This window comes from Photinus pyralis, unplaced genomic scaffold, assembly GCF_008802855.1.
Source record: "Photinus pyralis isolate 1611_PpyrPB1 unplaced genomic scaffold, Ppyr1.3 Ppyr1.4_LG2, whole genome shotgun sequence".
Classification (NCBI taxonomy): Eukaryota; Metazoa; Arthropoda; class Insecta; order Coleoptera; family Lampyridae; genus Photinus; species Photinus pyralis.
In genome coordinates this window covers 28,767,379-28,834,048 of record NW_022170403.1, presented here as the reverse complement: position 1 = coordinate 28,834,048, position 66,670 = coordinate 28,767,379, and the positions used below count along the sequence as shown (strand labels likewise).

Genomic DNA, 66,670 nt, shown 5'->3' with positions numbered 1-66,670 from the left:
AGAGACGCTATTGAAGACTAGTCGTTACAAACCATTTAAAGCAAACCTTTAATATCTAAGGAAACCGATTTCTTTGCCTGATGCAATTTCCTATAGGTACCAATCGGAATCAAATCGTTGATATAATACGGCGTCATTAATAAATCATATTCATTAAACGTGGAATTATGAAAATTTTAAACTGCGTATACCTCCATTTTTGAAATGGAACTCAGGGTAACCGGAAGTCATATTGCTTTTATACCAAAAAAGATTTTCGTTCTTGGTTGCGATAAATCAAAACGTTACAAAAAATTACCACGCGAATTATTTATTTATTTCATGCTTCCAGCTATAAATAAGAGACAGAATCAGGTTCATTTTTATGCATATTCTTTTGCTGGTCTACTACGTAGTTTTTGAGAATATAGTTTGTATTAGGTGATTGACCGTAACGTAACGTTTCATGCCAGTTGGTTTTAAATTAATTATTAGGATGTATAGGTACTATCGGGTCACAGTTTTGTCATGTTTTGATAATGTGGAATTTTTTTTAATTAAAGCCAGCTTTCAGCTTGAAAATCATAGCAATACCTATGACGTTTTTAAAACCCGGCAGAATTTGCATTTCTGCTCTTTGTTAGCTTTTCTTATGCCTTAACTTCAGGAGAAAACCAACAATGTCACACATTAATAAACATTATTAGGAAATAATAATAGATACTTATTGCATTTTTTTTATGTGAGGTATACCCACGATAATTCTAATTGTCACATCTTGTACGGTGAACGAAATTGACCTTACTTTTACACAACATCAAAAAAGCTCAAAGTTCTTACTGACGTTGCAGGAGCAACCAACGTCCAAAAGGTGAAAAGGTGAAGCAGGATGAAGGGACGTAGAGGACACGTTAACCGGATAAACAGCTGGATGATCAATAGCAGGCTGGTGCCGGAAAAGACAAGTGTAGCAATCTTGACGGGCAGAAGAAGATGACCAGAGGTAAATATCCAAATATTGGGCGTAGCAATTACGGCATAGAAGACTATAAATGTACTGGAAACATTACCTTTGAACGGGTCCGGAAAGGTAGCAATGAGTGTTAACTAGACTACAGGATTTTGGAATTCCGCCCCAGTCAATTAAGTAAGCACTTTGTGGTTCAATGGTAGAGCGTTGGGCTATAAAGTCGGAGGTCGGGTGTTCGAACCTGAACTGAGGTAAGTATTTAGATGGGAATTTCCTTAGACCAGTTTCGAGCATTCGCCGGCTACTCCGAATTAGATTTTCCTGCAGTTTTCATAATTCATAAGGTAAATACCGCAGTAGTGTAGAACTTAAGACCTTCTGCAGATGCATCTCTTAAAAGCATTAAGCGGGTCACTCTGTAATTGGGCGCAAGCCTGTTGAGGGCTCAGAACAAGAGAGAATAAATAAATAAATAGCAGTAGCTAATTAGATGTGTTGCAGTAAACCGCATCTGATTAGGTCGTGTATCTTTCGAATTTTATAAAAGGTACGATCTAGGCGATCATTGTTGTATTTTTAACATGGACGGTGAAACTTATGGTTTTTGTTTAGCGTACATTTCATTTAACCGTTCCGTTTAATTTCCGGGTAAGGGATTGATATTTTCCGTTTCGTGAAAATCATCAAGGGGGTTTTGTTCTGCTTCGCTGCATCGTGATTTACCCATAGACACCCATAGTTAATTTTTTTGCCGTTCTCATTAGAGAATTGGATACAGTTTTGTGTGCTATAACTCTGTCTTTTTTAGATTGGTCGCCAGTGAACGCCCGTCATTTTCCGACAGGATCCCTGGAGGTTTTCGTTTTCTCCATGACTACCTTGACTTGCGAACCTCCGCAACCGCAACCGACCGTACTTAACCAGAAGCAAGCTTTGAGGATCTCCTGGTGGCGCTCGAGAATACCGTACCGCTCCGCCGGCTTTCACCGTCTAAGCTTAGAATTAATTTTATTTATATTTTAATTAAACGATAACTTTGTTCCAAATAATTCTCCTGTTTAATTTTCAAGGCACTGTTTTGCGCGGACCAGTGTTCTTCGCAATTCATATTAAATTGGCCCAGTGCAGTGTCAGTACTCCGCAGAAAAGAAATCCTTTTACTAAGAGAATAAGAGAATTCTTAACCCCTGTAGAGATGCGCTAACTAAATGAAGATAGAGGAATGCTCTAAAACTCACATAAAAGCGTAGCGCCTTTAATGTGTTACGGTTAAATTCGCATAGGCAGCTATCCATCCACTGACCGATTTCACGAATTGCTCCAATTAGCTTTTCTGTAACTAGGTATTGTTTTTTAAGTCGTTTTATAAATCATCAACTACCATAAGCCAAGAAAAAGGTTTAATCGAAATGAATTTAATTCACAAAATTGACGTAAATTATGAATTAAAAAACTAATTTTTGTGGTTTGAATGAGTAGGCTCTCCAACAGTAAGAGTAGATAAAGATGATCACTTGAACGGCAAGGATACATAAAGTATATCTAATGAGTGTGCATTCTAGTGCCATCTGTCAATCTTATTAAAGGACGCGAAGCACGAAATGAAATGAAGATCAGAACAGAAAACAGTATTGTTCCCAAGGAAACGACAGCAGAACTTAAACTGGTTATTTTTGAGATTACGTTAAATCGAAAATTTTCCAAAGTTTTATAATTATTGATATGGGTTCTGCTTGCGGTTTGTATTATACACGACAATAATCGTAAAAGTTATTTCCCTCGGTGGCTAAAACATCCCTTGTCTTGTATAAGTAAGTAATAAATAACTATATAACGGGTGGTGCACGGTAAGTAGGAACATAGGGATTTAACATGGGAAATTAGTTTTATGAAATATACTGTTCTCCTGTACATTTTACACAAAAAACTGTAGAGTTTAAATTTGTTCAGAATTAAAAGGTGCATACAAAATGTTTTTACATGTTTTATTAAGCTTTTGGTATATACGCAAATAAATTTCAACATTTCTGTTATTAGTAACTAGCCATTCAAAAAACAACAAAACTCATGGCTATTGCTACTAATAACATAAATATTGAAATTTATTTTTAAATTTGCGTATATACCAAAAGCTTAATAAAACATGTAAAAACATTTTGTATGCATCTTTTAATTCTGAACAAATTTAAACTCTACAGTTTTTTCTGGAAAATATACAGGAGAGCAGGATATTGCATAAAACTAATTTCCCATGTTAAATCCTTATGTTCCTACTTACCGTGCACCATCCGGTATAATTTCCTCATCGTAACAATTTGACTTGTTTATTTATGTTATAATCGGTTTGATCTTACCGATCGCATGACTTTTATATCACTAAAAAGATTGGAGATACTCCGACCTGGTAATAAAAAAAATCAGTAGCGTGCGAAAGGCCCCCAAAATTAGATTCGTATAGTCCCTCTTGAACGATTGTACTTTTCAGGACAAACATACAAGTAGCGTTTTACATAAGTCGTTTATGGGATTCAGCTACTAAAATTTGCCAAAACTTATTTAAATCGGTATTAAATTAAACATTTTACGACATTAATAACTGATATTAGTATGCATAATGTATTCAAACAAAGTATAAAATTAAAATAAAACCTTCCGGTACGTTTACGTTCTAGTGCTGCGGCAGTATAATGATAATTAACTAAATCACTATAAAGATTTTTTATAGATCCTACATTTTTTTCTTTTTTCTTTCATTCATGACTATATGAAATTTATGAACTTCGCATTAGCATAAACCTACATAACGAAATTGATTCTGGTGTTAATAGTTTTTAATTTACATATAGCAAAGGAATGAATGGAGTAATTAGCTATACATATGCCGATATGGATAAACATAGCTTTATGGCCGTTACACAAATGTAACTTTAACCATTAAAAATCTCGAGGTAGGTTTTATTACCAAATGCCTCCTTGTCACAGGTAAGACCAGGAAATTAGATTTAGGTTCCTATAATGGAATTCTCGATAAATGCCCGCTACAATATTGCACAATTGCCTGATTTATAATTTGAGCTATTGTAAATAATGCGAAACGTTTCGGAACGTTTATTATGCGGCGGCCATGTTTAAATTAAGCATTAATCTACACCATTAATCGGGTGAAATGTATATTTGCGTTATGTGTAAAATCGATTTTCAAAGAACATGCGTTAAATTTAGATACCGGCAGCTGGTTTTGATCTTCCGATTTAATGATCTTATCCGATAGCGAAATTAATTTGGAACTTCGATTCTCAAAACCTATCGTCTATACCAAAATCATATACCTGGGTATTTAAAGAAGTTAATTCACATACAATACAAACTCGTATTGCGTGCAAAAGGGAATTGGCTGTAATGTAAGTATCAAGAAATTTATTTACAATGAAAAGATATGCTAAAAAGACTATATGGTCTATTTTCCAACAACCTCAATCAAGGTGGCTACACTAAAACTTGAAAAACAAAAAAAATAAAGAATGACATGTTTAAGCATAAATGCTCTAGCAATTGTTTAAAGTGCCCAATTAACGTTCTTCGCTTCGTCAAAATATAGGTAATCTACAATACACTAGTATTTCTTTCACCTTCGTCCATAACTAAAACATAGGTATATTTATTATACCTAGTCGTAGTCTGAGCGAAATATTGCTGCGCAAGAACAAAATGTGTTGAGAGACAGGAAACCAAAATCGTCTTTGCTTTAAGATTAGTTTTCTTTTGTAAACTGCACCCCAATTGATCTTTTCGTACATTTGGTAACCCCCAATCAAAAAATTTCATTGACTGAGTGCGTTACAGAACCAAAAAGACAAGATTTTTTAAAATAAATCAATACCACCAGCACATAATATTGAAGAATGATTTAATTTGAATTTTAAAGAACGCTAGGAAAAGATGGGTTACAAACATAGCATCAGTATCAGAATTAAGCAATAACGCAGAATCTCTTGGAAGCCAGCGGTTATTTAATTTTAGGTCATATTATACATTTAAGAAACGCGACATCTCTTGCTCCCAGTCGATCCTTATTTTTTCCAAAAAGAAAAGTTTCTTATGTCACCTCAACAATATAGGGCGTTTCAAAAAGAATCATCCGATTTTAAAAATTGATTGCTATTCATCTATAAGTCCGATTTGATAGAACAATGTACTGTTAGTAAGAGGAAGCTCTCGAGTTTCGCGTGGTTTCCGCTAGGTAGCAGTAGCGCGCTTCTGTCAACGCCCAGCTCAGTTATTGTCAAAATGGCGTATAACAACAGAAAGCGTTTTGTGTTATACGGTTTGCTAAATGTGAGTCTGTGATTTCCGTGCAACGTGAATTTCGTACCACATATGGTGCTGATCCTCCTACAGCCCAGAGCATCTATCACTCAAGAAATGTTAGCTAAGGTGTGGGACGAATTTGAGTATCGCATAGACATATGCCGTGCATCTCAAGGGGGCCATATTGAGCACCTGTAAATGGTGTATAAAAAAACTTTATTAGTTACCCTTTAATATAAAATTAACCTCATGTCCATATTATTATTAGTATTGAAATTATAAACCTACAAAATCGGATGATTCTTTTTGAAACGCCCTGTATATTGGTATTCGCTGGTGGGCGGCTGCAAAAATGAGTACGTGCACTTTCCATTTACTACTCTGGAATCGAAAATGGTGTCAGAAACACAGGAAATCATTGCGAACTATAAATCCTTAACAAAGGGAGTGAAATGTACCAAAAATGAAAACACACTACAAGTAGGTACGTTGAAAAAACGAGGAAGAACATTTAGCGAATTTTAATACAAAACTGGAACGGAAGATACAAATGGAAGAGAGGAAAGAAAATACTTATAATCCAATCGAAATAAACAAGGAGGGGTAAGTAGACGATTTCAGTGTAGTAATTTACGTGTCAACAGTCCGTATTATTTTATCTTCATTTTGACCACAACTTACAGCTTAGCATCTAACTTTTTTGAGGGAATACACCAAGAACTAAGAGTCATTCTTCGGATTAATCCGATTCTTTTGTGTCTTCAAGTTCAACTTCCAGTTTTACAAATGCTTTCATTTCTTCGGATTTTCCCCCATTGGTTGAATCTGATTCCTCTATTTCTGCGATGCTTCACATTCCACCGATTCTTCCAAAGCGTCGTTTACAGAATTTTAGAGTTTCTCCCAAGCGTACAGATTATTCACATTCCTCAGATTATTCCGTTTCTTTGATTTTTCGAACAACTCGACCAGAGTCAAACGGTGATTTTGATCTTCGGCGGGATAGAATATTTTTGGCGACCCTGACAGAACTTCGTATGTAAATACGGTCGCATAAGCGTAAGTGTTTGTACGAAAAGTAAACAAAGGGAAAATGGATGACAACAAATGAGTTCCACCATTGAATAAAACACTTTATTCAATGGTTAGACGGACATTTAAAACAAATTCCTTTATCGAGTAGCAATGTTGAACTTCTATGCGAGTGTTTACAACCCAAGTGAGACAGTTTGAATGCCTGTGATAATGGGAGCAATAACAAGATGCGTGAATAGGACGCCTTGTTGACAGAAATTGATGAAGAACAGGTCTATTTTGAAACGGTTTACAGAACTGAAGTTACGAATTGAGAGGTGGCTGGTTGAAGCCTGCTGTAGGTGCGGCAATTGGATGCTCGCTAGGGTACTGTAAACAGTAATCTTACGCCAGGTAAGCGCAAATTTAAACTATAATAATAATAATAGTAATCTTTATTTTGCTATATCTCATAATAAATACAAACTTAAAACATTGTTTGGCAAAAGACATATTCTCATGGTTCGTAGACCGTCTGAGGAGTTGCTTCTTAAATAAAAATATAAAGATAAAAATAGATAAATACAATAAAATAAAAATAATAACTAACCTAAGCAAACAATTTAAGTATTTAATATAATGAAACTAACTGAAATCTATACTTCCATGCTGCTCTGCAATACAGCATGAGATTAACTGGATCTTTACCATTCGGGTAATGTTTAAATTCATAATAACTTAGCAAAGTTTTATTGAAAAATGAAGATCTAAATTCTGCTTAAACTACCTCGAATCCAATTTAATCAATATGAGGGAAAGATAAGAGAGCGGTTGTGTTTTAGGTGTTGAAACTATAGACATCAATCGCACCAGTGCTGAACGCGTTCGATGTGCGTAGTGTGTGGTAAGTCACATGTTCCCTTGATGTGCGAAAGTTTAACAAATAAGAAACAGCAAGAAAACCCAACAGAAAAGTGTACAGAGCCCACGATGACAAATCAGGCGCGGATTAAAGGGGGGCGCGCGCGCCCCCTCCTACAGACTCCTAGATAGTGGTAGTTAGGCAGGCGGTCACCTAGTGACTATTTGAAGACAGTTATATAACTTCCAATTCTTGATCATTTAATAACTGACCTAAAAAATCGTTTTAGTGAAAAAAATATCAAATTTAAATTGAAAATTAGAGACAAGAAATTTGCCGATTATGTTTTTATTTTTTTCTGATGTTATTTGAATAGATACAAAAAAAAACATTTTCTCATTGCCACTTATTGAGTTTTACAAGATACCATCGAGACGTTTATTTCGGAAAAATCATTATCAACTTTATTTTTTTATATTGTCCGTAAAAAAAGTAGATACTATATTGAGTAGCATTTTTTATTACGAATAAAACAATGTACGGTACACAAAACAAAAGAAAGTTTGAAACTGTTGGTTTCCCGCGCGTGTACCCGCGCACAATCCCTAATCGTGTAAGAATGCTTATTGGGCAATTTTCGTGGAAAGTGGAAAACATCGATTTGCACATACCTACAAAAAGAAAGCTCGACTTTGTCATTTAGACATTTTATCGTTTGCTCCTTTCTTAGTTTATTAAAAATTAGTTATTTGTTCAATATATTATGTATTATGCCAAAAATGCTCTATTTTTATACGTATAATAAATGTTTTTTTTTAATATATTCACTTTAAAAACTGTATGCGCCCCTCCCTAGACCAAATCCTAAATCCGCCACTGGACAAATCAGAGTAACACCCATATTTTTATACAAACCTTGAGGTTAAATGTCAATGATATCGATTGTACAAAGAATATCAGGGCAGTGATTAATACAGGGAGATGCGCCAGAGAAGCCGTATGTGGCATTGGTTTTTTTCGTCGTAGAGGGGATAGACTGTTATTTATAGTAGCAGCTTAAAGTAGAGTTGCACCTTTGGAGAATAAAAATAATAGAAAGCTTATTTCTGTAGTGCTTCGTCCAAAGTCATCTCACGGATTCAAAGGAATGAAGAATTGGAAACATTCGTGCATAATAGAGTATCAGAAATAAGAAAGTTAACTCTTCAGTGGTTATATGAATGTGAAGAAAAATGACTCTACACTATTAATGTTCAGGTATGTAAATGTGGAAGAACTTAAACACTCAGAAAAGCTTATTATGAAAAAGGTGCAAAAAGAGTGTTTTTCTGGCATTGATGATAGTCAGTTAAAAGTAACACTTTTGATTACAATTTTAATATTAGAGTTGCTCGACGTGACATACGTAGCGCTTTTTTCTCGCACTACGCTATCACTCCCTCTCTTTTATTTTGTGTTTTGCCGATTATTGGCAGACCGCGCCCTTCTGAATTCAGACGGCCGTGGTCAGGATTCAAAAGTCCGATTCTTAAGACTTTGAATTCTTTACATTCTTAAATTTTTGGACTTATTCCGATTCCTAAAATTGTTCAAATTATTTTTCACACTGCTAGCTTTCTAATTCTTCTGATAATTGGGATACTTTAGCATAATATATTGATAGTTAAGTGGAAGAGCAGGGCTAATGGATTTCCCGTTAGCATCTGAACTTCGCCCTTTTAAATTGCGCACTTGTACATATTATTATTAAATTAAGATATTCTTGTTACCTTATATGATTAGCGTATTTTAATAAACGACATGATTATTATTATTATTTATTATTATTATAATAGGGTTAAACTTCCACCCTATTTACATATGTCCTGGCGCCTATGATTTTGATGTGCTTTACTGAAGTTATTGGGAACGAGATTCCTCGTAGTGGAAGATGATATTCTTCGAGTTGATGTGGGTGGTTCAAATCCAGGTTGAACTATGAAATCTTGTATAGTGGGTCGTGTAAATTGTGTAGCTGAAATTTCGGTCATTCAAAAAGAATAAAGTTAATTCGAATTAAGTTGAATTAGAATTATTGCATAATACATGTCCATGCATGCTGAAAGTATAGGGTAATTCCGGGATAGATGCCACTGCGGTAGAGATGCCGAACTCGTTTTTCTGCAAATATTAACGGTCAGGTGACTTCACTGTGCAATTAAGTTGTAGCGCTATTTACGGTGATCAAACGTATGTCATAACCGCTGAAAAATTCAACTGTAGAGGTAAGTTATGAACTATTATACGTTTTTAGCATGTCGAAAATTTCCAAGTGCATGAGTTCAACTTGTTTATTGACTACATAAACATACGTTGTATATTATTTGCATATAACAAGGTGATAGAGTAATAAGTAGGGTTATGTTTCGTTGCGCTAGCCATGCATTTGGAAGCATTCAGTTCTTCTTACATCGTTAGGCATCTCTCCCTGACAAACGGGAGAGATGCCAATTTCATTCAGGGTGTGATGCCGTTAACCTACTGTTGTATATTTTTTAGAAATGCCTACTGTGTATACAAAAAAATGCCCTTCGCGAGGTAAATGGACCGAGGAAATGCTGCGTACTGCTGTACAAAGTGTTTCTGATGGAACAGATATTAATGAAGCCGCGAGAATATATAATATTCCACTTCGAACCTTAAAACGACGCATTGAAAAGAAAAATTTTACCAAAGGAAGAATGGGACCAGCTAGTTTGTTGGGCGAGGAGGGAGAAAAGAAAATGGTTCAGCATATAAAACGGTTACAAGAACGAGGATTTACTCCTACAAGGCTAGATGTTAGAGAGATGGCATTTAGATTAGCGGAAAAATTGAAAATACCTCATAAATTCGATTCTGAAAAACAGCTTGCAGGTTACGATTGGCTAGCATCTTTCTTACGGAGGAATCCTGAATTGTCGGTAAGGAAAGCAGAAGGATTGTCTAGACAGCGAAGTCTTGGTATGAACAAAAATATTGTACAAAATTATTTCCAATTGCTTAAGAACATTTTGGAGGAACATAATTTGTTTAATAAGCCATCCAATATATACAATATGGACGAGAGCGGTCTTCAGCTAAACAACAGACCTGGTGAGGTAATTGCTGGAAAAGGATCAAAAGTGGTGACTGCTTTAACTGCTGCAGAAAAGGGCGAGACCATTACTGTGGTAGCTTGCTGCAATGGAGAGGGCACTTTCCTACCACCAGCGTGTATTTTCAAAGGAAAGAACAAGAAAGCGGAATTTGAAGATGGAATGCCTGCCGGATCTGTTGTTTATATGTGCCAAAAGTCTGCTTATATTAATTCAGACATATTCTTAGAATGGCTCAAAACTCACTTCCTACCGCGGAAACCTGCAGGGAAGGTACTTTTACTATTGGATGGCCACGCTTCCCATTGCAATTCCATAGAAACTCTATCATTTGCAGAAGAACATGATATAATTCTGCTATGCTTACCGCCGCACACCACTCACTACCTTCAGCCACTTGACCGAGCATTCTTCAAGTCATTAAAATCTGCTTTCTACCAAGCGTGCAATGTTTGGGTGAAAACGAATGCTGACAGGAGAATAACTCGACTGGTGTTTGGAAAGCTGTTAAATATCGCCTGGGGGAAGGCAGCGTCTGTTCAGAACGGAACTTCTGGTTTTAAGGCGACAGGTAAGAAAAAAGTAGACCTAATATCCACATTGGTACCACTAAAAATGTAATGGCATTTTAGGTATCTCTCCGTATAATCCGGACAGTATTCCTGACTACGCTTACACAACTGGCCCTGAAGATGCAGAAGGTGATAAATTAGATTTAGAACAACCTCAAAGGTCCAGTCCACAACCATCTACATCTCAAGAAATTCCGCAAAACGAAGAACCTCGTTCAGCACCCCAAATTCACCCAGATCCTATTGATGAAGCTGAAAAGCTGACGCCTGGGAAAGCGTTAACTATTGTTGCACCCGTTCCAAGTGTGGCAGTTCTAAATGTAACAAAAAGAGCACGAAAGGTAGCTGAGGAACTCACCAGCCCAGAAAATATAGAAAAACGCCGTAAGATACAACAGGCAAAAAACGACGCCCTTTTAAAAAAGAAAAGTTCAACAAAAGGCAAGAGGAAACCGTTATCAGTTTCTGTAAAAGGCAAAATGAGTGCATCTACAGTTCCAAAGGGGAGGAAGGCACTCTCTGACTCAAGCGATGGTGAATCCGATATATCATTGCATGACAGCAGTACAAACGAAGAAAACGATGATGACACAGCATGCACAGGATGTGGCGAACAGTATCACACAACTAAAAAAAAAGAAGATTGGATCAAGTGCCTTCACTGCGAGAATTGGCTGCACGAAGGTTGTTCCAAATTTGAAAATTTGTGCGAATACTGCGCAAAACTCCTCTTAAAAAAGAAAAACTAATGATGGCATCTCACCCAAATGGTAATGGCATCTCTCCCACAGTGCGTGGGTGAGATGCCCCAAATGATACCAGCACAAAAAAATTATTATAAATTTTATAGCGTGTCCTAATGCGCAAGTGATTAGTAATTACTAAAGATGATTATATGCCGAATCATTGTCCTAACTTACATGTAAAAAATAAGAAAACCTTTAAAATAATAAATGATATTAGAAAATTTGAGCATCTCTCCCGGAATTACCCTATGAAATAAAATGTTTTACATTATTTGTATGTCAAATCAGTTTACGTTACTCGTTTCGAAATTCCTGCCTCAGCTACGCTTCGGCAGTAAACATCTCACTCGTTAACGTAAACCTTGATTTACCATACTTATATGTAAATAACTATTACATAATAGTCAGGAAAATGGCACATTACTGGCGAGGAAATATTGAAGTGCGAGGCCCCTTGGGGCCGTGTACTTTAATTTCCGAGTCAACTAATGTCATTTTACTGACGAGTTTTGTATTAAATTTTACCCGAAATCGTATTTTAGTATAATATCGTATAACATTTCAATTTGTATATAAAACTGTTGTCAATCTGTCAGTGATGACAGGAGTCATTATAGACATTTAGCAATGTCAAAAATGCGCCGGTAAAGAGACGGTGCGGCCGGAATGTGATAGCTGCCGCCAGTAAAGTGACAAGCGGCAGGAAACGTAGTTTGCTCTGCCTGTGTCATGGAAACTAAAATTTCCTGACAGAAAGTAGGCATGAAAATGAAGGTTTGAGGACGATTTTGGGTAAACATAAATATTTGGTGTACTGCGCAAAATCGACACCCTTCTCAATGCGAATAAAATAATCAGTAGGTAAAACTGAATTTCTAAGAATAATACTTCATTTCATTTGTATGTGTGTCCAAAGCAAGGTCTAAAGGTTTGTTATAGACTATTTAAAGAAAATCTGAATCAAAGAAGCAAAATATTTGATTTACTGGCAAAGTTGAAAGTTAAAAATTCATACAAAAAAGTGAAACCTGACGCGTACTCCTAAACAGAAACAAGGGTGCGATTCTAATTTGAACAAAACTTGGATACCTTTCAACATGAACATAAATAACTAAATTGCTAGTTCTTGAAAATTAAAAAAAAATGTTATTTGCAATTCTTGACCATATTCCTACGCGTAAAACAAATATTATACAAAAATTACTTTCTTCTATAATATGAAATGTATCTCTGCGTAAGACTTTCAAGGGAAGATGTGGTTTTTTTTCATTCGTATGTAGAACATATCCCCCAGTTTTAGATTATATCCAGCCACTTTGATAAAATTCAGACTATGAAATACCTACTTTTATACAAATTCCGAAAGCCCAAAGAAGAAAATTAAAGAAGAAATTCAAATGTTGTGTAAGGTGTGCGATTACCGTAAATAATCTTCTTGATACGCCCTTTTTCGAAAATGATGAATTATGTATTTTAAAAAAAGTTATTAAAACTGTGAAGCTCTAAATTTAAGAAATCTTTATGTCAATCGAGTTTTGATAAGTACACACAGGAAAATGGGACTTTCTTCCGGTGTTACATAAGACTTTTATACAGATGACGTGTTAAAAATTCATTCCGGAAGTGGTTGTAGTTAGAAACTCCGGGTTTTCACCCGTACGCACAGGGAGGAACTGAGTGTACTAAAAATTTCCGGTGTAGGAAAATGTGGAACTCCAAATTTTAGAAAATCATTTTTTTACATTACAAGCTATGGTAAAATTATTGGTTCGTGGTCCAGTTTATATTAAAGAATTAAACAATACCTATGAAAGGTCGTTGTGACACTAAGACCTACGGAGTTGTGTACGATTGACTGATTGGTATTGATTTATGGGAACTTACGCCAATGACCTAATTATCTGCTATGAAGAAAAACTGATCAAGTATGACGAAATGATCAATTCCGTTTGTCAATGGCGCAAATTATGCTTGTATCTACTAATAGACGGCCATGATTGCTTTCAACTTCAAACAAGAAGAAACAAATGAGTAAAAGCACTAACATATTTTTGACATTTGTGACCTTTACAACAAATACCTGCTGCATTAAATATGAAAAAGGTAAGCACTTTGTATCTATTATTATCAAACAAGCGTTTAGGTACCTACTTAAATTTCAGAGCAGACCTTAGACCATATAGTACATGGACTGCTAATTGTAATAAAATATGGTCAAGGACATCGCCTGGGTATGTGAGTTTCAGGGTAAACGAGTCTGCCCGAAATTGTCCGATACCCACGACTACAGTGCCCTCTATCCGTGACCACCCATTTTGTATTGAAAGCATAGTCCATGTACCTACTATATGGTCTAAGGAGCAGACTCTATCATATTTTGTTTTTAGAAATATCACTGCTGTATTCCCGGGTGTCTGACGTATGACACTTTGGACAACTTTGTACAATTGCCATCCGAAACGGAATGGCGTAACAAATGGTTATCGGTAATACCGAGAAAAGACTGGATAGTGACAAACTCAACTGTCGCATGTTTCAAACACTTTCAAAGTGGAGATTTTCTTGTCAGAATCTCAACGGCGGGGGATAAAGGCAAAGATCAAGTCACCTCCTCAACTCTTTGCATTAAATGGGGCACCGTTCCTAAGATCTTCCCAAAGAAACCTCAGAATCCACCCGTCGGCGAGAAATTATGCCCTTGTCCAGAGGTGTTCGAAGATTTGGAGAAAGAAGAGTTCATCGATTGTGTGGTGGAATTGTGGTATATCAAACTAATGTATCGAAATAGGTTGGGAGACTTGTTATCTGCTTGGAACGCAATTGAAGAAACGGATAGCATCGTGTTTTACTCGTTAGATCTGTCCGAAATTCCACGTATTAAAGCTTCCGTAAAAATAGATAATTTTCTGTGTGTGACCGTGACGCTTGCCGGCAAAAAAATGGACCCAGGTGATTTGACGTGGATTTTACCTGTCGATGGTAAGCTAAGTAGGTGGTCACAGTTGAAGGCGTTGCTACAAGCGTTTATCAAATAAGGTTTAAACAATATTACTTAAATAAATCCTTTTGTATTATGGTTTGGCTTAATTTTTGAAATGATTTCTCTTTTGGAAAGTTCGAGTTTCAACAGTTCCTAAACGATTGCGAAAATTATCATTGATATCAATAATATGAGTAACCAATAGGTGGTTTAGAGGTAAGGACACCAAGAAGACAATTTAATGTAGTTTACTGTAGTAATCTAGTGGCAACATTTTGGGATTGTTTAAAATTATTAGTTTTTCTGAGGGTTAACACAGATACTAAGATCCCAAAATTTCCCAAGTCTCTCCAAAAAAAATTTTTCTGTTTGGATGTTATCTAATTGCCCATGTGTCCAGATGGTCGGTGCAATCAGTTCAATGACTTCAAGGTAGTCGATATCTCCCTGATAAAATCGACACAGGTATTGCGCCTAATTAAATTCATATCTTCGCACGAAGACACCCTGCTAATTTAACACCCTCGAGCTGGTCTGGTATTGTTCAGCAGGTAATACCCGGAGGCAGGAAGAGACTCTAAAAATACTACATAAAAGCGCCGTATCAAAATCCCAAATGCAAATACCTCTAAGTTATGAAAGGGCGTAGATCCCAATTAACACGAATAAAGATGATAACAATTACTAAGTTACGTGAGTTCAATCGTCAGATATCGGATGTCTGAAAAGAAAGATGACGAAGGAGTAGGCAAAATGGCTTCACTTACCACGCGTAAAAAATTTTCATTCACATCCTCAATAACACAGTTAAACGTGAATCCTCAAAGGAAATAACACGCCATTAGCTTTCGACCAACGTGCCCAACGAAAAGTTAAGAAAGAAGGAATCGAAGTTTTAGAAAAATGCCCTGCCTTTTCTGCGCTCAAAAATTGAGTGGTTATTTTTCATCAATAGATAGAGCCATCTATCAAATCGCTTCAACTGTTACGGGGTTTCTTCGTAGTAGTAAACCGTAAACAATAGTAATGATTTCTTGATGGAGAAAATACATCGTTACAGATTACTATAGGTACATACATGCTTTATACATTGTGGCCATTTGTAAACGAAACAGAGCCTATTTTGGGGACCTCAAAACATTTACGAAATAATCTTCGGACCCGTCAATTTTTGATTTAAGGGGGAACCATTTTTTTGCTAGTTTCGCCTCCCTGAGGGCAACGCCATAGCGGGGGTGACAAGCGCCCCCAAAATTTTAAATCGAATGGATGTGGATTATATCCCTTCAGTTTTAAATCAATTTTATTTTATGTGCTTAAAGCTAAAATGAATCAAGTAAATGTTGAAAATGTTGGCCTTCGACTTCCATTCAATAATACAGGTTTTGTTCGAACCTTTCCCGTACATTTTGAAAAACTTCTGGTGTAATTTGACGACATTCATCAATTATTCTTTGTCGCAAGTTGGCTGACTACCATAAATTGTAGTTTTGGCCTCGTAAAAAAAATCTAACGGACTTAAGTCCGGGGAATGAGGATGCCATTCAAAAGCTCCTCTTCTTCGAATCCATTGTCCTGGAAACGTTTGGTCCAAATATTGACGAACCCTTGCAGCATAATGGGGTGGCGCACCATCTTGCTGAAATACTAGATGATTTTCCAAGTACTCGTTATTTTCTAGTATAATACCTACTCGATGAATCGTATTTTCTAATAACTCCAGGTACATCTCTCCTGTTAAATAGCCAGGTAAAAAGAAGGGGCCTACGATATGGTTACCAAAAATGCCAGCCCAAACATTCAATTTTTCAGGATTTTGTGTACATGCACCTAACGAACTATTCTGCGATTTGAATCAGCCCAATAGCGACAATTGTGACGATTCACAGTACCGCTTGTCACCCCCGCTAGAACTTTGCCCTCAAGGGGGCGAAATTAGCAAAAAAATGGTTCCCCCTTGAATAAAAAATTGACGGGTCCGAGGATTTCTTCGTAGATGTTTTGAGGTCCCCAAAATAGGCACTGTTTCGTTTTCAAATGGCCACCCTGTATAGTATACAAGTAGGCACTGGCACCGTGATACACGGGTCGCTTGTAAACACCAAAAATAATCGCGGGCACCCTGTACATGACAATATTTCAGTTTATTAAAAGTAAATTTGATGTATTATTTACGGAATAAGGACAGAGTTGGGTTATTGTACCTGAATTTGTGTCTCAGTGTTGTTTTTTCATTTGAATTTGTTTGTAATTGCATAATTCTTGGCTTACGCCTTTTGTAAATTGTTTATTTAGATTTGTGTGTTTAATTGTAAAACATGAAATTGCGTGTTAAAATGTAAGCACGTCTGGTCGTTTGCAATAAGTTTTTATCGGACGAAATATATTTAACCCACGTGTTCTTATCGCTGTTTAGAAGATGCAGGTGTTTTACGATGTGCGAGTTATTTCGGCGTAAGTGGGACCCGTTCCTTCGAAGCTGCAATTATCTAAGGTGATTGTGATTGATGGTTGTTTTGAAAAATCGTAAAGAATGAAACCGGGCTGCTGTGACTGCGAGTTCCGCGACGGTTAAAGTGCGTGTAAATTTGTTATCGTCAAGTGAAGTAATAAAAGTTTGTGGCAACTTTTTAAAACGGTTTGTCCGTGTTCAGAATCCATTGTTATCAGCTTAGTAAAACCTTTTTAAAAGGTTAAAAGTTAAAAGTTTCTACCGTCCGGGCAGCCACCGACTATTTATCACCTTATTTATCAAGATCAAGTTTAATAAGAAAAGTTTCCTGTATCTGTTAGCGGGTATTTTTATATATTTGGTAAGTGCGTCTGAATATCCCAAACCTTTTAAGACCAGATTATTTGGATTATTAGAAAAAAACTAAGTAATTTAGGATTTTTTTAAAATTTTTAATTATCGACCGCTTGCGTGCGGGGTATTATGTCCAAACAAGCTTTGCAAGCTTTTCTTTCTTGAAGGGATTTTGTTTTAATTATTTCATGTGCTCGGAATAAATGGTTGCAGTTGTCAATCAATTAATTGTGTTTATTCGAATCCTTTGTGCGACCTAGATAGTCTTCATGACCAATTTTTCTAATCGTGCCCAAGCGTAAATCAAAAATTGTGTAATAAGTTTTTCGGAAATTGATTGAGTGCCTTAAATTGAAAAAATTTAAGCCAACATTAGGATTTCTTAATTTTGATTTATTTCGAGCTAATTGGACAGGTGTTTTGTGCGTATGTATGTAATATGTACACCTAGTTGACAAGAAATATTCGCTTCCCAAAGAAAATTCAAGTTCAACAAAACTGGTGCATTTGCCGACAACGTAACTAATCCTTGACATAATGGTTCAGTACTCTTCTCTTCCTAAGAGGGAGTTTTCTTAAGGAGCAAACTTACCAAGGTCAGTTTCCTTAAAGGCAAATATTTTTGAGGAGAAATTTGCTGACAAAATTCAATGGTGACCAATGAAATTTTCTTCTCCTCCTGTGACCTTAAAATACCACAAGAATTGAAATCTTCGACAAATAGCGACAGTACCATTCAGTAGGAAAACGAAATAAAAACAATTTCTAAGGCTCTCCATTTATTTTACAAAATGCTCGGAGAAATCAGCAGTTACCGCGTGACACCCGCACCCTGGTGTAGGTACATTTTTTCAGTTTGGAATCAGGCGGACATGCTTACAAATCCTAAAAAAATCTTCCGTTATTTGGAGTCCAATGGAAAACAATCACCCTGGAAATTTGGTTATGTAGGAAGAAGTTACGAAGGATGTGTACTTATATTTAAAATAAAATAACAAAGATGAGGACGTGTAACAATAATTTACAATCGTAGTAATAAGGGTTCAACAACCAAGCTTATTCCATCACGTAAACCATGAGTGCAAACCTTGGCCTTCTTTCCACAGCGATAAATCTATTGATGGTAACGTTTCGCAAGGAGTAAGGGGGTTACTGAAAAATCAATAATTAGAGAAAATTCAAGTGTTTGCGAAGTAGAAACCTTTCGGAGACCGCTTCAAAGGCCCGTGGTTGCATTAGTTGGACATTATTTCCATTGTCGCACAGCCATCCTGCAAAGCTTGCTTTTCTAATTTCGTTCAATTGCCCTAGAAGAGAAAATGAAAGTCATGGTGCAAGTTGACCAGTTTCAAGGATACCCAAGGAAAATCCTGGCCCGGTTTTGGGCGCCCCATTCTCGTAGAAGAACCTATCACCGACACGCGTTCTGTAAAATTGCTCCGTAAGAATGCAGAGATTAACAGGGCCCACTAGTGTTCCAGGAACAAGTACTTCCACAGCACCTCCGGCATTGAGCTCGACATCGTCCGGATGTTCGTAAAGAGCTGCCAACTTTTCAACGTTCTGGAATGCAAGGCAGCGTAATTAATTCATGTCGGTCTTGCTCGTTGAAGTTTTACCTCTGGTGAAATTACATCAAGAAAATCCTCAAATGTGTGGGCTCTACGTAAGCCACAGAAAACTCTAATATCGTTATAGGATGCTAGACCATGATCTCTCCCTCTTTGTATATCTGTTGCCTTTAAATCGGACCCAAACTGTTGCCTTGGTGTGCGGAATAAAAATTGAGTAACCTAAAAGTTGGGAGTCAACCCTTGTGTAGAAACCAGAAAATGAGTCTACCTCACTGTCGACGAATTGCGTAGATTTCCGTTGGGGCTGAGTCGACAAACTACGAGTCAGTGCGTCAAACGTGTCTCCTTGCTCCAAAACGGCTGGACGATTAAACCAATCGCTTAGTCTTATAGTGCCGCTGACCTCACGATGTTCCGTGACCATACTAAAAGTTGCCTTCGCAAATTAACCTGGTTAAGCGTTACTTACTTAAGAAATCCGACAATCAGGTTATGGAAGAATCTGAAAGCGGATGTGGCGTGTTCATTGATTATGGTAGGATCGACGCTTTCGCTGTAGTCATTCACATAGTCCCCGTGATTCTCGTGAGCTAGGCCATTTTTAAGCGAATTGGTTACTCCTAACAGCAATGGCAGGTATTCGTAATACGTGACATGTTGATGCTGGGCGATGTTAATTTGTCGAGCTTCCTGGAAGATGGTTTCGTCGTCCCAGTGAGGATTTAACTGAGCTAGGGCGTCTGCAAGTCGATTGTGTTCTCTCATTAGCACCGTTTGCAAAAGTGTCAACTGTGGATTTTGATTAACACGTAAATCACCGGCTAAGTAACAAGGCTCATTAGGCGATAAGGCACCCGAGCATACTGCGCTAACGTTATTATTTTGAGGCAACCATGATTGGCCGTTTCTTTCGCTCGCCAATAGCCTACCCCCCTGAAATTGTCTGATCTGCTGATTTACCTGAAGTGTGTTACCGTACACTAAAGATAAGTCTAGGAAATGGCTGACTGTGGTTATCTGAAATGGAAACAGCAATCACTGGTGCTCACCAACCGAAAGTACCTGTTCGGCAGGCTTTTCATTGTCTACGCAGTTTCGATCACGATTCGTAATTGTTCTAACAAAGTTCATACACCTTTTGTTGGCCGCTAAACTTTGTGGGTCACCTTCCGGCAGTAAAATTGCAAAACAAGGGGTCGGTATACTAGCAGTGCTGCTCAGGATCTGTCCATCATCTGTACAGCAACGGGTGGAGTGCGGAGCTGCGAGTTTGAAAATTAGAGCACACGTGGAATCATTCAAGAAAACCAACTTGACTGCGTGCTCCCAGCTATCAAATCCATATCGTGCGTGATAATCTGGCCATACTGCATTAAGGCGAGAGTAAAACGGGGATCGATCTTCTTAATATCGGGGAACAGAGTTAAACTGACCACTCGAGCCAATGGCAGTACCTTCCCACTTTTGGCAACAGGCGGAGCACTTATTCCTAAATGAAGAGATCAAATCTATGTTTTATTACAACCACTTACCATCAGCGTAATTAGGGGGTAACAATCTGGTGAATGTCGTTTGGGCTGCCCCCCAGGTGGGATTAACTGGATTGTTGCACGATCCATCATACGTTCTGTAGTTCGAATCGGTACAAATCGGATTGATGTTGCATTGTGTTTCTGGTTCAAGCAGCTCTTCATTTCCACTGGGATAGTCACTAAATGGAGAGTTTTAAAACAGTTTATTACGTTTGTCGTTCACATACCCTGGGAACGATGGGTGGAAGAACCCCTTTACGTAATTATCATAATAAGGCGAGTCGTCAGGATCACTTCCGTGATAGTACTGTGCATTCGTTCGAGAAATGGTGACCATCAAACATATTACCAGTAACTCTATGTATGGAATCATGTTTTGGTCTGGTATCTGAAAAAGGGGTGAATGCCATTATCGTAATTGAAAATAGAACAATTCATGCGTAGTGGAAATAATAGGCCAATAACGGAAAGTGTTATCAACACGCATTCGGTTAACCATCAGATATTGTTTAAATCAACCTTTGTATTTATTTCGGTTTATACAGGGTGGGAACAATATATCAAATATACTGGCTATACTTTCTTGTTGATCAAAGATTAGCGTAACGCATACGACGAGGTGGTGAGGCTAAAAGTACCACGAATGGTCCGAATAACTGTTTTTGAGGAGGACCCAACATTTGTCGCGAAACAGCAGCTACGGTTTATGGGATCAGCGATTGGGCGAGGAACCAACAGCCAAGCCATAAGACGAACATTTGAAAGTGGCTCTCGTAACAGGAAGATGAAGACCAACCTTGATAACCGTCAGTGAAATAGAAATCTCTGCGGAAAAAATTTAAGATCCTCACCCGGAATCCGACCTTCCGCTTGGCTAAGAGGCTGCAGCGTTTCCAGGGACCAACCGCCAGAGAACGGTTTTAAGCACGGCACAATCCTGTGTGAATGTGTAGAAAAGTGAAGAAAAATAGCACACTATATCGAGATGGCGGTACGGAGCAAACAGATAAAACCAGGAGAGGGAAAAAGAAAAAGGTACCAAAAAAAAGATACGCCTGGTAGAGGGCGCTATTCCTATTAAACAGCGGTACTATCCAGTAAATCCGATTAAACAGAAAATCATTAACGACACCATTGATGAGATGCTTAGGGACAGAGTCATCGAACCATCGAACAGCGGATGGGCTTCACCTGTCTGTCTGATTCCCAAGAAAGACAAAACCTATAGATTTTGTGTGGACTATAGGAAACTTAACTCTTTAACTGAGCGCGACGCTTTTCCTTTGCCCTATATCAATACCATCTTAGACCAATTACGTGACGCTAAATATCTTAGTTCCCTGGACATTAAGTCAGCTTATTGGCAAATAGAGGTTGCTGAGAATTCGCGCCCTTTCACAGCTTTTACTGTGCCTGGTCGTGGTCTTTTCCAATTTCGAAGGATGCCCTTCGGCTTGACTAATGCCCCTGCGACTTTTCAGCGCATTATCGATACCATTTTGGGACCTGAATTGCAACCCAACGTTTTGGTTTATTTGGACGATGTGGTTATTATATCACAAGACTTTGACTCACATTTAAAAATTTTGAACACCGTTTTTGACAAATTAATTGCTGCTGGCTTCACTCTGAATAAAAACAAATGTCACTTCTGCCGTTCAGAACTTAAGTATTTAGGGTATGTTGTGGATTCCTTTGGCTTACACCCAGATCCTGACAAAGTCAAGGCGATTTTAGATATTCCAACACCCACTACGGTGAATGATATACGACGTTTCTTAGGAACTTGCGGTTGGTACCGTAGGTTCATTCCTGATTTTTCAACCGTTCTTGCTCCTTTAACCAGACTTCTTCGGAAAAATGTTAAGTTTGAATGGACGTCTGAATGTGAGGAATCTTTTCTCAAATTAAAAGAACTTTTGGCAACTGCACCTGTGCTCAATTGCCCGGATTTTACCAAACCTTTTGTCCTTCAGACCGATGCTTCTGCTTATGGGCTAGGAGCTGTCTTGACTCAAACTTTTCCGGATGGGGAGCGAGTGGTATGTTATTTATCCCGATCATTATCCCGAGCGGAACAAAATTACAGCACGACTGAACGTGAGTGCTTAGCAGTCATTTGGGCGGTAGAGCAACTTCGACATTACCTCGAGGGAGTTTCTTTTACAGTCATTACTGACCACCATTCTCTTTTGTGGTTGCATTCTTTGAAAGACCCCCAAGGACGTTTAGCACGCTGGGCTCTTCGTTTACAGCCGTATACCTTTACTCTTGTCCATCGTAAAGGCAAGGACAATATTGTTCCCGATCTTTTGTCACGTACTGTACCTGTGATCGAAGCTGTACATTCTTCAGATGTTACGGTGGATCCGAACGATTTCAAAACTTCTAAAGACCCTTGGTACCTTGGTATGTTTGAAAGATTAGAGCGAAGTCCTCATAAATATCCCGATTGGCGAGTGAAAGATTCGTTGTTGTATAAATATATCAAGTCCGCTTTACAATCTCATGATTATGAAAAATGGAAACTTGTTGTTCCTTCTGATTTTAGACAATCTCTTATACAAGAGAACCACAATAATGTTACTTCAGGACACCTTGGTGTTTATAAGACCTTTTGGCGCATTCATCACCGATATTATTGGCCGAGAATGAAGTGCGATATTAAGCGTTATATTTCTCGCTGTACCACCTGTGCACAACATAAACCTGAACAACTTCGACCTGCAGGGCTTATGGGTTCACATCCTCAAATTTATGAACCGTGGCAGATGATCAGCTTAGATTTTATTGGTCCTTTACCTCGATCCACTCAAGGGCGAACTCATTTATTAGTTGTTAGTGACTATATGAGTAAATTTGTACTTCTTTTTCCCATAAGGACGGCGAATGCCAAAACTCTTGTCAAATGTATTGAAGATTCTGTATTTCTTGTGTATGGAGCTCCACAATTCCTTATTTGTGACAATGGCGTGCAGATGCGCAGTAAACTTTTCTTAGATCTGTGTGAAAGCTACCGTGTAAAGGTTCGGTTTACTCCTTTTTATCATCCACAGGCTGATCCTGCGGAGAGGGTGAATCGTGTGGTAAAGCAATTGATAGCCACTTACGTTAAGAACAATCACAAACATTGGGACGTTCATTTAGCTTCGATAGCTTGTGCTCTTCGAACTTCTAAGCACGAAACCATAGGTGTGACTCCCTATCGTGCTAATTTTGGGAAAGAATTTCGTATTCGAGGGGACAGCTTCGACACTGACATGACGGACAATGAGCCGATTGACGTAGAACAACGGTTAGCGCAACAGCAAGGACTGTACGACAAAATTATTGCACGCATTAAAGACAGTCATGACCGCAACAAGCAACATTATGACTTACGACGTAGGCATGTTAACTATGAGATAGGAGATTTGGTTTGGCGTAAAAATAAGACTTTGTCTGATGCCACTAAAGATTATTCAGCGAAGTTAGCTCCCAGATTTTTAGGACCATTTACGGTTAGCCGTAAAATGGGGTATTTGACCTATGAGTTGAAAGATTCTAATGGTAAATCTTCTGGAACGTGGCACGTCCAGGATCTCAAACCTTATATTGAACCCGATGATCATGGTTAGACATTTATTGTCGCCGGATTGCTTGTTTGTTGACGATTTTGAACCACTAATTTTGACGTATTCTTATTCTTGGATTTGACTTTGATATATGTATTTATATGTTATATGTTCCATATTTCTTCTTCTTCTTACTCTTTGGGTGGTTTGGTTGGGCACAGGGGATGGACTCTCGGATCGTAGCAACAACACCTGCTAGGGGATTCGTCCCGATCCATTATCCTCCTTCTTTCTTTTTCTATCTGCACCTCAAACACTTTTCTTCTTCTAATTTCCTCAGGGGAAATTTGGGAGAGGTTGCCCTTTTCTTTTCGCTTTCCTATATTCTATCTTTTTCTACTCTTCTTTCTTCCATTTCCGTTCCATAGAATGAATGAATGTTTGAATGGATGGGTAGTTGACACACAAGAGGAAGGGGGTGGGTGCGCCTTCCCTGTGCGAGCCTCGGTGACCATGGGACCCCTGGAATCGGCATGAATGAGTTTTTTTTTCTCCGCAAATGTGATTTCTTCTTTCTCTCTTACTATCTTCTATCCATAGCACCTTCTTCATTTCATTGCGCTAGTGCATGGTGGAGTTGGGTTGGAAAGGTACCTTCTTTTTGGGGGTTTCCTTCTACACTTTTTCGGCAAGGGGGTCAAAATTTGGGCTTTTGTGTCGTTTTTAGTCAGGGAGGGGGGTTTCTTTATTTTGGGGATTTTGGTGCTGCATCACTTGAAACTGTAGGGTTTCTTTCTTCTGGGTGGGCACTGGATTTGGTTTTCTTGGGGGTGACTAGTAGTTGGATTGGGTTGTGGGAAAGGGGTTGCTATTGTCATGATACCCGACGGCGCGAGATTCCATCTTTACGCGAGGGCATGTCAATACCCGATTTTGCATACCTTTTCCGCTGCTGGAGAACCTGGGAAAATTCTTTGAAGGTGAAATTCTTTGGGGGGGAGTTTTTTTTACACTGGGGTGGGTTTTCGGGTTTTCAATTTGTTTGCTTCCTTTTCGAGTGTGTGTGCTGGGTTTTTCGATCGTCGGAAAACTTGTAGTTTCCCTCCTGTCGAAGGAGAGGGGGGGTGTAACAGTTTAGTTTATTCATATTCAAATTTCAAAATTACCGTTTGCTAGGTTAGGCAGGATATAGGTGAGATGGCGTCACTTGTACGCGTGTTTCTTTCCTCGCGCAGAATCGCGTTAATTTTTCACTTCATTTCTTGTTGTAGAGCGTGGCATTGTGAATTCTTCTTAAACCAGTGGGTAATATTTGCCATCATTCACGTAAAATCTCTGGCAATTTTACCGTTTTCATTGGCGTTGTCGAGTAGTGTAACTCAGAAGCCGTTTTCTCCATTGCGAGGCTATATCTGGTGGAAGTTCATCGCCCTACCTACATGTAAGTGAAATGGCGTTGACTTTCTTTTACGTTATGTTATCTAAAATTCTTTCAGATTCACAACCTCTTGGATAATTTCCATATTTCATTGATTTAAGTATTTTTCATTACCCTCCTGACGATTTCAGGTATGTTATTAAAAATCTCGTTAAGGGAGTGTTACATCTTCATTACTTTTAGGGGGTCCATGTAGTAGATGAATTCTTGTACCGGTCAATCCATGTAGTAGGTCAATCCTTGTACAGACGAATCCTTGTATGTAAATGAATTTGCATCTTGCGAATATTCCGGAGTACGAACACCTGTTGATTGCCGGCAGCTATCCGGCGTACCACCGAGTAGATAAGCGCTAACACCTAAACGATACCGGGAGCGACCAGCTGATTGTGGAATTTTCGGAAGATACGATCTTTTACACAACCTTTTTTTTTTAAATTGCTTCAATACCGTTAATCTAGTGTAACCTTCCGACGATTTATGATTGGAGCTTTGTATTTTGTTCGCATCTAGTGTTTGAGGTCGTGGCTCTCTTCAAGAGCAACGCACCTGTATTTAACGTATGGGTAAACGAGCCGGCTACGAGTAAGCTATTTTTTTTGGCCCTTCCGGCTCATATAATCGTTCCGAGCGTTGTAGCTTGGGGTTTGTTTTTTGTGTTACAGAACTGGAACTTCGAAGGAGACCTCTTTTTCGGAGAAGACAGCGTATGTGTTATTCAAGGTAAGATTTTTAATTTACTTGTACCCAGTGTTGCCTATATGAGTTGTTATTCGGGTTAACTTAATTCAACCTTTGAATCCATTGAAGTCTTAACTACATTTTTGCTCGATCATTGTTGTAGGGGTCTGGTAACGTAATTATTAGGGAAGTGTTCATGAATTTATTTGGGGATTATTTTTGTTATTTAAAGTATTTGTTATTGTCGTATTGAAGATACATTTTATTTGCCGATCCTGCACCGTTTTTGCCAGGATTAATAAATCAGAATTGCTCGTAGTGAATTTATTATTTGGCTCTCTTGTGTTTTCCCAATTTCTATACAGGAGAGGTCAGAATTTGTGCAAAATTGGGTGGCGCTCAACTAATCATTTCTAGTGACTACCAAAGATCAAAAACTTATGTTATATGCCCAAACGAACAAACCGCTGTGGAAGATTCTCATCTCGAGCCCTTCTTTTAATTAAGAATCTGAGCTAGCTGGCCGTTTATGCGGCGGGGTTTGAGTTTTACAGCGCCGAACTAACCTCACGTTATAAAGTGGCGCCCAACGTGGGACCCTCCTCCTACACCAACTAGGATTAATGAGTTTGATGGAAAAGGTCTAACGCTACCCTCGCTGTCAAAAGAATGCGGAAGAAACATTGGAAAGTTTTGAAAGGCATGCAAACCTTAAAAGGAGTGAGGAAGTAGACGTGAATATAATGTTAGGGGAGGTAGGGAGATTCAAAAGAAGCGTAAAGAAAGATTTTAAAAAAGCCAAAGACATCTCGAAAAACGGCCGAAAAGGGCGTGACACGAAGAAACCGTGAAGGAAATGTCATGGGAAAATAAGCAAGTATGAGGGAGGTTTGAAGCAAATATGACGGGATAGGGAGATAAAGGGGAGGTAAAATAATAATGGTGATATATGCGCAAGGTAGGGGAACGTAAAGTGTAAACCAGGCAGTAGTGGGACGTTTGAAGAAAGTTTGAAGGGGGTAGAGGATGGTGCATAGGAGACGCGAGTAGAGGCGTTCAGAAACCGTACAAGAGCGTAATAGAATGTGAAACAGTAGCCAACAGAGAGGCGAAGAAAAGTGCTAAGGAGTGACGGGGAGATGTAAAGGAAACGTAATGAAAATTTAAAGGAATGCGAGAGAAGCGTAAAAGGAAAAGTGGGAATTAGGAATACGTAAGAGGGGTGTGAAGCAGTAAGGGATTAAGGGTGGAGATAAAGCTTGAAAAAGGCACGAAGGACTTAAACAAAATATGAGGCTGTAACGGTAGCTCCAACTTTAGATTTAAATTTTTTTGAGAATTTCGTTGCAATGTTAGAAATTTTGAGATTCGTAAAGGTCGAACCAGGGTTACAGCCCTTTGAATTTTCTATCGAAATTGGTTTTTAGTTCATAACTTTTGATTGAGAAGTCTAATCGAAAAAGTACGAATCGTTTTGGATTCTACGCACCAAAATTAATCAGAAAAAGTGTTTTCCCGAGAAATTTTGGTGTAGTCGATTTTTGGTAAAAAAGGAAGGTTATACACTGCCTTTTTTTGAGGCCCCAAAAGAAATTGTCTCAGATCGACCGGAAAAAAACATTTTCTTATAGAATATGGCCCGTAGATCCCATAATTTTGAACAGTTCCAAAATTGGGCTACTAGATCAAAAGTTACAGCCCTTTGAATTTTCTTTCGAAATGGTTTTTAGTCCATAACTTTTAATTGAAAAGTCTAATCGAAAAAGTACGATTCGATTTGGATTCTACGCACCAAAATTAATAAGAAAAAGTGTTTTCCTTAGAAATTTTAGTGTAGTCGATTTTTGGTAGAAAAGGAAGGTTATACACTGCCTTTTTTTGGGGCCCCAAAAGAAATTGTCTCAGATCGACCGGAAAAAACATTTTCTTATAGAATATGGCCTGTAGATTCTATAATTTCAAACAGTTCCAAGATTGGGCTACTAGAGCAAAAGTTACAGCCCTTTGAATTTTCTTTCGAAATTGGTTTTTAGTCCATAACTTTTGATTGAGAAGTCTAATCGAAAAAGTACGAATCGTTTTGGATTCTACGCACCAAAGTTAATAAGAAAAAATGTTTTCCCGAGAAATTTTGGTGTAGTCGATTGTTGGTAAAAAGAGAAGGTTATACACTGCCTTTTTTTGAGGCCCCAAAAAAAATTGTCTCAGATCGACAGGAAAAAAACATTTTCTTATAGAATATGGCCTGTAGATTCCATAATTTCAAACAGTTCCAAGATTGCGCTACTAGATCAAAAGTTACAGCCAGGGGTCGAACAATAAAGTTTTGTATATTATAGAAATTCTGTAAAGCTTTCAAATTTAAAAGGCCCAATAAAAGATTTGATTGGTGAAATTGTATTCGTAAACCGTCGCGGAAATGAAGCCCGTCTAGTCTGCTTCGTTTGATTTCTGTAGAGCATTGTCTCATTAATTGGTTTCGGAATCCTCGGCGACTAGATCTCGGGGAATTTAGATCATGTTCAGTTATTTTAATCTTAATTAGAGCTATTCGGTTACGGCACGTTGTTACTTCAGCAGCATGCAAACTGCAAATCTATCATATTAGATGAAAAGTTGATTTTGATTTGTTACCCTAGCTCGTGTTTAATTCGTAGGGTGGGAATTAAGTTACGAATTAACAATTAAAGATGGCCGCTCGAGTTAACAATTTGCCATTTTATAGGTGGTCATTAACTAAGATTAAGTGGGAATCATCCTGGGGATATTATGACATTCATTCGGGTTTTGTCTGCAAGCGTAGGTCGAAAATTAAAATTGTTAATAAATTCGCATCTTGATCACACATCTGATTTTGGCAATATGCGATCTGCTTGTCTTTACTAGAAGCATCTGTGGTTAAAATTGACCTTTCTGTTGCCCGGATATTTCGTACCCGAGTAATTCGCACCAAGGATATTACGTACCCTGGACTATTTTGTCGCGGAACATTTCGGTCTCGGATAATTCACCTCCGGGCAACTACAATACCAACACATTTCCATAATAAAACACGGATTAGTATTAGTTCTATTAAAGAGCACTGTTGAAAGACACTTACGTACCTTTGTAACGGTACCTCTAAATTTAGATCTAGTTTTTCCTTAATTTTTGTTGTAAAATTACCTTTTATTTGATTTGTAAGCCGGGAATTAAGCGAAGGAATTAACGATTAAAGATGGCCGTCTACGTTAATATGAAGCCATTTTGTAGGCGTAGGAAATAGAGAGGATTAGTTTTGGGCGAAAATGTTGGGGAATCATGGTTTAGCACGCAGCGAGGGCAGTGCGTGATCCTTAGAAAATATTAAAATTAATCAATTCGCGTTTGGTCATCAATGTGACCATTTAATTGATAATTTAAAATTTTCATTATTTTGCGTCTGAACTACGGAAAGTATATGCCAAAAACTAACAACAAATTATCCCTGTATACTATACAGGGTGGTTCAAATTCGTAGGTCACCACTGGAATCTCCGTAACTGTAAGTAATACAGTGTAGGCTAAATGGGTACCCCCATTGCTAGAAACATACCAATCGAAATTTGTCCCAATCGGATAATTTGTTGTTAGTTTTTGGCGTCTAAGATTTCCTCATGGCACCATTCTCAAACTGGTCAGGCAAAAACAATTCCAATTCAACACTATAAAAAAGATAGGCAAAAGCTTCACTTGTAACACTGTCACCATAAAATAATACATAATTGAATATCTCTGTACAAATTTTGATTCCACCTTGCACGGATGATGGAAATTTGATGTGATGCCATTAATTAATGAGTGTGAGATTCCTTTGTATACAATATCTCAAAATCTCATGGTTTCGTACTTGAAAAATTTAAATCGTTACGCCAAAATTTCGTATATGTATGCGCTAATTAACGCATTTTATAAACGAAAGAGTTACGTGTAAGCGTAAGCTTTCATGAATCGCGATTAATTACATCGAGTACATCGGAAGTTCTAAATTAGCATAGTTTCTTTCATTACCATTTGCATAATTTACACTTGTATGATTAAACAAGCGTTCAATAGTAATTTATTGTAATTAAATAAACCTATTTATGATTTATGTACATAGACTTTCAATGGCAATTACATTTTAGTATCTGATCAATATTCTAGTTCCTTTCGCTGTTTTTGTTTTTGATGTTTAAACACCACATCTACTCTATTCTTTAAGATGTACATACAAGATGCAGATCGTGCCAAATAAACCTCGACACACCTCACGCCGTAACAAAAAGTAAGGTATGACTTCATGCAAGTACTTCATTACCCATTGTCGTTTTTGTGCTACATTTCATTTACATTGTCCCTACTCCATTGGCACTCACATTTCACGTTTTGGTAACCGCACGAGCTTCAGTATTTTAATTGATGTGAAATATATCATGCTCAAGTACCTGTGAACAATTCCGTTATAAAAATCAATCGAGATATTCAAATAGATATCCAATTATGGTTTTGCAATAAGCCTCGCCTATATACCTGTCAAATTATATATTGTTTTTTTTGCCGAAATTTCCTCCACAATCTGTTCTTGACTAAATCTGCGGTTGGTTTTTCAATAAGGCATTAAACTTGTGTCATCGACCGCTACCAAAAGAAATCCGCCTGCCTCCTGCTGGCAATGCAAACATTGATAAGGGTGCCTATATACCTGACAATTAATTATGAACTTTCTCCAATTACCTAAATTTTACTGCTTACTTTGCCATATTAACTAAATTAATATCTAAATAGCAATTCTAATACCTCCCAAATGTTGTCTTCATTATGCTGTGTTTCTGTGAAGCTAACTGAACGAAGTGTAGGTACCTACGTGTGGAAATGTGGGGAACAAGCACTTGCTCACTGCAGTTTTTCGTTGAGTTACTCAAAAACTTTGCAAAACAAGGTGCAATTTGGAACGAAAAGGATCAAACAATCAGCACATTACATCATCATCATATTATGGACGCCAGCATAGATATGTGTCGTCTGGACGTTCCAGCCGCCCTTTGAGAGTATCTTCATCCGACACTCCGTTCTGCAGATATTTGCACTGAAAGTTTTTAAGTCGCCAGTATATGTGTCTCGTCCCGACGTTCCATTTTGCCTTTGTGAGTACTCTCCTCCGACAATTCGTTTTCAAGATATTCGCTTCGACTGCACCAATAGATATGTCTCGTCCATACGATTCATTTTGTCTTTGTGAATTCTCTCTTCCTCCAAACCATTTTTCAGGTATTCGCTCTTAAACCAATGGATATGGATATGTTTCTTCTTACAGACTTATTACTTTGTAGCACAGAATCGAGTCGTTTCTATCGTTACGAACGGCTTTTCCTGCTTTCAAAGCTACACTCGTATATAAGCAAAGGTAGCCTAGAAGACAATACAACCGGATGTTACGCGTTCTCAATTATTGTGCTGGTAAAACACCTGGGTGCCTGAAACCGTGTTAGGTTTCTTCGAACACTTATTTATGTGAATGCCTGCTAACGGTATCACCCTTACACCGTAGGCGTAGGCGCGATACCGCCAACAACGATATCACAGGCCCTCCATCTTTTGGGCCAGATTTTGTTGACTTTGTATGCCATCTTATGTTTCCCCGTCACCAATCCTGACCCAGGAGTTGGTGAGTGAGAGGCCGGATGTGGCGGAGTATACCCACTTCTTTTTCGTTTACTGAGCCCTTAATTTTCAATCTACTTACAAGCTCAAATGGCAGTACTCGGCGCCGATTGGCCACGGAAAAGCGAACTGGCATTAGGGCCGAAATGTCCTGTATTTTACAAAACCAAAATTTGAAGGCTCATTTTTTTTACTACACTAACAGTTGCAATAAACATTTCAAAACCCACCTAAACCAGTATAACATTCTTTGAAACACTTCAATGCATATTCAAGAAGTGATCAAATTAAAATATATGAGTTGATCCTTTCAGCTAAGTTAATATAATTTACTAGCAGCTTGCGTAATTAGTAAAGTTAATTCCATTTCCAATTACAAATAATTAACAGCCGAACGCATAGTTTCGCGCGGTTTAGTTTTCGTTAATAATAAAGCACATACACAAATCGATAACTCTTAACTTTAATTTATTATTAGTCCGTCCCTGACCAACTCCCCATCTGTTGCATTTATTCATATCAGACTACACACAGATTTATATAGCATTATAACTACTTGCAAATTAATATACCGTGTGTGCCAAGGTTGAACGCAAGGATCCACGAACCCTTTGATATGTATTTGAAGTTAGCGTTGAATTGAATGAATTGAATTGAATTCGGTTAACCAATAGCATTGAATAAGTAATACTTATTCAATGCCAATAGTAAAGGAAAGGTATTACCTCAAGTACAGTGCAAATTAAAGTTCACTAACAGTGCTAACAATATTGCACTACTGTAACCTTACAATTGAGTGTTCTTGACTGGCACATTTTTAATATCGTTACAATCACTCTAAATTGCATATTTCTACTCAGCATCTCCTTGACTGGTTCCCGAGTCCCGAGCGCTTTCTTTACAAGTTAAATATCCATTTCGGTTTCTATTTATTACTTCCTGGAAACTATACCAAACGTGAATAAACCCAAGCATTTCTGTTAACACAATCAGTCAGGTATTTTGTGTATATGACAAGTTATGGAAATTAATAGCTTCGACACTGTGTCAAACAGATATCGTTGGTTTATGAGGTGACCCATATTTAGTAAAAATCTTACAACGCTCGTTTAGGAATATTAATTTAGATAAATCGCTGCATTATGTTACAATTTACATTGCGTTTTTACACCGATTTTAATTTGTTAAGGACAGATTACTTCAGTACCTCCATTTTCGAGATATTCACATTGCCTGCGTAGATATGTCTCGTCTGGATGTTCCAACCGCCCTTTGAAAGTACCCTCCTCCAACACTCCGTTCCGCAGATATTTGCATTGTAAGTTTTGACCATTGTAAGTTTTGACGTCACCAGTAAATGTGTCTCGTCCCGACGTTCCATTTTGCTTTTGTGAGTACTCTTCTCCGACATACCGTTTTCGAGACATTCGCTCTTAAAGTTATGACCTCACCAATGTACCAATATATTTCGTCTAGAAGTTCCAATCGCCCTCCTCGAACACTCTTGAGATATGAGGAAATATAACCGATCATGGTAAGGGGCCGAAGAGAAGGACTGTGGTTGGTAAGTTTCATTGAGACCTGTCATTAGTTAGCACCCCCATTTTAAAATACACATGATTATCTCACTACACTCCCTCTCCCCCCTTATAAAATTTCGTAATTTTTTGAACCTCCTCTCCCCCTCTTCGAGCGTCACGTGATTGCTCAAACACCTGTTAGATTATGATTTCTCGGAAATGAAACATCGGGTAAGAAATGGTTTTATAAAGCTCTATTACTTTTTTTTTTAGTATATCTTTTTTAAAAAATACAAAAATTGGAAAAATGCAAAAAATTGAATTTTTTGGAAAATTTCGAAAATCGATAAACAATCATGAATATTTGCGATTAGCATGTAAACATACTCTAAATAGTGCAACTTTTTCCTTATTTAAACCACTCTATCTTTTACGATTTTCAAGATCACATGGTGTATTTTGAGAACTGTAATTTTTGTTGTACTTATACATTTTGTTTTTTGACTTTGTCCACATGCCACCCTTTAAATGCACATAGACATATAGTCCTTACTCGTTTTGAAAATTATATATTATTTTGCATAACAATTCGTTTATTGTGAGGTCTGTAATTTTTTGGGACTTGAAATATTTTCTTTTCATTATCTAATTTTGTCGACAACCAGCTTTTAACGGATCCCTTATCCAAAAATTACATTAAGTAAAAAAAAACTTATACATAATAGGTAATTCATCTATTGCGAGGGTGGTAATCTTTGTGGTACAGTAAATATCTTTGTTTCCTTGTTCAATTTTATTTACGGCGTCTAATCATAATTTGTATGTAGCATATTCAGTTGGATAGATTTATACAGGGTGTAGCACCTAAGATCCCTCGGATCATAATTCCTTTACCATAAAAGATACCGAAAAAGTCTTAAAGCAAAATTGTACACAATTACCGCCGCCATCCTTCTAAAATATTTCACCAGGGGCGTGCTGTATTCCAGTGGGGTATCACATTATATTACTGAATTGAAGGGTACTTGAAAAGTACTTATTTTTTTATGTAACATGATATACCTCTAACTTTAACGATTTCGCTGTTAGAACCTTTTTCCATCAAATTTTGACAGTTCTTTGAAATTTTTTTTGAGAGAAACTAAATCGCACAGGCGGCTAATTTTTGGATTGATGCACATGTTAAGACCTCTTCCAGAATAACATAATTTTTTTAGGTACCTACCTACTTTATCAATATAAATAAACCTTTTGATTGACTTTCGCTAAATGTCATATTTTTTAAAAATTTCAAATGGCACCCCCATAAACAAATTATACCTATGGGTAGCCAATACTCCGATGTTCCACCGATATAAAGAAAACCACACATTCCATAAGAAAATTTCGCAGAAAATCCAAGTTGAAACCCCAATTTGTAAAAAAAACGTTCTTTTCCGAACCCAAAAGTGTGTCATGGTAAAACAAAAGATGGTCAATTCTCACAAAAGCTGGCTGTCAAGAAAATCAGATAAGGAAACGAAAATATTTCAAGTAACAAAAAATTGTGAACATCTTTTGTTTCATCATGGCACACTTGGGTTAAGAAAAGAAGGCTTTTTTTCACAAATTGGCGTTTCGACTTGGTTTTTCTCCGAAATTTTCTTATGGAATGTGTGGTTTTGTTTGTATCAGTGGAAAAGTTGTACTGCTGGCTACCCAGAGGTATAATTTGTTTAGGAGGGTGCCATTTGAATTTAGCGAAGGTCAATCAAAAATTTTATTTTTTCGATAAAGTGCCTTAAAAAAAATTATGTCATTGTGGAAGAGATCTCAACCTGTGCCTCAGTCCAAAAATTAGTCGCCTGCCTCTCAAAAAAATTTTGAAGAACTCAAATTTTCACGAAAAAAGGTTTACAGCGAAATCATTAAAGTTAGGGCTATTAACATAAAAAAAATAAGTGCTTTTTAAGTACTCTCCAAATCAGTAATATAATATGGGATGTTCCATTTAAAAAAATGCAAGTTTGATATGCCACTGGAAATACTGGAATACAGCACGCTCCTGGTGATATTTTAGAAACACGCCGGCGGTAATTGTGTACAACATCCTGTTCACCCGCAATTCGCATTTGGTAGATTTCGCCAATAACCCTTCACAAAATAGTACTCAATTTTTGAGGCACTTCTCATAGCTCTAGCTTCTATTGGCGAACGAGATAGAGAGACCGCGATTCGAGCTTTGCTTTAAGAAACTTTAAACCGCGTGACAAAACTCGCAGCGGAAGAATCCTTTTGGGCGCCCGAAGATGACCACCCTTTGCAAAAGGTGGTTAATTTTGTCCAAAGGAAAAAAAAACAAAACTCCGCCACGCAGGAGTTGTCTGCGTTTACTAGATCTTTCCGACGACACCAATTTAAAAACAATCGGACCAAAACGGTCGAAGAAGATAGGAAAAAACGGAAAAATCTCCAGGTTAGTACACCACGGTTGAGGATGGCTCTCAGATGTCGCCGACCCCACATAATGTAGCCCCGTCCCTAAAGTTGTTAATTACACGACCCCGGTAGGTACATGTATACTCCTCGTCTTTCTACAAGCGTTCTTCTACTGGCCCGCATTTGCCGGCAGCCAGCCAGCCAACCAGCCGGCCAAAGTGAGACTAAAAGCTACCTTTTTACAAATAAATTTGCAAAAATCTGCAAGAAAGGAGTTGCAACACATAGTTCGCTCTTACAAAAAATTATACCTAAACTATATCTAAAAGCTCTCATGCAGTGCTTAATTAAAAGTAGATAATTGAAACTGATGTACAAAAAAAAATCTTAATTATATATACCCAACGTCTTGTTCGCCTTAAAAGGTTAAGGATTTAATTATAGTACATAAGTAATAATATTGCTATACTTTATCTGCTTAATTAATTCAAGGTGTTGCACTAATTTGGAGCACATGAGCCTTATTTATTGAATGGGCAGAATCATTTTTGTCTTGCATTTTAGATTGATGGTCATTGGTCAATGTTCTAGGAGAATCTTATTGTTGTTGTTATTGTTATTATTTTGGCAAATCGGTAATTAACAGTGTTATTCCCATATTAAGAAACACATTATTTTTTTATAAACTAGTACATGGCATAATCGACATAATGTGAGAAAAAATTGCAAAACTAAACCGATAATGCATTTAACCTAAAAGCCAATAATTACTTATGGGCATAATTAGTTTTCTAATTTGCTTTAAAGAAGTTCGTTTTGGGACTCACCTCAAACTTGGGCACGATTTATGAACGAAGTTAATCCAGGGGCGAGAACGCCTGAAAATTTCACACACACTACTGACATTCGTTCATTACAGACGCCCCTTCTTATAGACATTTATCCGCTAAGGTAGAAAGTATTTAATGCGCAATTAGGTATGTACTATGCAGGAGCAGGGAATAAGAAATATGAGGCACATTTGATTTGATTACTCTGACCAATACATTTTAAACAAATTAGATTGCGCAATGTTTGTTCTTGCAAATTCCGACTTATTTGCAGACTTGCATCATAGCTTTTACGTTAGCAATGTACCTACTTCTGTACTATGTGTTTATATGCAAAGAAGAAATTGGTACACACAATGCCGTTCTGAAATTTGCATAAATGTGAAAATTTCTCAAAATTAATCTCACGCAGTGCGATGGGAACGAAATTACTCAATTTAAGTAATCTAATTAAGGGGAACTTTTTTTCTGGTGGTTTGCTGATTTATTCTAATTTCTTTTATTTAATTGGGAAAAGTTTGTGGTTGTCCACTCATCGAACCGTTTATGAATTGTCGAAATATGTCTTGAGCTGTATCATACTTCCGTTTTTCACCAAGTTCTGTCCTTTCACACACATCAGTCAAGCCTCACTGCGACTTTTATTTGAAAAAGTGTCTTCATGTGAAGATCAAACAATCTGTCACTGTAAATAAATGCGCGAATTAATCTTTGGCTAGCAACTTTTATTGCACTCTTAGCAATAAAAATCTTAAGACGTGACAGGTCCAGTGGGTGAAAGGAATTCGGTGAATTACATTATGCAACGTGCAAATAAACAACTGATTGATCGAAACTGAAAGGAACCAAAAAACCATGGTATGCCAAATAAACGAAAGGGACCTCTAGTTTAAGGTCAAAAAATGATATGGATAATGACATTCTACAGTATCAGAAAAAACTCGGTACCTACGCGTTGGTACAACAACGAACTATTAATTTACAAGACTTTTCCATACAGTCTTCTTCAAATTTATACTTCAGGTTCTTCATATGATTAAGATCATTTCCCAAATTTCTTCAGATTCCTCGGGTTTAATTCTCAATTTTTCAATTTGGCTAGATTCTTCAGACCAATCATATCGTTTCTATTCTTCGGATTCCTCCGTTTCTTCGAATGTTTTCAATTCTTCTTTGTTTCTTTAAGTTCTACAAGCTCTTCAAATACTTCAGACGTATACAATATCTCTAATGCTTCACATTCTTCATATCGTTCCATCTCTTGGAAATATTTCAGTTTCCTCCTTTGAAATGTTTCGTACTTTTAGATCCAACATATTCAAACCTCAGATTTTTCTGTTTCCTCCAATTTTTGTAAATCTGCAGATGCTTCAATCGCTTCCCTAGTATCTTCGAACGTTTGAAATTTCTAAGATGGTTCGGATTCTTTTGTTCCTTCAGAATATTTAGGTTTTCCAAAAATCATTTTTTAATACGGTGTTCGTGACCCAAAACCTGCGCTACCCATATGAGTGCCATAATTGTAAGTAATTAAATTAGGTATTAGCATTTTACTTTATAATTAAATTAGATAATAATAATAATGACATTTATTGTAACCCATTTATATAAATAAGAAACAACTCAACCCTTCAGCAATCAGCAGGTGACAAGAACAGTTGTTTAGAAAAAAAATTAAAGACCCGGTAACAAGAGAGGTAACTATAACTAAGTGTGATACGCAAAAGCGCAGATATCTAGCTAAATTACATAAATTTATAAAAAAATTTAAAAAAACCAATGTTTAATTAATTTAAATGCATACTTAAGTTTCCGATTGTTTTTCGTGTCTGTTTTCTATCAATATATCGAGGGTTAACCATTATTGTAGTTGTCTGTTTCAGCTGTGGAAGATCCCTTGAGCAAACTAACGTAAGGTAAAAAAAATCGATTGAGCTAGTTATCGGAGCATTTTATTTCAATGTTATATATTTTTTGACAATTTCCTAATTGCAATTTCATTTTTCAATTCAACCACAGTAAATTGTTAATCAACAGGGTGTAGCAGAGTGTTAATATCGAACCCCTAGATACACGATCATTTTTCCCAGCGTTTTGATGAACTTTTCCGAGTGACGCAGCGCCAACCTTTCGTGAATTCAACTGTATTGTCCATTATATGCACATAACATGGATAAAAAATACACTTTTTAGCTTGATGGGTAAAATAGCTTAAGAGTCATAGGAATGAAGACTATGCAGCAGTGTATTGGATCTACACTTCAAAACACAAGTTCTGTCAAAATTACGCACTTTTTCTCACATACCATTATTCAGAATATCTTTTAAACTAACCATGCCATGCGAATCGGAATTGCAGTATTGCACAGTATTCACCAAAATTGCAACTGCGGCAATTGCAATTAAATGAGCTTGTGTCATAAGTTTGTTTTGGTAGATGGTCATACTAAATAGCTTAATTAATGAAGTTAAATGTTGTAATAGAACATTTTTCTTAAACAATGACAAATATTGAGCGATGTTCTAATTCTCAATGATAATAAATTCACTATAATTAATAAAAATAGTAATTCACACGACACGGCCAATATAGGAATATAATGAGGTACGCGTGACGAAGTGGCGCAAACTATATAATTTGTTCATCAATTGAAGCAAAAGTTGACTTTTATAATATTTGTTAACACATCCAAGAACTTCAGGTTTTCATAAATAGGATTTTGTGTAATCTTTCTAATTAATAAATGGTAATTGGGGCCATGAAAAAGATTCTTTTTTTAAGGTGCTTCGATTTTGTGTTTTCTTTTGTAGAATTTAGATCGTCCCTAAGGAAATTCAAACTGCTGTTAAAGTCAAAGTAATAGCAAAATGTACTTTGATTTACTCAAGATCCACTAGCAACCTCACTGAATCTACAACACAACTTAAAGTTGCTAGAGAAATGGATTAAAACAAAAATAAATGAAACAAAATCAGTCCACTTTACATTCACTAATAGACATTCTGTATGTCCCAGACGTCACTACAAATGGTAAAATGATACCAATAGCAGAAGAAGTATAATACAGGGTGACACTTTTAAAACTTTCAATGGGCGATATCGTATTTTATATTAGAGGTATCACAAAATGGCCAAAACCGTTTCGGTAGAATCGAGGGGGAAGCAAAATGGTCGTATAAAGAAGGAACCAACTTCAACCTCGTACCCCCCGCCACCCCCATGCCTAAATTTTGAATTGTGACGTATCACTTGTGATACATCATTGGAAAGCTCTTAAAAAATGCTTTTCAGAAATACCAACACTGGTACATTTAAACTGCCCATTCACAACTTATTACACTAAAATTTGAACTCAAATAAACAACTTTTATTTAATAAAATGTTCAAAATGTTCACCGTTTTGTTCTAAACAATACCACAAACGGTTTTCAAATTCATTTCTAACATTTTTAAACACTTCCCTGGAAAGTGAACGGCACTCCCTGACTATCCGGTAGCGAAGATCATTTATGGAAGCTGGTTCAGTTTTGTACACAACCGATTTTAAATGACCCCAAAGAAAGAAATCCAATATGGTGTCAGATCTGGAGATCGTGCTGGCCATTCTATAGGACCTCTTCGTCCTATCCACTGTCCCGGAAATTTCTCATCTAAAAATTCACGAACAGCCATAGACTAATGAGGAGGAGCCCCATCTTGTTGAAAATGTATGAAATCTTCAATCAAATTCATGTTTCCGTCAATTGGATTTATTTGATTCTCTATTTCATGAGTGATGAGAGGCTCGACGGTAGGTATTTTGTAGCATGTTTAGGTAAGTATCTCCAGTTAAATTTCCTTCGATAAACAGAGGACCAATAATGCTATCACCTAAGATACCTGCCCAGACGTTAATTTTTTGGGGCCGTTGAGTATGCCCCTCGCGAAAAAGATGAGGATTTTTATCGTCCCAATACCGGCAGTTATGTTCGTTCACATTTCCATTTAAAAAGAATGTACATTCATCACTAAAACAAGTGTTTTTCACCAGTTCCGGATTATTTTGAATATTCTCGGTCATTATTTCACAAAATTGGATTCTTCGATCGGAGTCGTCTTCGGTTAGTTCCTGTACAATCTGCATCTTATAAGGGTTGAATTTGTGCACCTTAAGAGTTCGTCGTACAGTTTCTCGCGAAAGTCCGGTCATAGTCGCTGCTTTTCGAATAGATGATGTTGGGTTTGCACCAAAATGACCTAAAACTTCAATCTGAGTAGCTTCATCCATTATTCTTGGTCCTTTTCTTTTCTTATTTTCCACTGACCCAGTTTCTTCAAATTTAGTCACTAACATTGCAACATAAGTGTGACTGACACGTCGTTCTGGGTGTCGGGCATTAAAAACAGCTGCTGCTCTAAATGCAGATCGCGCTTCAGAACCATAGATGAACATAATTTCAACTCCTTCGGCTAACGTGTACACCATTATGAAATCTTTAGTTAAATTCAAAATTTGTAATTTTCTTGCCAAGAAATACTAAAAACGAAACTAAAATAATAATAACCGATCAACAAATAAAGCAATAGAAAATTATTATTTACTAAAAATTGCTGTCATTGTTTTTCCAAAGCATCACTAGATCTAAGAAATTTCTTTTTATTTCAAACACTGACAAATTCATCAAATACTCAAATTACTCATTTTTATTACATAAATTGTGAATGGACAGTTTAAATGCACCAGTGTTGGTATTTCTGAAAAGCTTTTTTTAAGAGCTTTCCAATGATGTATCACAAGTGATACGTCACAATTCAAAATTTAGGCTTGGGGGTGGCGGGGGGTACGAGGTTGAAGTTGGTTCCTTCTTTATACGACCATTTTGCTTCCCCCTCGATTCTACCGAAACGGTTTTGGCCATTTTGTGATACCTCTAATATAAAAAACGATATCGCCCATTGAAAGTTTTAAAAGTGTCACCCTGTATAATAATATTATACAGGGTTACCCGACATTCGCCGCAGCATACGAAAACGCCGTTAGCTGCATGCAAATATGAATTACAATACGGCGTACACTTATATAGTAATGCAGGTTTCGACGCAGCATGGGACAACGAGTTGCCGATGGTACTAGGATTCGTCACTGCTTGTCATTACTCATCGGATAATTCCTGTCACAATTTTGACGCTCAACGTGCATGAACCCTTTCGATTTCTTCTACTGGGGTCACCTGGATTCCATTTACGCACGTGGACCGTTTCCGAACACTGCTGCTTTGGAAGATGCCATCCGTGAATGTTCTGCGGGTATCACTCATACCCAACTCATGTCTGTGAGTTGTGACTGCAGAATTTGAAAACCGATTGCATTACACGATTCCTACTGGCGGGGACTTATTTGAACACTTAGATACTATAACGGCAGATGCGACGCAATTTCTTTTCTTAGACTGCTCTGTTCTTTTTTTTGTGTTACCGAAGGCTGTTTCTTTTTTAATGTAACCGAAGGATGTATTTTTTTCTTTCGTTATGTTTCCTTGTGCTCATCCTGCATGATCACTTCCCTTTTCCATGGAATTTCTAACGTGTCGGCCGATGCTGCGTCGAAACCTGCATTACTACAGTGTGAGCAACAATGATTGAAGCGTGCGTCATCACCGCTTGTTCCTATTAATATCAAAACTACCTTCTTTGTATGGAGTTGTATACGAAAATGACGTTCTGCGCTGTCACAGTGATGTGCGTCTATTCGTATTTCGTATCTTGTATCAAATCAGCATATGCTATGAGCGGCACATTGCCAATTTAGCTGAAGCGGCACGCTTCAATCTTTGTTGCTCACACTGTATATAAGTGTACGCCTTATTGTAATTCATATTTGCACGCAGCTAACGGCATTTTCGTATGCTGCGACGAATGTCGGGTAACCCTGTATAATATATTATAATATGTATTATATTATTGGACGACACTCCCAATTAACAATCAAAATAAACTCATACTGTATAAAACGATAATAAAACCAATCTGGACGTGTCCAGTTGTGGGGTAGTGCCAAAGTTTTAAACCTAAAAATCATACAGCACATCCAAAAGACTTTAAGAACCATCACAATCTGCCTGTCAAAGACGAAATAGCGAGAACCAACACACCCGCGGCTGAAGATACAATGGATAACAGACCTTCCGAGGAAACCTGAAATAATATTATAATATAGGTAGGTACCTAAAATTGTAAAAGCAAACATCACTGTATGGATCCCTATAGTGATCACTAATTGTAAAAGATTTACTTATTACTCATTTCAAAAAAAGTAGATTGTAAATTAGCAAATGAAGTGTTTTCTGTTTCTATAGGTAATATATTACAAAACTTATGCATTGTTTAAACACTCCCAAAGTGCACATTTATACCCTTTTTTCGAATCATTTCTCTCAAAACTATTGACATATTTTCGATATATTTTCAAATTTGTTACACATTTCCATAAGTCACGCATTTTAAGGACGATATGCCACCCGCACGGCACGGGAATGTTAAAATTTGGGGAATAACATGCCACGAAGAATTTCATGTGATTTTCAGTAGGGGAATTATTTGACACAGCTTGAATTCGGAATCCGGCTCATATTCAATAGCACTGATCCTCAAACTCGTAGAAATCAATTGCCGAAGATTCAACATTGCTGTCTCTTTTCGTTCTAGAATTAGATGAGGGGCAGACGGACGGGCAGATGGACAAAACCATCGCATAAGGGGAATTTCTTTCGAGACATTCCCATTGATCCAACTCAGAAATTGTTTCTGGGACGAAGTAGAAGCGTTTTGATATTATGATTTAACGCCTTTTGGACGAATCCTGAATATTCTTTATACTCAAACAAAAGGAGAAGCCTGAGAAGCCTCAAGCAAACAGGTAGAAAAGTTCACCATCGTGATTTGTCATTCGACAAGATAACAATCATATCTCCAACATCTCGAACACTCGTAAACAACGAAAATCGACAAAAATTATTTGTTCACTTTCTAATCTTGGTCGTGAACCGTGGTCTTGTAGCGAAAAATGAACCCATTATGCACGTAGTGGATTTATGTCCTTATACGCTTATATTAAATTAGATCGCTTCACAAGGCATTAACAAAAGAATCAATTGCGTATCTAGATTGTTGCTCGAAGGCCAGAAATTGTCTCAACGAAAGTGAATACAAATTCATCGGTTCAAATTTAGGGCGTTACATAAGTGCGTAATAAAAAAGTATTACACGATGCATTTGACCCCTTTTTCTCACCGAGAGAAGTCTCTTCTTTTGTAATTTATTTAAATTTTATTGTTTGTTTTTATTTTAATAATAGCCTAATTTCACATTATTAATAATTAAGCTTAAATTTGCGTTTAAAGGTATTAATGAAAACTGTAACGCGCACCTTGTTTGGTTTGTTTGGTGTAACCGTAACCTTCGCCTGAAAGTGGATGACCGAATTATTTTTTATTAAATTATATTGGTTTATAAATTTGTTACTAACCCCCCTTATTTGTATTCTCATAGGTGGTCTTCTTTAATGCTATAGATATGAAGGAAACGTAAGGTTTTGGAAAAATTAGTTAATATAATTTCATTTTAGTTGCCTGCTTTCGCTTTGTACGAGTAATACAAGAATAATACATGTTGTAATAATAACCAGGAAAAGTGAATTATTTTCGTACGTGCAGTAGAAATTCCGGTCGAGGCGTCAGCCGAGGCCAAGGAACTAGCTACCAAAAGGCCGGAAATGTATCTCCGACGAATTGCACCATGAACTGGTTGAAGGTAATTATCGAGAACTGGCATTTAAAGGACACCTTCATTTTAGTTTGAAGCTTTGAAGCACAATTCCGGTCGAGGCGTTGGAACTGCCAAAAGTCCGGAGGCGCATCCCCTACGAATTGTTCATTTTGTTTTCTTCCCCATTGAAAGTATAATTGCCATGAATTTTCTTCATTTTACTGTTAGTGAAAGCAGGCAACAAATTAATCTCGAGGAAAAATGTTTTCTGTTTTTAAACATTTGTTTGCAATAGTCGTAATCCAATGTTATCTAATTTCTTGTCCCTCATGCTCTTGGTTCTAGTCCGTGGGCAGGAAATTCATTCGAGAGAAGTTGAACTTGGGCTCCATTAGACATTTAATTCTGAAATTGTATTAGAGTAATTTTTAATTATTTTCTTATTTTCTTTTATAATTGACATTTAATCGAAAATTCCCTTCTGCCACCTTCCAAAGCACATGGCTCTAGCTTACCTTGGTTTGTCCCTTCTTCTCCTTCCGCTATGACGACAAATCTGGGTTTTAATTCCAAATTTCAGGGTTGAAATAAATAATATAAAATCGGACCCTGACAAGTCGCGCAAGGGTTGAAACTTACCACGGACACAATAACGAGTAAACATTTAAAATAAAGCTGCATTCACGTTCAAAGTTTTAACTACAGATTATAGGAACACTAAAATTAAATGCAACTACACTCAAAAGGCAAAACGCAAAAAAAATGGAGAATAAAAATACAGAGGGGCTATTTTTCGAAACAACACAGAACAAGGAATGAAATAGGGGTAATAAGATTCTGCAAGGAAAGGAAGATAGTCATACAGCCCTTTGAATTTTCCTTCGCAATTGGTTTCTAGTCCATAACTTTTGATTGAGACGTCTAATCTAATCTAATAATTTTTGGTTAAAAAGGAAGGTTATACACTGCCTTTTTTTGAGGCCGGAAAAAAAAATTGTCTCAGATCGACCCGGAAAAAAAATTTTATTATTAATTTTATAGAATGTGGCCTGTAGAAACAATAACAGTTCCAAAATTGGGCTACTAGTTCAAAAGTTACAGCCCTTTGAATTTTCTTTCGAAATTGGTTTCTTTTCTAGTCTATAACTTTTGATTGAGAAGTCTGATCGAAAAAGTACGAATCGTTTTGGATTCTACGCACCAAAATTAATAAGAAAAAGTGTTTTCCCGAGAAATGTTGGTGCAGTCGATTTTTGGTAAAAAAGGAACGTTATACACTGCCTTTTTTTGAGCCCCGAAAAAAAAATTGTCTCAGACCGGGAAAAAACATTTTCTTATAGAATGTGGCCTCGCAGAATCCATAATTTCAAACAGTTCCAAGATCGGGCTATTAGATCAAAAGTTACACGAACGCACTTGGTTCGAACATCATAAAAGGAAGCTTTTTACACATGGAAATCACCTGGAGACAGATATCAAAAGCAGATTGGTTTCATTATGCCTGAAGAGAGATACAGAAATGAGTATAAAAATGCGTGTGGACTGCCAGGTGCAGGTATTAATGGTGACCATGCTCTTTTAAGGGAGATGGATAAAGGATATATAGAAAGGGCGATAGGAATTCACATAAAAAGGAAGGTTGCAGTGAAGTGTCATGAAAGTACAAGAAGGCAAATGGAAATGCATGAAGAATCCGATAAACAAAGGCGAGCGAACGGACAGGCGTGGGAACAGACTGATGGACAGACGGACGGACAAAGTGGCCACAATAGCGCATTTCCTTTATTTTTGTGGAAATGCGCTAAAATTGAACCCTTACACCGGTCTCACCTGTTAGCTCTACCCCCATCCATTAGTACTTTTCGTACGTTGTTTAAGACCCCTTCACCTACAACTATACCAAAATTCGCATTTACACGAATTATTCTCCCTATTTGGCAGTTTTTGGTCTTCGTTGCGTCGGTTACTTGGTACAGTAATATCAGACAATTACTGGTTGAGTGAAAAGGGAGTAATGATAAAAATTGGTATGTCTAAGACAACGTATATGAGAAAGAGAGTATGCTTAATAGTAAGAGGACTTAGAATTGAGAAAAAGGCTGGTGAAATGTTTGGTTTGGAGTGTTCTGTTGTATGGATGTGTAATATACATATTAAATAAAAGATTAGAAACACTGGAAACCTTCGAGATGTGGACTTGGAGGAGGTTGTTGAAAGTAAAATGGTGTGATAAGGTTAGAAATCAGGAAGTATTAAAAAGAGCAGGAGAAGAAAGATTACTGTTAAATTAGAAAGAGAAACTGGGTAAGTCACGTGGTTATATTTTGTTGAGAAACGTATTCGAGAAATCGGTAGAGACGGACAGTGGATGGAAACGAAGAAGAAGGAAAAGGAAATGGATTCATGATTTGAAGAAAGGAAGTGGCTAGGTGGGGATACAGAGAGAGACAATGAACCAGAAGTTGTGGAGGATGGACGTCACCTAAGAACCTACCAACTGGCCGACAACTGAAAATAAACCATGAAATCAGAAATCAACCTAGAAAGATTTTCAAGTAAAATTGATAGGAGCAATTTAATTTGGTTAAGAATTTTCGAGTTTACTTAGGAAGCCGAAATTTTATTTCACGAAGGGAGGCTCAACCCCCTTAGATACATCAAGTCCGCTGTATAGTACAATTATTTTAGTACACTTGCAATCAAAGAAGTAGAACTGTTTATTAAACAAATGCATCGCTCTAATCGCAATTTGAATCATTTCTGAAACTAAAATGTTACAACAATATTTAGTAATTAGAACGGCAAAGTTTTATATGTTTTAACTACCAAAAAGTTTTTGTTGACCATTTTTACTGAGCGAGAAAAAAATTTTTTTTTGTTTAATGTAAGTATTTTATTTCTCTGGGTGGAGACGAACCTATCAGTGGGCGATCGCTTAAAAAAATTGACGTCTACAACGGTTTTAAGAATTATTTTAATGATGATAGTTCTGATATCGTTCGATTTGGAATACCATTTGCTAGATAAGGATCAAAAATTAGTTTCTGGAAAATGTTATAGGTACCCAGGGCTGTTGAAAAAGAAAATTTGCAGGAAACTTTGGTGATTTGACATTGTTTTTTTGCAAAAATTGTAGTCTTTGGCATATTTTTGTTTATGGTTTACCTACTAGTATGCAATCAATCAATCAAGGAATTATGAGCCGTGAATGATGCGTTTAAAATTAGTAAAATGTTTGTCACATTCTCAAAAGCATTTCTAATATAAAACAAGGAAATGATCGTATCGAAATTCATTGATTTATTGATTTACATGAAGATTATTTAGATATAGAAAACACATGAGCGTTTACTTAAGGTGGCCAAAGCTTCTTTGTCCTTTGTATACTAAATGACTTGACATTTTGCTTATTAAAAGTGAAAATTGATTGAGGATTTCCCAAAAGAAGTTCAAGATAAACAAAAAATTACGACCTTAAGGAGAGGGGTCTAAAATGTAGATTTCCAGCCAGTTACGGAAAAGGATGGATTGCTTACATGGTACAAGACTTGGAGGTCGGAATCGTGCTGAAAAATTAGCGATACATCTGAAAATTATAACTATCCTGGTGGATAGGTGGATGGAAGTATACATCTAATGGACTAATTCCCAAAATATTCTTAATAATCGTAAAAACTTAAAGATTGGATTACTTAACAGCGCAAAATATAGCTTTCCCTTAATTAAATAAAAGTCCAAACCACACAAGTGACAGAAAAAATCGCCAAAGAAAATGAAACTGTAGCTAATATTTAATTTCTCCAACATAATTAGTAAACAGAAATATGCACTTTCGATATTCTTTTTTGCTATACCTATTGCTTTTACTATTGGAAGAATGTTGGACACATAATTTATGTAATATCGGGAGAAGTTGCCTACTCACGCTGCAAGACGATTCGCATTGAATGCCAAATGCATGGAACCATAAAATTTGATCAAAATTCAATCATCACATCTCACCTTCTCCTGTAAGACGCGTGCCTTTGTAACAGCGCTGACTAATCGAAGAACCGCAAAAACCTCAAACAAATCAATTAGTGCGCAAATTGTAATTGTCCTTGTTGATTGTTACGAAACGGGTTAAAGTGTCTAAATCAACCACATAGTATAAACTTTTTTTGAATAGTTACGCAATTTATACATAAATACAAACACTCAAATCGGCCTTGTCGGTTTAATTAAACTGTAGTCTTTTAATTTTGCCCGACTGAAATTTAAATCTGACCTCAATATGCATCGAAATTGTCTTACAAGATAAAAAAAATCTTTACCTTCAGTTAGCAGTTTAATTCAATGTCGTTTTAATCATTAGGGGTCCTAAGAACGCTATCGGCATTTGTAGGTATGTGCTGATGGAATGGCTTCGTAGGAAATCCTTATATATATGCTAATAGAGATTGGCATTGTCTAAGTCTAAGGCTATTTCGAATGCAGTTGCATTGTTTGTCTAAATAGCGACAAAGATCAAAGTTCCTGGCTCGTTGATTAGCATCCGCCTTCTCCATTTTGGGACACTGGATTGCACTAGAAAATCATTTGCATCCTTGAGCAAAAATTAGGATTACTCAAAAGGATAAACGGAAATACGTAATGTGATGGGATAATGGGTTTGGTAACTTAGACTAATGGAGGTGATTATTCTGATGGATATGGGTCATCACTTAATTGTTCCATTGGTTATGGGTAAAATATCCAACAATGAATATCATTTGTAATATATTCAACCCCATTTTGTAACAATGGGCCGCAGCTTCATTAAAAAGTCAGATAAGGATTGATGGAAAGCACAATTTAAACGGAAACGGAAAATAGGGTCATAAGAGAGGAAGTTGGACGCTTCGTCTCTCCTGCCCATTGATCGCCTTCTATGATGTCTAGGACGAGAGTGGGCCAATTATACTCCCGGCAGTGCAGGGAGATCAAATAGCTTTATTGATAATTTGAAAACTTAGGGAGGAAATATTTTAAGAGCGTGGATCGGTAACTATGCGTAGGACCTTTATTAAAAAAAAACTTACCATTCATTCGAATTTCTAAAAATTCCGACCTTGGAAAAATCCGTTACATTTACATATTCTACAAATGGCATATAATATTAAATGAACCTTAGTGCAAATGTGGCGAAAAAGTGACGAAACAGTCACGTACAAAAGAATGTCGTTATTTGACTATAAAATAGTTGTGATAAAAGTGAGAACGAAGAAGACGTAGTTGAAAAATGTAACGGGTTAGTTACAGTTCCACGGGTTGAACATCCTGCGCTCCTAAAATAAAATTTAATGTCTACGGCACTGGTACTGGTACTATAACAGCTAATCTTTCGTAACAACTACAAGAAATTTTTTTAATCTATATTATAATCACGGTTCAATAATTAAATATTAGATTTTTAATCTGGTACCTACAAATTCTTACTCAAAAACGAATTTACTTCCTGTATGCTAAATAAAAAATTTTAAACCCACGCAACAGACTGGAATTACTGAACTTAAAATTTCAATTTTACAATTAACAAGAAAAGGAAAAAAATAGCTTCGGTCTTCTTATTTATAAAAAATACACAAATTTGTTCATGGGATAACCCTGCGACCTCTTCATGGATTAAAAAATGATTTCAAATGCAAACTCGTTATACAAACTCCCCAAAAACGATCGATTCCTATTTTTTATACGATGTAAAAATTAAAAAAAAAACTGCTTTTATCGATGCATTGGAAGTTTCTGCACTTGCCAGTTGAATTTCTCCTTTGGTAGGCAGCAGTAATTTGAAAAATTGGACGGTGGAACGCCTTGGTTAGGCAGTGGGGTCGGACCTCTTTTACTACCAGTTGAATAGGGTTGTTAAAAATTAATTTTCGAAAGATGGTTGACGTAATTTAATTCAGGCACAAACCGTGCTTCAAGCTTACTTTGAAGTTGAACTTTACGTTATTTACAGTAGTAAATTACGGATGTTCCGCAGTCCCTACATATCATTTTAACTTATGGTTTTAACGACAAACAGAAGCTTGAATTAATTCTCTTTAACTTTTTTACCTGTAGCCGTTTTTTTAGTACGTTATGAGCACCTCAACACAATAGATGCTTAACTTTGATTAATTTACGTAACTTGCTACTACAAATCTGGCGCAACGGAATGTTTTGCACCTTGGACTCTAACGCCTTCGTAGTAGTAATTTATTTAAGCGCGAACACCTTAATTTAATAGTGCAACGAAACGGAAAACGTCTGCAAACCCAGCGTTCACTAGGTTTTGATACATATATAAGTACAGCGGAGATTGCTCCTCGTACTCGGGCGCAATTGTTTCTAGAACCGGCAAACTTTTCCACTCTTATCTGCATGAACACTGTTTCTTACCTTAAAACGCTTTATTTCCCGAATATAAGGTCTGTTCTCTTTCTTTAGAAATTTCCTATACGAGCAAATTTGTAAATTTAACAAAAAAATCTTTAAGCGGCCACCTGTTATAAAAATACGTGGGCGAAATGGTAAGACGACGTAAACAATGCGTGAGAGAGATCGATTTGGAGGATGAGGCGCGAGAAGGGGAAACGGTAATGAAGTGGTAATAAAACTTAAAAGATACTTAAGAACAAGAAAAGATGAACGATTCGTGCCGAAAGTGTTGAACGAGAATGGGGGGATATGTGAATGAAGACGGTGTGCAGGAAATAATTGTAAAAGCGGGAGGTGTGAGGGATGCAGGCGTGGAAAGTCACGTATATAATGAAGCGCTTTCAGATAAGAAGAGAGTGTGCAAGAGGATGAGATTCAAAACACCACAGGGCTGCCAGTCCTAAAGATCTTACGCACCATGAGAGGCGGATTTTCTGCTATACCCTTACATGTAGAAAAATGTGACCGAAGCTAGGTTTGCGGCGGGTTCGTTTCGATTTTTCACTAGGCTGCTTCATTAGGAAAAATTAGGTGGGAGAGGGAGCGACTGAACCTTCAATAAGGTTTTTTTAGATCGCGCAACATTTACCTTCAACTTAAAGTTTCAAGACGAATCCGTATAATCGAAGTGTATGGAATATTAAATTTAACAGCTGCGTAATCGTACGTAATATTTTCATAGCGAAATCAAGTACTTGATAAATAATAAATCAATAAATTAAAGAGAAGACTAAGCCACCAATTCGACGGAATTATTGTCGTGTGTGCTTTTAAATTCTTTTCGAGCTACCATGACAAGTAAAACTAATATAACGTGGCGTATTTATGCAAAAGGGGAACTTCGTTGTGTAATAGGAATCAACAGGTTGACTGATTTAAGACAATTGGGTACTAGGACAATTCATCCTCAAAACAATGCGCTTCCGGAAAATGCGCTCCCAGGACACATCGCTTCCGGAAAAAATACATGTTGATACCACTTTGTGATTCAAAACAGGATCGTATCTATCTAGCTTCTGATGGTGGTCAGCTATAGTCTTGATTGTACCAATATTACAGTACACACATAAAGAAAATAGGTTGTCTGCTTGCTGGTTATTTAGCACCATCTATGAGCGCTTGTAACCGGCGAAGAAGATTCCTGTCAGACAACCAGATAAAATACAAAAATACAAGGAATTCCCGAAAATTGATGCAATAATCTGTCAATAATCTTTAAAACTTTCAACACCAGCCACCAGTTTGACAATAGGCTTTAAAAATTATTAGAAGAACCAATTAACACTGTTAAAAAAATCCACGGGACCGAATTATTCTAGGGGAACATTTTCAGTTATCGAATTGGTCTGTGAGCGAATTGTTCTGGGAGCCAAATATGCTGGCGGGAATTGTCCGGAAACGAATTATCCGGGCGTGAATAGTCCGCACAGCTTAAAGGGCAGCCGGTAAAGGGTTTAAAGACGATTAGTTAGTGCTTTTGTGGGTTGTTAAAACCCTAAGTATACAAGGGGAACGTTTCGCTCCACTTTCAACTCTCCGTAGTCTTCGACTAGGACTGGGTGGTACGAATGGGACTTCTACGTTGTCTTTTACTATGACAATCTTTTGTGTGTTAGAATGTGAGACACAATCGCGAAAGGAACTGAATAAAAAACAGAATTTTGTGCGTGCGAAGGGAATAAGAAAAATGAAATTTATTACGCATAAAGCTTGATTCCGCGGAGTATATCCAAAGGAAAAAAAGAACCAGCAAGAAAAAACGTGGCACAACACACAAAAATGCAAGAAATAAATCAACTACGGCAACAAAGTACAAACAGAAATACTAAAATCGTACAACGAGGTAATCGAGTTAAATGTAGTTAAACAAATTTATCAGAACGAGATAGATATAAATGAGATCGTAACCTCAAATGGAAAACAAGATAAATCACTTGAGTATAAAACACACCTACGGTTCAAATTAAAAAAAAAAACTCATAAAATGATACATTGCATGTACCTAAAGAACATCAAAATGGGCTTTACTTTGTTCGGGAACCAGTCTTTAAACAAGGTTGAACTGAACAACCAGTGGTCTCAACGACATCATCCTCTGACTTCCTGTAATAATTCTCCCCAAGCCGGTTTCAACGACTGCGTAGAACGGTGCTTTGAATTTACTTTCATTGGAAGGTGTTTTGCCTATCTGTAGGGGTGTGTTTTAATAAGTTCTATGAAGAATTTATGTGATAATTCCAAAAAAGTTTCCTGAAGATGTCGCAAAGTTGATTTTTCTACAATCGGTATCCAAAGTAAGCATTTGCGCTCGTATTTGACAACGCAAACGTAACCTTTTTCGAGGAATGTCACTAAAAAAACGCTCGCTCTCCCAATTATTAACAATAAATCAAATATGCATTGCTCAGAGTATCCAATGACAACGAGTAAATGACATCTAAGATGATCTAAGATGCACATCTTTAATTTGAGTGAAAGATGTAAAATTTTGGAAATTTTGGAAATGTGAACTGCCCAATTGTAGAAAAAATCTTGTGTGTAACTCGAGCGCAAATTGATTGTCGATTTCAAGAGATTGCCGCGCTCCTTCGTCGTGCGGCAACGGTCTCTTTCAATCGACAATATATCATTTTCGTACTTCCGAGACTAAAGTGACAACTTCACTCCTTTATGACAAGTACTGAAGTGTCACTTTTTGTCCCGCCGGGATTAAATTTGGACGAAAATCCCGGAAGGATCAAATTACTAACAAGGCAATTTCAGTAGGTTGTTCCACATTTTGTATGCTGCACTACTTTTTAAACGCATCGTACTGCTGCTCATATAGTTTTTTGGATTTCGGTGGTATCAATTCTTTACCTATTTTGGCTGCTTTTGATTAATATCAAATACACCTTTGTCACCCACCACCAAAATTATGACCAAAGCAATGACAGTTTCCAAATTATTTTTGTTACCATAGCATAGGGTTTGTCGTATCAACGCAACGTTCCCATGGTAACCTGTTAAGCAGCGATTTTTTGAAAGAACGCTTTCTCTAACTCCATACATATTAAGTGTTTCAGTTTCGGAAGTACGAAAAATATCGTATATACCTTGCGACTGAAGTAGTGGTCTTAATCCCTCAGGTAAATTATGGCCCTCCCTTCGGTCGGGCCATAAACTTTACCTTCGGGATTAAAAGTACTACTTCAGTCCCGCGGTATATAATATACTATTTGCGCTCTTAATACACAAATAGCTATTTTTTTAGGGGAATTTTCTAAAGACAAGCCTAACCGATTTTTTGAGACCTTTGTTTTCGAGGATTTTAAGAATATTTTAAAAAAAGATTGCGTATTGCTTCTAACCACTGCATTGTAGTTGAATGCTACCTTGGTACTTTTATTTTAAATGTGCCAACCGTGCGACTGATAGGAAAAAGTTCACTATATCTGTATAATTCATTATCTCATCACTGTTTAATGCAAGCTATTTCTTCTTCCATACTTTTAGATTTAAATGGGGTATTACATTACCCGTGCAGGATACTAATGGATTACTACAACAACCAAACTAAATAAGTGTAGAAAATGCGTTTCAAAATCTACCTATCACAAATTTGCATGAACACTTTAGGTTGCATATACACAATATCATCACCATTGTCGCAGAATATCCTTGCAAGCGTTACTTTCTGGATTTCCTTCAACTGGGCATCCGTAAACGGATTCGGTTGCTTCTTATTCGTGTAAAAGTACCTATCACCATTCTTAGTGCGCTTCATTTGCTCCCCAATGATGTAGGAGAACGTCGGCCCTAACAATGAATTTGGCAACGGCCTTTCGGACATTCCCCCGATTATCAAGTCGATATCCCAGGGACTTTGATAAACTTTTCTCAGGAGAGTTACGTGCTACAAGAAAACGTTTTAAATTTTTTCTGGCGAAAAGTCTTACTTCCATAGGGGTGACGTCTTCCAAAGTGGAAAACTGGGTAACATTTGGATAGCCAATTATTGAACGAAAAGATGCGTAGGTAGGTAGACCGTGATCACGTCCTCGCTGTATGTCTAAGCTGACGATATCAAAGCCATGGGAGTCAGTTTGGTATAAGTGGTTTCTTATCTACAATAAGCCAGGGTGACTGAAGCAAAATTGTATAAACAATTTACACTATCTGCGTAATTTAAATCCAATTTTGGGCAATTTTGTGTAGCCATGCCGCGAATGAATCCATCAAAGTTTTCCTCCAAGATGCATGGCTTGTAGAAGTAGTCTTTCAAATCGTATGTCTTTGTGAGAGTACGATTGCGGCTATAAGTTCTAAAAAAAATATTTAATATTGTGATGTAATACCGTACCTGACACTATCGTCGATTAAGGAGTTGACAAATTTGATGGCAGCTGTTGCAAAGCTATTGCTCGTTCTGGGATCCAGTTCTGATTGAGATGGTGGCGAGTTTACTTTATCCATTTGGCTTTGATCTGCAACGGTTAGTTGTAGTAATCCCCTTGCTCCAAATTTCTTACTCAATATAACTGGCAGCCACTCGTTGTATGTGATGTGTTGCAAAAGTGCAATCACTATCCGTCTGGTTTCTTGAAACAGTTCTTCATCATTCCAGTGATTGTTAATCCCATGTAAAGCTGCTGCAATTCGATTGTGTTCCCGAAGCCACAACGTATGCAACAGTGTAAGGAGTGGCAGCTCATTTACACGTGAGTCGCCTATGACTACAGTAAAATACATTTGGTACACTTACAATAACCAACCAGAAATGTAGCAGGTACCATTTTGAGTAAGGTATTGGCAGTCAATTATTGGATTTGTAGACCTTGGCAAAAACATGCTTTTCGACGTGCCGCTATACTTTAATAAACCATTGCGAAATTGCCTTCGTAGGTTTAGTTTGGTTTTCTCCACGCCGTACAATTGAGATCCATCCAGAAAGTGACTAGCTTGGTTTAGCTAGAAAATCGATGGAGGAATAATGGAATATTCCCAACGGAGTACCTGCTCAAGCGATCCCAAAGTACAGTTCATGCGGATAGCACCAATTGATCTAACATAAGGGATGCACCTGACAAATAGCTTTGAATAAATGTAGTCATCAAATGGGACACGTATTGGGGCACAGAGAGGATGGACGTGCCTCGGTGAGAGATTGCTTCCATCGTTATCGCAGCATTCGATGGTCTTCTTGGAGTGAACTAAGTAACTAAAAGGGTACAATTGGCGTAAACATTCACACTTACCCATAACGCTCGAAGCAGTAAAAGTCATATCGTGCTCAATGAATCGACCCCAATACGCCACCGCTGTTGTTAAATTATCGTATACAGTGGACTCATTCTGACTTATTGTAGTACTGACTAAGCGCGCTGAGGGTAAAAGAAACGCCCGGTGAACTGATCGACGGATTTCTTGCAGACCGTCTCCATAATAGGCCTCAAGCAACCTGGAGTAGCTACTAAATGCACCTCCATGAAACCCGTCCGTGGAATCACTGCAAGAACCATCTATCGGTCGATATTTGCTATGTAAGCACTCTTTTTTTGAGCATGACCAACTGAACGGTGTTCCCTGTGGTGTCCGACCCCTGCAATCAAATGTTATTCCAAGTTTTCCTTTTTAACAACCCCAAACGTGATGCGAAGTTGATCTTTCAAGTGTCTCAAGGCATACGCAGCGATAAGCGCATTCTTCTCTTGTAATAAAGCTTCGTCTTGCGGTTGTGAGGTCAAGAGTTGACCATGTGAAGCAGAACCCACTTGAACATGAATATTGGACCAATCCAAGGCTCTTTCTAGTCTCTCCCAATGATCGATAATGTTCTTCGCGTACAGCACCGACTGAGGTTCAGATACACTTGAATTTGAATCTAAAATTATACAGGGAGGTGACTATTGCGTGACGCAGCATAGGATTTACAATGTTTTGTTCAAATATTGGCTCCCCTAATTATTTTAGAGCTAAACCGTATTTAGACTTTATGTAGAGAAAGAGAAGTAATTTCGAACCCACACAGATCATCACCTTTAAGTGTTCTTCATTTTGGTAATGGTAAAACGGGGAAAAGGAAATGCGCTTTGTAGAAAAATCAGTGATCCTATAAAATATAAAGGCGCGATATTATGTTTTGTCCAATATTACTACGAAAACCCACTTCAAATGCTGATTTAGACAATTGGTGCCGTTGAATACTACAATTGTATTTATTAAATACAATGGTAATATTACCGTTGATTAATCATTTATCAACCAACGATATTACTAAAAATTTCTTATTTTTGGGTGGATACTTCTTTATGTGATTATAATGTTGTCAGCGATTAAGACAATATATGGAGGAGCTCACCTATCGTGCCTTCCAAGTGTTCAACTGCAAGTATTACAGGAAACGACACAATAAGAACAAAACTATTAAAATACCTCATACTGATCACATTACAAAATAATACAACATAACCAAATAACGTCCTGTCAGACTATTCAGAAATTGTGATTAAATACCTGCAAAATTAGGTACCAATTGAATTATCAGCGAGCGTGATATTTGTTAATATCAGTTCACTTGCAGAATTGTTTATAGAACTTACTTGGGTTATATTTTGTGGTGTTGAGAACATGTTTGGCAAATAAATTTCAAAAATAACGATAAATAATAACATCAAAATGTCATTCGTGTGAATAAAACCCCCTAGGTATCTAAATAAATTCTGATAGTATTGCTCACTTTTTTTGTGTACGGATCCGATGACGGGTAGATTCACTGCCAGTCCTGAAAAAAAATCAAGTCCACTAACTGTGTGCCCATACAGTTTCTACCTACCATTATTCGATTGAGGGGGTTGTAAATTCTGTTGTGGGTCAAATATTTTTATTCCCTTAATCGAGTATATTAAAACAATCTACAGGCAACCCTTAAATTGCCAAGTATAGGTGGAATTCCATTGCGTTTGAAAAATTCGTAAGTTAAAAAAATTCGTTCTTACTTACGTAGCAATATTCGATGGCGGGGGTTGTAAATTTGGTTGTGGGTCAATTCTCTTTATTTCATTGATCGATTATAGTAAAAGAATCTACAAGCAACCCTTATATTGCCAAGTATAAGTAAAATCCCATCCCGTTTAAAAATTTCGTATTTTTTAAGAAAATTCTTTCTTACTTACGTGTCAGTATTCGATTGCGGGGGTTGTAAATTCGGTTATGGATCAAATATTTTTATTTCATTGATCGATTATATTAAAAGAATCTACAAGCAACCCTTATATTGTCAAGTATGAGTAAAATCCCATCCCGTTTAAAAAATTCCTAATTTTTACTTCAATTGTCTTTTAATTACGTCTCAGTATTCGATTGCGGGTGTTGTAAATTCTGTTGTGGGTCAAATATCTTTATTTCATTGATCGATTATATTAAAAGAATCTACAATCAACCCTTATTTTGCCAAGTATAAGTAAAATCTCACCCCGTTTCAAAATTTCGTAATTTTTAAGAAAATTCATTCTTACCTATGTATCAGTATTCGATTGCGGGGGTTGTAAATCCTGTTGTGGGTCCAAATATCTTTATTTCATTGATCGATTATATTAAAAGAATCTCCAAGCAACCCTTCAATTGCCACGTATAAGTAAAATTCCATCCCGATTCAAAAAGGGGTATTATTTAAGAAAATTCGTTCTTACAATTATGTAACAGTATTCGATGGCGAGGGTTGTAAATTCTGTTGTGGGTCAAATATCTTTATTTCATTGATCGATTATATTAAAAGAATCTACAATCAACCCTTATACTGCCAAGTATAAGTAAAATCCCACCCCGTTTCAAAATTTCGTATTTTTTAAGAAAATTCTTTCTTACTTACGTGTCAGTATTCGATTGCGGGGGTTGTAAATTCGGTTATGGGTCAAATATTTTTATTTCATTGATCGATTATATTAAAAGAATCTACAAGCAACCCTTATATTGCCAACTATAAGTAAAATCCCACCCCGTTTCAAAATGTCGTATTTTTAAGAATATTCTTGCTTACGTATCAGCAGAGTTGGACTGGGTCACTGGGTCACTGGGTCAACTGGTTCACCTGGGTCACTAAATTAAACTTGGGTTCACTGGGTCGCTGGGTCACGTCATACTCTTTTCAGTTAGACCAGTGACCCAGTTGACCCAGTGACGCAACTTGACCCAGTTTGACCAGTGACCCAGTTTGACCCAGTTGACCCAGTTTGACCCAGTGACCCAACTTGACCCAGTGACCCAGTTTGACCCAGTGACCCAGTGACCCAGTTTGACCCAGCGACGCAATTTAACCCGGGGACCCAATTCGACCCAGTCACCTAGTTTGATTGAATAACGCAGTTAAGTCAGTGCCCTCGGTTCAAGTGTACAGATTATGCAATAAATGAAATGCTGGTTTGTTGAAAATAATACTCGATTGCTTGACAACTTCCATTTCTGTGATGTTTGCTTTAATACTGCCGTAAAAAACTTTCCATGTCCCGAATTGTATTAGAATAATGTTATTTCTTTGCTTTAGGGCTTACCAGTTTGCTTACAGGTATTCATTCACATTTAATTTTTTTCTACTAGTAGCTTAATCCAAATAAATCTTTTCTCTAAATACTTAGACTACCTTGACTACAAACTATAAACAAATGCATTTGATTTTTTTAGGTATTAGTTCTCTTGAATGAAATTGGGCTACGTGCTTGTTGCCGAATATTATTGAGGAAGTTTTTTTTTAATTAAAAGTTACTTGAAATTGTTTTGGATGATACCTAACAATAATTTAATTATTGGGCTACCGGGTCAGGACGGGTCACTGAGTGAAGCTGGGTCAAGATGGGTCACTGGGTCAAGCTGGGTCACCGGGTCAAACTGGGTCAAGCTGGGTCACCGGGTCAAGCTGGGTCACTGGGTCAAGCTGGGTCACCGGGTCAAACTGGGTCAAGCTGCACCGGGTCAGCTGGGCTCACCGGGTCAAGCTGGGTCACCGGGTCAACTGGGTCACCGGGTCAAGCTGGGTCACCGGGTCAAACTGGGTTCACCGGGTCAAACTGGGTCACCGGGTCACCGGGTCACTGGGTCAGTTAAACTAACTGGGTCACCGGGTCACTGGGTCACTCTATGCTTGACCCAGTCCAACTCTGCGTATCAGTATTCGATGGCGGGGGTTGTACCTTTTGTTGTGGGTCAAATATTTTTATTCCCTTAATCGATTATATTTAAACAATTTACAGACAACCCTTAAATTGCCAAGTATAGGTAGAATCCCATTGCGTTTGAAAAATTCGTAATTTAAAAAAATTCGTTCTTACTTACATAGCAATATTCGATGGCGGTTGGCGGGGGTTGTAAATTTGGTTGTGGGTCAATTATCTTTATTTCATTGATCGATTATATTAAAAGAATGTACAAGCAACCCTTAAATTGCCAAGTATAAGTAAAATCCCACCCCGTTTCAAAATTTTGTATTTTTTAAGAAAATTCTTTATTACTTACGTATCAGTATTCGATGGCGGGGGTTGTAAATTCAGTTGTGGGTCAAATTTTTTTATTTCCTTGATCGATTATAGTAAAAGAATCTACAAGCAACCCTTATATTGCCAAGTATAAGTAAAATCCCACCCCGTTTCAAAATTTTGTATTTTTTAAGAAAATTCTTTCTTACTTACGAATCAGTATTCGATGGCCGGGGTTGTAAATTCAGTAGTGAGTCAATTTTTTTTATTTCCTTGATCGATTATAGTAAAACAATCTACAAGCAACCCTTATATTGCCAACTATAAGTAAAATACCATTCCGTTCGAAAAATTCGTAATTTTTAAGAAAATTCGTTCTTTCTTACGTAGCAGTATTCGATGGCGGGGGTTGTAAATTCTGTTGTGGGTCAAATATTTTTTTTTCTTTGATCGATTATATTAAATGAATCTGCAAGCAACCCTTATAGTAAGTATAAGTTTAATTCCATCCCGTTTTAGAGATTCCTAATTTTTAAAAAATTCGATCTTGTCTGCCAAACAGTGTACCTTTACGGGGGTTGTATATTTTGTTGTTGGTCAAATATTTTGATTCTCTTCATCGAGTATATTAACAGAATCCAAAAGCAACCTTTAAATTGCTAAGTATAAGTAAAATCCCTTCCAGGTTCATAGATTCGCAACTTTTAAGAAAATTCGCTCTTACTTACGTAGCATTATTCGATTCGGGAGTTATAAATTTTGTTGTGGGACAATATTTTTATTTCCTTGATCTACTGTATTTAGAGGATCTACAAAACTACCCTCCAATTGCCAATTATAAGTAAAATCCCGTCCCCTTTTAGAAATTCCTAATTTTTAAGAAAAATCGACCTTTCCTGTTAGCAGTATTCGATTGCTAAAATGTTAAAGTACAAATTTATATTTCAAAAGCCAAAAATCATAATTCTCACATTTATTCAGAACTTCCACCCTAATTTTTACTAACTTAACTAACTAAATATAAAATATTTTACAGTTACTAATACCGAAAATGACTCAAAAACAGTAAGAAGGTTGAAGAATGTGTGAGGTTACAGAGTTGAAACGAACACGTAAGCTAGTTTCAATTAAATCTTTGAAATAATGTTTATGCAAGAGGACAATGTACTTCAATATTTTGTTCCTATAATTAATAATAATTTATTCTGTTATTATGTTAGTACCATTCAAAACCGAAAAACAAACTGGATACCGGAACCCTTAAAAATCAGTCAACCTATAAGTAGTACAGAACCGAAACCTATATATTTCATATATATGAGTTCCAACCCCTAGCCAGTTATCGCTGAGTTTATTGAAGCTGTCCGAACGGACATCCTGACTTTCCTTAGAAAACTAGGAACTCGAATTAATTAAGCAACAGAAGAATTCAGATCTACAAAGTTCCTAGTAGCCAAAAAATTAGCCTTGCAGTACCAACAGGAAATAAAAAGATCTAGAAGAAATTTTATCTTTAATTTTTCATCCCAGTCCAGTGTCTAGGCGAAGACTGGCACATATCAATCATTGCAGTTTGAATATTTTTAATTATTACCAGTTATTAATACTTTTTAAGGTCACTGCTTTTTATACTAGGTGATTCTTTAGAAGTGATGATCGTTTGAATTTCCCGCAAATCAAAAAAAATTGGAAGTTGTATCGTCATGCATTCAGTAAATTGTTTACTTATTTATAATCTACCTAAAGAAAAACGTAAAAACAATTATAAGTATACAGCAACATTCAACGTTTTATTTAATGCATCCTTATAATTCTAATAATGGAGCAATTCATCGATAATACTACAAAGACCGCTTCTGTTTTGCCACATAGTATAAATTGACACTAGAAACAGTCACGTTTCTTACATATTTTAGTGCAAATTGTTCAAAATGGAAAAAGTAATATACCGCAAATGGCACACCAATTAACAACAAATTTTCATTTCTAATGAATCACCCTGTACTTATGTCGCTAACTTCAGGGCATCGCCATTTTTGTATTTGTCATATGTCATTTGTCAAATGAAAACACGAAGCTTTATAATTAAAAATAATTAGCAGCAATTGAATACACTTTAATAATTTCTAAGTATTACAGATTTAAAACCCAGTAATCAAAATGCCGGTATTGGAGGTAATTCCTAATGGTATACCAGCTGCAACAACAACAGTGGAAACTACAGAAACTCCTCAGGAAAGTAGCTCTGCACCCATCAATCCCATTGTCGGGATCATATATCCACCACCAGAAGTTCGAAGTATCCTTTAGCCCCCCTTTGTGGTATTGTTTCACAGAGCAAAGTACTCAAATACAGATTTAGAAATATTTTTCCTGATATACACTTTATAGACATCGTCGATAAGACAGCGAGTTTCGTTGCTAGAAATGGCCCCGAATTCGAAGCTCGTATCAGACAAAATGAGTTGGGGAACCCAAAGTTTAACTTTCTCAACACCGGCGACCCGTATCACGCGTATTATCAGCACAAAGTTAACGATTTCCGTGAAGGAAAAAGTAAGTGCCTTTGATTTTATCGTTCTCATTCTCAAATCGGGATGACACCTAGCCATATATTAATATTCGACTGTTCGTACGGTCTTGAGTGTTGTGACTAAAATAATACGAGAGCGAAAAACTGATACGAACATGATCAAATTTTCACATATTTCTATTCGACGTTTTGTGATCTGATGAATTTGCAGCTCAAGATACTCCGGCTGCGTTGCCAGGGGCTATAGCAAAGCTTACAGTGTCGGCTTCTGCGCAACAAAAGCAGCAGGAGATCCTTAAGTCCGTGGAACAGCCGTTTATACCAAAGGAACCACCTACGGATTTTGAATTTATAGCTGATCCCCCTTCTATTTCAGCCCTTGACTTGTAAGTAACTGCAGAGTGTAATGAATAGAATAGTGAGACAACTTCCATGCGTATTTTGCAAATTCAAGAATTGTGCCAACGGTATTCTGTAATCAGAGTAGATATCCAAAGATGTCCATGGATATCCAACGAGATCCTGTGGATATCTGCAGATATTCGAGAATATCTGAGGATAGCCTCAATATTTGAGTATAACTGACATGTACAAATTAATGTAATTGATGAGAATGTCTCTCATTTGCTTTTTCTAGTTTCTTTAGTTATTAATTATCCCTCTCTTGGGGTGATTCGTACTGTTTTTTGTTTCATAGGAGGTAAAACAACAGGTAAGTACAGTACAACAATTTTTAGTGCACTTTCACTTTAAAAAAAATAAAAAGTGCACTTTTACGCTCTTAATTTGTCTGTCTGTCTGAGTCACAAAGGCTCTGGAACTACACCACTTACAGACTTGGTATGGGTGTCATTCGATCAGAAATTAAAAATTATTTCATGTTTGTATTCTCTTTAAGGCATGAAATGTCCATAAGGGCTATTAAAATCGAAAAAACAATTTTGAAATAGTGCACTCTTTGCCTCTTGTTCACAAGGGACTTAACGAATTTTTATACATACGTACTGTATACATACATACTAGTGTTGTAGAGATTATTCATAACAATAGTCTCGTTTTTTTAACATCTCTGATATACTCCTAACAATTAAACTTCTTATCGCAGCGACCAGATACAACCTTATCTACATTGAACAATTTACAAAAACGATAAAATTAAACTGAAATTTCTAAAAGTAAAAACAAATACTGAAAAATAAATTCAAAAGTAACAATCACACTTTGTGCTTATTCGTAAAAAACCAACCAGAGTTACTTTAAAGATTGAGACTTTTCATATACAGAGTGGTCCAACCTTATATTGAAGATGCTGAAACCAAAATAATGCCTGCGTGGCGCCGTTTACACAACCAGACGAACTGAAATTTTCAAAAAATTACTGTGCATCAAGAGTACCTACTAAGCAGTCAACTCCTAGTGTTAAAGTCTCAATTTATATGAAATGAACGCTAGAACCTGTCATACAAATGTAACAACCCCAGAAAGATCCCAAAGTCATTTAATTTTTTGAACTGTGAGCATTCAGGATAGCTAATACCCATTTTATAGTACAAATGCGTTTACTAGATAGGTATGGTTACCCTCAAATAACCAACGTTGTTGTTTCCGAGATTTGTTGCCGTGTATCTTTCAACAACAGTCAGCTTTATGGTGATTGGTCACTGTTAGAACCCACAACCGCAGCGCCCCTCTTTTCATATGCCGGGTCCAGAACTATGAAATCTGAGGTCGTCTCTCTGTTCTTTTCTTTACAATTTACACTATGGGGGTAGTTTAGTGGAATGTGTAACACATTTATATTTTAGGGACATTGTAAAGCTTACAGCACAGTTCGTAGCCCGTAACGGTCGCCAGTTTCTGACACAGTTAATGAATCGCGAACAGCGTAACTTCCAATTTGACTTTCTACGCCCGCAACACTCCCTTTTTCAGTATTTCACCAAGCTACTCGAGCAGTACACGAAGGTTTTAATTCCGCCCAAAGGGATGCAGCAACGTTTAAGGGACGACTGCAAGAGCGCGCAGGGTGTGATGGAAAATAGCAAGTACCGTGCGGAATGGCACAAGTATCAAGAGGCGCAAAGAGCCAGAGAGGAGGAGATTTTGGAAAGGGAAAGGGTCGCCTACGCGCAAATCGATTGGCACGATTTTGTCGTTGTCGAAACTGTCGACTATCAGCAGTTTGAGATTGGTAATTTCCCGCCGCCGACTACTCCCGAAGAGGTGGGTGCCAGGCTGTTGATTCAGGAACGTATCGAGGAAGGGGAGGATATTGAAATGCAGTTGGAGAGTGATGAGGAGGATGCGACAACGAGGAATGACGAGGGTCTTAGTCACATGGTGGATCGTACCGGACATCGCAAGGATGATAATAGAGTGCAAGATATGGAGGAGGAGAGTTCGGATGAGGATGGTGAGCCAAGGCATGGTACGTCTATGCAACCGCCTTTACCACCGATTCCTGATAAGGTGATAGTTAAGAAGTATGATCCGAAGCAAGGTATTAGCGCTTTTGTGGTGTTTCTTTGCGTTTTCTGCACATTTATGTTTTCAGCGCATAAACCAGTTCGTCCAGTCGGCGGTGATGACTATCTTATTTCGCCAATCACCGGCGAAAAGATCCCTGCGAGTAAAGTACAAGAACACATGAGGATCGGTTTGTTAGATCCACGTTGGGTGGAGCAACGAGACAAACATGTCACAGATAAAATGAGCCAAGACACTGTATACGCTGCTGGTAAGAATTCCGTTCACTTTGCGCAGCGATTTCGCACTGTCTGTCTTAGGTAGCGCTATCGACGCGAGTCTTAAACAATTGGCGGAACGGCGTACCGATATTTTTGGTGTGGGTGATGAAGAAACTGCAATCGGTAAAAAAATTGGTGAAGAAGATGTCCGAAAAGATGAAAAGGTGACTTGGGATGGACACACTTCAAGCGTGGAAGCCGCCACTCGAGCTGCCAGAGCAAATATTACCCTTGAGGAACAAATTCATCAAATCCACAAGGTCAAAGGGTTACTACCAGATGAAGAAAAAGAAAAAATTGGTCCGAAGAATGTCCTCACGAAAGCATCAGCAGCCGCCAAAGCCGCTGCTATTATTTCTGCAAAACCACAAGCTAATCCAAATCCAACGGTTAGTATAACACTAATAAAAATTTCTCTAACGTATGGTGTCAACAGCCTGTTAAAGCACCGTCAAATCAACCACCCCAAATGGGCCTGACAATTTCGACTCAAGGTTCAATATTAGCTCAGTCACCTATAATGATGATGCCAACGTCCATTCGTGCGCCACCACCCTTGATGAGTATGTATCCACCGTTACGTAATTACTACAAATACAAAAATTAATTACAGTGGCAGCACCTCCAATGGCCGGATACGTCACCACAATGTCTCACATGACACCTGTGGGTGCCGTAAATGTTAAACACCCCCTGGAGGCCAGCATGGAGGACGAACCCTCCAACAAGAAAATGCGTAACGAAGATTCTCTCATTCCTGAAGAAGTATTTTTGGCAAGAAACACGGTACGTACCCTTTAGCGTGAAGGGTGTCTAATCGATTTTGTTCACAGAATCCGGTATCAATTAAAGTTACCATACCTTTGCAACCGGAAAAGACGGAATGGAAATTGGCAGGACAACTGCTCACTTTCATTATGCCACTTTCCGAAACTGTCGGGAATTTGAAAGCCAAAGTTCAAGAGGATACCGCCATGCCGCCGGCTAAGCAGAAATTATTTTATGACGTAAGTAGATGTCTATATTGTCTGTTCGGGTGTTATATGGCTTTTTTACAGGGGATGTTTTTCAAAGATTCAAACACCCTCGCATATTACAACATTACCACTGGAGCAATTATACAGTTGCAGATTAAGGAACGTGGTGGTCGCAAGAAATAAACAATTTGACTATTTTGAATGTATTCACAATACCTTTG

At 37.3% G+C, this 66,670-nt stretch overlaps 5 protein-coding genes across 8 annotated transcripts in view; 3 read left to right on the top strand and 2 right to left on the bottom strand.

Moving 5' to 3' along the window:
• The first annotated feature begins 9,345 nt into the window (after positions 1–9,345).
• On the top strand, positions 9,346–11,570 carry LOC116163927. Its single transcript, XM_031478056.1, has 3 exons — positions 9,346–9,397; positions 9,672–10,820; positions 10,882–11,570. The coding sequence occupies exons 2-3, from the start codon at positions 9,674–9,676 to the stop codon at positions 11,568–11,570; spliced, it is 1,836 nt and encodes a 611-aa protein (XP_031333916.1). The 5' UTR covers positions 9,346–9,397; positions 9,672–9,673.
• Positions 11,571–13,611: 2,041 nt separating this feature from the next.
• LOC116163926 lies at positions 13,612–14,602 on the top strand. Its single transcript, XM_031478054.1, has 2 exons — positions 13,612–13,670; positions 13,955–14,602. Exons 1-2 carry the CDS (start codon positions 13,662–13,664, stop codon positions 14,600–14,602), a joined length of 657 nt encoding a protein of 218 aa, XP_031333914.1. The 5' UTR covers positions 13,612–13,661.
• A 3,633-nt stretch (positions 14,603–18,235) lies between these two features.
• On the bottom strand, positions 18,236–36,650 carry LOC116164456 (peroxidase). The gene is made up of 11 exons (XM_031478645.1): positions 36,559–36,650; positions 20,687–20,847; positions 20,460–20,638; positions 20,240–20,416; positions 19,990–20,189; positions 19,397–19,944; positions 19,196–19,352; positions 18,973–19,146; positions 18,712–18,916; positions 18,555–18,660; positions 18,236–18,505 (listed from the first exon to the last, which is right to left on the bottom strand). The coding sequence occupies exons 2-11, from the start codon at positions 20,830–20,832 to the stop codon at positions 18,418–18,420; spliced, it is 1,980 nt and encodes a 659-aa protein (XP_031334505.1). The 5' UTR covers positions 20,833–20,847; positions 36,559–36,650; the 3' UTR covers positions 18,236–18,417.
• A 17,484-nt stretch (positions 36,651–54,134) lies between these two features.
• LOC116164760 (peroxidase-like) lies at positions 54,135–57,214 on the bottom strand. 2 transcript variants are annotated; one of them, XM_031478981.1, is made up of 11 exons: positions 57,087–57,214; positions 56,375–56,609; positions 55,984–56,327; positions 55,742–55,938; positions 55,501–55,696; positions 55,258–55,455; positions 55,089–55,212; positions 54,900–55,050; positions 54,685–54,852; positions 54,337–54,641; positions 54,135–54,287 (listed from the first exon to the last, which is right to left on the bottom strand). In XM_031478981.1, the coding sequence occupies exons 1-11, from the start codon at positions 57,163–57,165 to the stop codon at positions 54,218–54,220; spliced, it is 2,067 nt and encodes a 688-aa protein (XP_031334841.1). In that variant the 5' UTR covers positions 57,166–57,214; the 3' UTR covers positions 54,135–54,217. The 2 variants fall into 2 exon arrangements, with proteins under 2 accessions (XP_031334841.1, XP_031334842.1); XM_031478982.1 differs by having other exon boundaries at positions 54,900–55,041.
• Positions 57,215–62,239: 5,025 nt separating this feature from the next.
• LOC116163883 (splicing factor 3A subunit 1-like) overlaps positions 62,240–66,670 on the top strand; it is a 4,475-nt gene continuing 44 nt past the window's right edge. Inside the window, exons 1-10 of one of the 3 annotated variants that reach the window (XM_031478015.1) lie at positions 62,240–62,491; positions 62,584–62,748; positions 62,937–63,111; positions 64,531–65,225; positions 65,280–65,462; positions 65,512–65,861; positions 65,909–66,035; positions 66,086–66,258; positions 66,306–66,479; positions 66,531–66,670. The exon at positions 66,531–66,670 is cut by the window's right edge and continues 44 nt beyond it. In XM_031478015.1, the coding sequence (XP_031333875.1) occupies positions 62,353–62,491; positions 62,584–62,748; positions 62,937–63,111; positions 64,531–65,225; positions 65,280–65,462; positions 65,512–65,861; positions 65,909–66,035; positions 66,086–66,258; positions 66,306–66,479; positions 66,531–66,632 (2,283 nt within the window). In that variant the 5' untranslated portion in view covers positions 62,240–62,352 and the 3' untranslated portion in view covers positions 66,633–66,670. Of the gene's footprint in view, positions 62,535–62,583; positions 62,749–62,936; positions 63,112–64,530; positions 65,463–65,511; positions 65,862–65,908; positions 66,036–66,085; positions 66,259–66,305; positions 66,480–66,530 lie in introns of all 3 variants that reach the window. The other 2 variants (XM_031478014.1, XM_031478013.1) reach the window with 2 other exon arrangements.

What these genes read in the sequence shown, in the direction of transcription:
- LOC116164456 (XM_031478645.1), bottom strand. Translation starts at nt 20,832, where the DNA reads ATGATTCCATACATAGAGTTACTGGTAATATGTTTGATGGTCACCATT. An exon ending in AGCTGGGAGCACGCAGTCAA is followed by an intron (nt 20,190 to 20,239) that starts GTTGGTTTTCTT and finishes TCAAACTCGCAG; the next exon opens with CTCCGCACTCCACCCGTTGC. An exon ending in TTTGAAGCGGTCTCCGAAAG is followed by an intron (nt 18,506 to 18,554) that starts GTTTCTACTTCG and finishes TTGATTTTTCAG; the next exon opens with TAACCCCCTTACTCCTTGCG.
- LOC116164760 (XM_031478981.1), bottom strand. Translation starts at nt 57,165, where the DNA reads ATGAGGTATTTTAATAGTTTTGTTCTTATTGTGTCGTTTCCTGTAATA. An exon ending in AAAGATCAACTTCGCATCAC is followed by an intron (nt 56,328 to 56,374) that starts GTTTGGGGTTGT and finishes ATTTGATTGCAG; the next exon opens with GGGTCGGACACCACAGGGAA. An exon ending in TTAATCGACGATAGTGTCAG is followed by an intron (nt 55,051 to 55,088) that starts GTACGGTATTAC and finishes TATTTTTTTTAG; the next exon opens with AACTTATAGCCGCAATCGTA.
- LOC116163927 (XM_031478056.1), top strand. Translation starts at nt 9,674, where the DNA reads ATGCCTACTGTGTATACAAAAAAATGCCCTTCGCGAGGTAAATGGACC. An exon ending in TTCTGGTTTTAAGGCGACAG is followed by an intron (nt 10,821 to 10,881) that starts GTAAGAAAAAAG and finishes ATGGCATTTTAG; the next exon opens with GTATCTCTCCGTATAATCCG.